Below are 72,089 nucleotides of genomic sequence, written 5' to 3'. Positions count from 1 at the left end.
GGTCCCAATTTATAACATTGAGAAAATGTCCATGATATGTTGCATTGTTTCCCAATCACATGCTAACGTTAGGGTGTGGAAGAAAGGGGTCATGAGAGGGATAGTTGTTTGAGAAGTATATTTGTTTGCATTTTCAATAATCTTTCTTTCCCCTACAGGATGCTATGGAAAAGTACAACAGGCTAAAGGACATAAAGAAGGTAGGTATCCACAACATTTAAGCAACGCCTCTTTGTTTGATCTACTTCCTTATGTACTCCCTCTTGTGTCTCTTCTGAATACTACACCCCAGTCCCACATTGTCATGAAGTTTGAGAAAGTACGTGGCTATCATGTCCCTTGTGAACTGATTTAGAACCAGATTTCTATACACTTGTACTTACCACACTTATTATAGTCATAAAACAAAACTGACCAGCTACAGAAGACAATGTACCTTCATTGGCCCATTCTTCCTGGTCTACAGTCAGCAGATTACCAGTTGAAGAAGCGCAGGTGTAAATACCTGAAGGCCAAACTGTCCCACATCAAGAGGATGGTCGCTGACTACGATCGCAGGGCCTGAACTTCCTGTCACCTGACGTCAGCCAGGATACTTCTTCCGGTTCAGAGTTGATGCCAGATGTAACACTGGTGGTTTGAGTCAGATTCTACTTATTTCTTTGGCTCTGCTCTAGTAACACTAGCATATCACTTAGAATTAAGCAATGTATTGAGCATTTATTCTAAGTGGTATGCTTGTGTAGATTATAAGAACATAACCTTAGTAATTAGGTTTGTGGTTGCCGTATACTGAGCATCTTCACTGAGAAGTGTCTTCCCAAGGATCTCCACTGTGATTGGATGGACGTGCTAGGGATCAGCCAATCCACAGTATACTACAAAGCTGTTAAAAATGAAGTTCTCGCACATACTTCCCGAGACAATGGCTGTAGAAATATGTGTGGGTTTTGTGACTTAAAAAAAAAAAGGGTAATTTGAATGTGCAGAAATAATATATTTATATGACTGCATTAAGTTATTAGTGTTCAAAGGCTTGTGTTAATTCTTGTTTCGTATAATGAATGGTACTTAGTGCAGTTTATCCTCTGTCTGTTGCTAATGTTGGGATGGGACAAAATGACAACCTCAAACTGTGATGTTGTGAGACTGATTTCACTCTGATACATTAGACGTTTTTTACAGCTTCCTCTTTTAGATAAGATGTTCACTTTTTATTCTTTCACTTTCTATTTTCTCAACCTCATTGTCAGGTTTTGATACTTGGACTTAAGAAAGGTTTGCCATTTGTAAATATGTGAATATACTTGTGGTCTCTTTATGTACTAATGCATTGTACCCTCTCCTGTAATTTTTTTGTCAGTTACTAAAGACTTCGAAACTGTTATACTTTGTAAATCATTATGCATTTGATTCATGTTCTGTTTACTTTTTTGACCTAAATGGAATATATTCAAGGTCACCTTTTTAAAACTGATAATTCAATTAAGATTTGCGTAACAGTTGAAATCAACATGATCAATTTTGTTCTATGTGGTCTCTTAAAGCCATTCTCAGGTTTTTCAATGTGTGAATATACTGTTATATACTTAGTTATATTATATTGATGTAATATGGTCTGCTGTCTTTTGTCAGTTGCTAAAGACTTTGAAACTTTTTTTTTTATCAAGATGCCTTAAGGTCTTTTTAAATAAAATGATTAAACCGCACTTTTTTTGCAATAACTTATTTTTTATACCAGTACTTTTCGTTGTCAGTCTACTGCGAACACTACTAATCATAGCTAAACAGCAATTAACACTTATAACAGGGTCAAATTATTACTTCAGGTCGGAAGGTCAGTGCTCTAGAAAGATGCCAGAGTTTCCAACTTGGAGATTTTGAAGTGTCTGTCTTATATCTAGGAGGAACTGCATAAGAATGCTCAGAAAATATATTTTTGTTTTTTTGGACACATTTAACCACTTATTTTTGTTGGCACATAGACTCAAGGTATCTTTTTCCCACCTAACTATTAATGTAATTCCAATGACAGACTTTTTTTGGGGTTGATTTCATGTTGAATTCACGTTAGTTGACGACAATCAAATTGAGCCTAAATCAAAACTAGATGTTGAACTGAAAGCTGTGCCCAGTTGGAAAATATAGATTGCACTTCTAAAATCATATTTCACACCATAGCCTGCTGAATTTGTAAAATAACTTTTTTTTCATTTTTATTTCTGCACAAATTCAAATGTGGCACTGACTCGCTCATAGACTGTTTCAGCATTGTCTCATTGAAAAGTTTGGCATTCGACTAGTGCTAGCCATGTGGGACATTATGCACGTGCAGATGGAAGCCTGCTGAGTTGGCAGCAGGCAGACGAGCAATATCCACCTTCGTAGTATGGATGAAGCCTAAACTGCAATGTGAAACTGAAGCTGGTTATCTTTAGAAAACCCTGAGTAGATCGAGTTTGCAAACACCAATCCGGTGTGTCTTTTGCATTAACATTTGTGTAATTGTCCTGAAAAAAAGAACTATCCCAGGGTTGGGGTTTCAGAAGACTGAGGTGGGTTTCCCTCTAACTTTTTACCTGGACTTTGCTCCTTTCATATTTTTGTGATCCTGACATACAGTGCGTTCAGAAAGTATTCATAACCTTGACTTATTCCACTTTTGTTGTTACAGCCTGAACTCAAAATTGAGTCAATTTTTTTCCATCCAGCTACACACTACCCCAATACCCAATAATGACTAAGTGAAAACATGTTTTCAGAACATTTTGAAAATTTCAAATTTACGTAAGTATTCACACCCCTTAGTCAATATTTTGTGGAAGCACCTTTGGCAGCTTCCTTTTTCAAGGTCTGTTAAGTTAGATGAGGATCTGCGGTGAACAGCAATCCTCAAGTCTTTCTACAGATTTTCAATAGGATTAAAGTCTGGGCCACTCAAGGACTTTCATATTATTGTTCTGAAGCCATTACAGCATTGCTTTTGCTGTAAGTTTGGGGTCATTGTCCTGTTGGAACGGAAATCTTCGCCCCAGTCTGGAATCTACAATCTGAAGATTGTTTTCATCAACGATTTGCCTGTATTTAGCTCCATTCATTGTTCCCTATCCTCACCCGATTTCCAGTCCCTGCTGCTGAAAAGCATCCCCATAGCTTGATGCTGCCACCCCCATGCTTATCGTAGGGATGGTGCTAGACGGATGATGAGCTGTGCCTGGTTTTTTCCAGACATAACACTTTGCGTTCCTGCCAAAGAGCTATATTTTTGTCTAATCAGACCACAATCCTTTTCCTTATGCTCAGTCTTTCACATGCCTTTTTGCAAACTCCAGGCGTGTTGTCATGTGCCTTTTTGCAAACTCCAGGCGTGTTGTCATGTGCCTTTTTGCAAACTCCAGGCGTGTTGTCATGTGCCTTTTTGCAAACTCCAGGCGTGTTGTCATGTGCCTTTTTGCAAACTCCAGGCGTGTTGTCATGTGCCTTTTTGCAAACTCCAGGTGTGTTGTCATGTGCCTTTTTGCAAACTCCAGGTGTGTTGTCATGTGCCTTTTTGCAAACTCCAGGCGTGTTGTCATGTGCCTTTTTGCAAACTCCAGGCGTGTTGTCATGTGCCTTTTTGCAAACTCCAGGCGTGTTGTCATGTGCCTTTTTGCAAACTCCAGGCGTGTTGTCATGTGCCTTTTTGCAAACTCCAGGCGTGTTGTCATGTGCCTTTTTCCAAACTCCAGGCGTGTTGTCATGTGCCTTTTTGCAAACTCCAGGCGTGTTGTCATGTTCCTTTTTGCAAACTCCAGGCGTGTTGTCATGTGCCTTTTTCCAAACTCCAGGCGTGTTGTCATGTGCCTTTTTCCAAACTCCAGGCGTGATGTCATGTGCCTTTTTCCAAACTCCAGGCGTGTTGTCATGTGCCTTTTTCCAAACTCCAGGCGTGTTGTCATGTGCCTTTTTCCAAACTCCAGGCGTGTTGTCATGTGCCTTTTTCCAAACTCCAGGCGTGTTGTCATGTGCCTTTTTCCAAACTCCAGGCGTGTTGTCATGTGCCTTTTTCCAAACTCCAGGCGTGTTGTCATGTGCCTTTTTCCAAACTCCAGGCGTGTTGTCATGTGCCTTTTTCCAAACTCCAGGCGTGTTGTCATGTGCCTTTTTCCAAACTCCAGGCGTGTTGTCATGTGCCTTTTTCCAAACTCCAGGCGTGTTGTCATGTGCCTTTTTCCAAACTCCAGGCGTGTTGTCATGTGCCTTTTTCCAAACTCCAGGCGTGTTGTCATGTGCCTTTTTCCAAACTCCAGGCGTGTTGTCATGTGCCTTTTTCCAAACTCCAGGCGTGTTGTCATGTGCCTTTTTCCAAACTCCAGGCGTGTTGTCATGTGCCTTTTTCCAAACTCCAGGCGTGTTGTCATGTGCCTTTTTCCAAACTCCAGGCGTGTTGTCATGTGCCTTTTTCCAAACTCCAGGCGTGTTGTCATGTGCCTTTTTCCAAACTCCAGGCGTGTTGTCATGTGCCCTTTTCCAAACTCCAGGCGTGTTGTCATGTGCCTTTTTCCAAACTCCAGGCGTGTTGTCATGTGCCTTTTTCCAAACTCCAGGCGTGTTGTCATGTGCCTTTTTCCAAACTCCAGGCGTGTTGTCATGTGCCTTTTTCCAAACTCCAGGCGTGTTGTCATGTGCCTTTTCCAAACTCCAGGCGTGTTGTCATGTGCCTTTTTCCAAACTCCAGGCGTGTTGTCATGTGCCTTTTTCCAAACTCCAGGCGTGTTGTCATGTGCCTTTTTGCAAACTCCAGGCGTGTTGTCATGTGCCTTTTTCCAAACTCCAGACGTGTTGTCATGTGCCTTTTTCCAAACTCCAGGCGTGTTGTCATGTGCCTTTTTCCAAACTCCAGGCGTGTTGTCATGTGCCTTTTTCCAAACTCCAGGCGTGTTGACATGTGCCTTTTTCCAAACTCCAGGCGTGTTGTCATGTGCCTTTTTCCAAACTCCAGGCGTGTTGTCATGTGCCTTTTGCAAACTCCAGGCGTGTTGTCATGTGCCTTTTTCCAAACTCCAGGCGTGTTGTCATGTGCCTTTTTGCAAACTCCAGGCGTGTTGTCATGTGCCTTTTTGCAAACTCCAGGCGTGTTGTCATGTGCCTTTTTGCAAACTCCAGGCGTGTTGTCATGTGCCTTTTTCCAAACTCCAGGCGTGTTGTCATGTGCCTTTTTCCAAACTCCAGGCGTGTTGTCATGTGCCTTTTTGCAAACTCCAGGCGTGTTGTCATGTGCCTTTTTGCAAACTCCAGGCGTGTTGTCATGTGCCTTTTTCCAAACTCCAGGCGTGTTGTCATGTGCCTTTTTCCAAACTCCAGGCGTGTTGTCATGTGCCTTTTTCCAAACTCCAGGCGTGTTGTCATGTGCCTTTTTGCAAACTCCAGGCGTGTTGTCATGTGCCTTTTTCTCAGGAGTGGCTTCCTTCTGGCCACTGATAAAACCCAGATTGGTGAAGTGCTGTAGAGACTGTTGTCCTTCTGGCAGGTTCTCCCATCTCAGGCAAGGAACTCTGTAGTTCTGTCAGAGTGGTCATTGGGTTCTTGGTCATCTCCCTGACTAAGGTCCTTCTTGCCCAATTGCTCAGTTTGATCGGATGGGTAGTTCTAGGCAGAGTCTGGGTAGTTTCATATATTTTAAAAATTTCCCAATGATGGAGACCACTGTGTTCTTGGAAACATTCAACACGAGACATGATTTAATATCCTTCCCCAGATACATGCCTCATCACAATTCTATCTTGGCGTTCTTCAAACAGTTCCTTGGACTTAGTATAGTTTCTGCTCTTAACATGCACTTCTTTGGTGAGGTTTAACAGCGGTTGGCATCCAATATGTTGCATTACCGCCCCCAACTGAACTATAATACAGATCCATTACACTTTATGATACAAAATGGGAAATGGGAACCAAAAACATCATTTTCAATTTTAAAAAAGTATACATATTTTAATATTTTTATGACCCTTCCAACTATCCCTACACTCATGGGGCTCCTGAGTGGCGCAGTGGTCCAAGGCACTGTGCTTGAGGTGTCACCACAGACAGGTTCAAATCCAGGCTGTGTCACAACTGGCTGTGATTGGGAGTGCCATAGGGTGACGCACAATTGGCCCAGCATCGTCCGGGTTTGTCCGGTGTAGGCCGTCATTGTAAATAAAAACGTGTTCTTAACTGACTTGCCTAGTTTTAAAAAACTAATTAAAACATATCACCTTATTTCAGTATTAACCCTTTCTGATCCTACCCCAGGCCAACAACCCAAGAGGACCGGACACCACCACTCGACACATGCTGTAACTCTTCTGAAGTCAAATTTCATACCCCCAAGTGCTTCTCTGCAGCTGCCACCACAACATATATTTTCTGTGACTCACGTTCCATTACTGTAGTACAGGTGATAACAATTGCTATGAACGCTTAGAAGCCAACCTTACTGAAGCATATACTGTATCACTCATTGGCCTATCCCTTTGTGCTGGCACAGATCTAATTTCCATCGGGATCCTCTCAGAATCCCTTGTCCTTGACCCATCCTCCTCTACTTTCTTCACTTGCTCAGCATACGGCATCTTCTGCACTACTCTGACTCTAGCCACCTCAACCTGCCTCTCGCACCATATCCTTCCGATCCTCAGCAACATGTGTACCCCTACAGTTGACACACACACAACTTAATCCACCGAAACTACACAATCCTCTATCCCATGCCCTTCCTGCTCTGTTTCACCATGCTCACAACAGGGTCAGCATCGCACCAAAGGGCGGCCATCACAAACACCGGGAATCTTCAACTTCAATTGCTCCACCTTCACACTACTCCAGAAATCACTCCTTTCAATGATGCCCTGTTCGTAGGAGTAAAGTAAGAAATAGATCTTGACTCAAGTTGCGTGATCTGACATGAACTGTCAACTTTGGGACCTCATATAGACAGGTGTGTTGCTTTCTAATGTCCAAACAATTGAAACAAGTTGTAGTGACATCTCAAGGATGCACCTGAGCTCAATCTGGAGTGTCACAGCAAAGGGGTGTGAATACTTAATGTAAATTAATATTTCTGTATTTAATTTTCAATACATTTGCAACAATTTCTAAAAACATGTTTTCACTTTGCCATTATGGGGTATTGTGTGTAGATGGGTGAAATCAAAATCATTTTAATCAATTTTGAATTCAGGCTGTAACACAACAAAATGTGGAATAAGTCAAGGTGTATGAATAATTTCTGAAGGCACTTTCAAGGCTGCTGGGAACTCTGAAGAAAACGATCTTCAGTGATCTGCAGGTAGGAAAGTCAAAGCTCTAGAAATATGCCTGAGTTTCCGACTTGAAATTCTGAGTTGGTTGACCGGTTAAAATGATTTTTCCCTGTCTGAGCTCGTTTTTTTCAGAGTTCCCAGTTGTCTTGAACGCACTGAAGTCTCTGACTTCCGACTTCAGTGCGTTCAAGAAAACTCGGAACTTGGAGAACAACAAGCTCCGACTGGATGTTTTTTGGGGAACCGTCATCTAACTCGGGAACTCAGGCATCTTTCTAGTGCTCTGACTTTCCGATCTGAAGATCACTGAAGTCATGATTTGACCTTGTTTTTTTCCCCTGAGGTCCCAGTTGTCTTGAACTCACTTAAGTCGGAAGTCTGAGATATCCGAGTTCCCAGTTGTTTTTAACGTGGCATCAGAGACACAAACAACACATAGCAGGTTACAAAGTAGAGCTTTGTAGCTATTTTCTGATGTATGGGTTGTTGGGTATTCATCCAAATTCACAATTCGCCACCCCCATTTCCATGATGAGTGCTAGCTTGGTAGCTGTGTGGGAGTGCCGACTCCATTCGCTGAGGCAACTAGCAGGGCGAGACTCAGCGTTGCGTGGCATTGGCTGTATTGCGGCATTGGCTGTACCTCTTAACATTAAATAAATACAACTATTGAGTAGACCATGTCTAAGAGGAAATATTTAAACTTTTCACCCAACTGGGGTTCACCCTCTTATACATCTGACCTTGACACTATAATTTCTTTCAATCAAAAATATGAAAATATTATAGGCTAAGATGACTGTGGGCAATCTCCTTGAATATATTCAAGGACCTTCACAGTAAAGGTGAAGTTAGGATCTCTGTCTGTGTTCAGCATACATGTAATAATGTTTTTTTAACAGTTTGTTTTAGCATATTTTTTCTTTGCCTATCATTCTTCCCAGTGAAATTTTAACTGAGAGGTCCTACTGGTCCTGTTGTTGCCTTGGCGGGGAATGATGTAATTTTGTCATGTAACTTCAAACCCAGCATTAGTGCTGTGGGCTCAAAGGTGGAGTGGCTCAGACCGGACAAGTCCCTCACTACTGTCCATATTTATGAAAACCAGAGTGGAGAAGAGGAGCAGAATGACTTCTACAGAGTAAGAACAGCACTGTTCAAAGAACTTCAGAAAGGCAACACTTTATTAAAACTGACCTCTGATGCGGGACACTATAAATGAGTTGTAATTTAAATGCACAGCATGAATGTATTTTCCTTTGTTATATTGACATTCCTGCTTACTGGTTTCTTTGCTCTGGAAATCCATTAGACCTGCATAAATATTACATTGTTTGTCTGGCTCATTATTGCATTTAACTAATGCTGGATGAGTGTCCCTAAAATATAAAGTTAATCTTTATCACTAAGATCATCTTAAATCCATTGTTGGGAAATGGATGAACCATGATCTTAATGCCAAAGATAACCTGTATGTTTTTTTGGGGGAAACTAACGATATTAGTTTAAAAAAATAAGTAGTTTAGATTAAACAAATTCCTGTTGATGTTAAAGGCCTAGTGCAGTCAAAATTATGTTTTACACCATCAGTGGTGTAAAGTACTTCAGTAAAAAAAATAATTAAGTAATACTTAAGTAGTTTTTTTGGGTATCTGTACTTTACTATTCATATTTTTTACTACTTTTACTTTTACTTCACTACATTCCTTAAGAAAATATTTTACTTTTTACTCCATACATTTTCCTTGACACCCAAAATAACTCATTACAGTTTGAATACTTAGCAGGACAGGAAAATAGTCAAATTCATGCACTTATCAACTGAACATCCTTGTTCATGCCTATTGCCTCTGATCTGGCAAACTCACTAAACACACATTATTCGTTTGTAAGTTATGTCTCAATGTTGGAGTGTGCCCGTGGCTTTCCGTAAATAAAATAAAAACAAGACAATGGTGCCATCTGGTTTGCTTAATATAAAGAATATGAAATTATTTATACTTTTACTTTTAATACTTAAGTATATTTTAAACCAAATACTTTTAGACTTTTACTCAAGTAGAATTTTACTGGGTGACTTTTACTTTTACTTAAGTAATTTTCTATTAAGGTATCTTTACTTTCACTCAAGTATGACAGTTGGGTACATTTTCCACCACTGTATATCATATTGTAGAACAGCTGAGGAAAGTGTGAAAAAGTTTGATCAGGGTAATTTGCTGATAGTTGCTGATTCAAAACACAGTCTACAAAGGACCTTCTAATCAGTAGGTTTGCATGGGTGGGAGTTTTGTCTTTCCATGGTAACATCACTATGTAGTAAAAGCTAGTTTTCAGTTTCCCCTCCCCACTCAGACTACTCCCAGACAGTCTTAGCAAAATTCTTCCTTGAGAATAGGAGGGTACTTAATTGTTACCCAGAAATGATTTGATATTGATATAAAAATGGTTGCATTGGGCCTTTAATTAATAATTTGCAGTTTAAGATGTACAGTTGAATTCGGAAGGTTACATACACTTAGGTTGGAGTCATTAAAACGTATTTTCAACCACTCCACACATTTCTTTTTAACAAACTATAGTTTTGGAAAGTCGGTTAGGACACCTACTTTGTGCATGATACAAGTCATTTTTCCAACAACTGTTTACAGACAGATTATTTCACTTATAATTCACTGTATTACAATTCCAGTGGGTCAGAAGTTTAAATACACTAAGTTGATTGTGCCATTAAACAGCTTGGAAAATTCCTGAAAATTATGTCATGGCTTTAAAAGCTTCTGATAGGCTAGTTGACATCATTTGGGTCAATTGGAGGTGTACCTGTGGATGTATTTCAAGGCCTACCTTCAAACTCAGTGCCTCTTTGCTTGACATCATGGGAAAATCAAAAGAAATCAGCCAAGACCTCAGAAAAAAAATTGTAGACCTCCACAAGTCTGGTTCTTTCTTGGGAGCAATTTCCAAATGCCTGAAGGTACCACGTTCATCTGTACAAACAATAGTATGCAAGTCTAAACACCATGGAACCACGCAGACGTAATTCCGCTCAGGAAGAAGACGCGTTCTGTCTCCTAGAGATCAACGTACTTTGCTGTGAAAAGTGCAAATCAATCCCAGAACAACAGCAAAAGACCTTGTGAAGATGCTGGAGGAAACAGGTACAAAAGTATCTATATCCACAGTAAAATGAGTCGTAGATCGACAAAACCTGAACGGCCGCTCAGCAAGAGTTTTTTCCCTTTTGAAGCCACTGCTCCAAAACCCCCATAAAAAGCCAGACTACGGTTTGCAACTGCACATGGGGACAAAGTGTCAGGATTTGGCCAGGGTTGTTCCGGGTTTTGGTCACTAGATGCCCCCATTGTGCTTTTTGACCTCATGTTTTTTCCCTTGTTCCCCATTATTATTTGCACCTGTGCCTCGTTTCCCCTGATTGTATTTAAACCCTTAGTTTCCCTCAGTTCTGTGCTCTGTGTTTGTATGTTAGCACCCAGCCCTAGTGGTCTGTGTATTCTTGTCGATTCCGGTGGATGCTCTTGTGGAATTCTGTTTTTGTTTTTGAGTATCTCTTGAGGCTTTTTTGTGCTATTCCTACCACCTTTTGGATTTGCCATTTTTTGTATTGAAGGACTTCTCCTTTTTACTTTATTAAATACACCGTCTTAAGTACTGCTGTGTCTGCCTCATCTTCTGGGTTCTGCTGACTATTCGTGGCTCAGTTGGTTAAGTGACTGTTTCTCACTCCGGAGACCCAGGTTCGTAACCGGGTCCTGACACAAAGATCGTACTTTTTGGAGAAATGTCCTCTAGTCTGATGAAACAAAAATAGAACTGTTTGGCCATAATGACCATCGTTATGTTTGGAGGAAAAAGGGGGTTGCCTTGCAAACCGAAGAACACCATCCCAACTGTGAGACACAGGGGTGGCAGCATCATGTTGTGGGGGTGCTTTGCTGCAGGAGGGACTGGTGCACTTCACAAAATAGATGGCATCATGAGGCGGGAAAATTATGTGGATATATTGAAGCAACATCTCAAGACATCAGTCAAGAAGTTAAAGCTTGGTCGCAAATGGGTCTTCCAAATGGACAATGACCCCAAGCATACTTCCAAAGTTGTGGCAAAATGGCTTAAAGATAACAAAGACCGGGTATTGGTGTGACCTCAATCCTATAGAACATTTGTGGGCAGAACTGAAAAAGCACTTGTGAGCAAGGAGGCCTACAGACCTGACTCAGTTACACCAGCTCTGTCAGGAGGAAGGGGCCACAATTCACCCAATGTATTGTGGGAAGCTTGTGGAAGGCTACCCGAAACGTTTGACACAAGTTAAACAATTTAAAGGCAATGCTACCAAATACTAATTGATTGTATGTAAACTTCTGACCCACTGGGCACGTGATGAAAGAAATAAAAGCTGAAATAAATAATTCTCTCTACTTTTATTCTGACATTTCACATTCTTAAAATAAAGTGGTGATCCTAACTGACCTAAGACAGGGAACTTTTACTAGAATGAAATGTCAGGAATTGAGAAAAAACTGAGTTTAAATGTATTTGGCTAAGGTGTATGCAAACTTCCGACTTCAACTGTATCTAAATGTCGTCATTTTCGCGATGTTAAAAATGAATGGAATACATTGCAAATGGACAAGGCTGTTTCTCGACCTGAGAACCTTTTAGAACCACATAACTCACCATGCACTACCGACTTAAACTCTAGAAAAGGTTTATAAACTTTCAGAGCCTGGGACTGATGTTTTTTTGATTGTGCGAATGCCAGTAACTATTGCAGGCCCTGCTGTCTGTAAGCCCCACACTGTGTCACTCCTTCTTGGCTGTGTGTGTGTGTGAGTACAGAAAATCACAGAAATCATATAGAGCTCCAAAATCCGCCTCAACGGATTTGCTTTAACACACCTCAACTGGATCTATAACTTTAAAAAAACAAAAAACATTTGCTTTTAGCATCATGAAATGGATGTTGTACGATTTCTCGTAAACTACGATAGATAAATGGCTGGTTCTATTTTTCTTTACAACGTTGATTTATGTACTTTGATGTGAAGAGGTCAAATTAGTACTGTATTACAGTTTTCTACCTTTAATCCCACAAAATGTGTATTAATTCAAAGAGTGCTGTGGCCTTGACGCCATCTTGTTTCTGGACTAAAAGCACATTTGACCATCCCTGTGCTCACAGAGTTTCATCTTTGAAGTCTGTTCCATTTACGAGAAACGGCCACGTCCATTTGTTTATGAAATGTCTATTTGCCATATACAGTCAGTCATCATCTGGAGTAATTTTCCGGTACAGCAGAAAAATGTAAATAAATATATATATATTATATCTCGGAAACCGAGTGTTCCCATGTCCGTTGGTCTTGTGAGTACCTGTGCTCTGTTGAATCAGCTTGCGTTTTAGTGTGGTCTTGTTATTATGGGTCTCGTCCCATGTATTGTTATTATGGGTCTCGTCCCGTGTATTTATTAGAGGTTACATCTTGCTCTTTGTTTGGGTTACAGCCCTGTGTTATATATATTAAGTGTTTGCTTTGGGCTTTGCAAATCAATTTATAACATTTTTGACATGCGTTTTTATTGATTTTTTTGTTGTTATTCTGTCTCTCACTGTTCAAATAAACCTACCATTAAAATTATAGACGGATCATTTCTTTGTCAGTGGGCAAATGTACAAAATCAGCAGGGGATCAAATACTTTTTTGCCTCACTGTATATGTCACTCCCTTTGGTTCCTTCCCCAGACGTCATTGTTTCTGTTTCGTGTCTGTGTGCTGTTAGTGTTTCTTGTTTTGTATTATGTTCTGTTTATTTTAGTAAAACACTCAATCCCTGAACTTACTTCCCGACTCTCAGTGTTACAGAATGACGCCTCCCCCAAGGGAAGCATCGGGGAGTGTTTTTTGTTTGTTGTTTTTTTGGTGGGAATGACGTCGGGTCTGGGAGCCGCTATAGGCTCTCATGCCTGAGACAGATCGCCATGCTCCCCTCCTTCCTCCAGCTCATCGGGCTCTCATGCCTCAGCTGGATTGCCAGGCTCTCCTGCCTCAGCTGGTCTGTCGGGTTCCCGTGCATCAGCAGGTTTGACCGGTTCGCTCCTGATCCCCGGGATCGTCCCTTTGGTTGGTGTCCTGCGGCTGGAGCAGAACGCGCTGGAGAGGGGGTACCCTCACGTATCCTCTCTCCAGCGCTCTAGGTCGCCATGCTCCCGCATCTCAGCCAGACTGACAGGTTTCCCGTGCCTCAGCAGAGGTGACTGGTCCAATACTGATCCCCGGGATCTTCATTTTGGTCGGAGTCGTGCGGCTGGAACACTGTCAAGTGTGCTCCCTCTCCGGCCTCTAGGTCACCAGGCTGCTCGTTGTAGTGCATACCTGTCACCATCGTTACGCTCACCTGGACTCTATCACTTCCCTGATTACCTTCTCTATATTTGTCACTCCCTTTGGTTCCTTCCCCAGGCGTCATTGTTTCTGACTCTTGTCTGTGTGCTTTTAGTGTTTATTGTTTTGTTTTATGTTCTGTTTATTTTATTAGAACACTCACTCCCAACTCTCAGCGCACAGCGTTACAGAAGTTCCATGCAATAAGGGCTCTATATAATACTGTATGCTTTCTTGAATTTGTGGGGACTGTGAAAAGACCACTGGTGGCAAGTCTGGTTGGATAAGTGTGTGTCTCAGAGCTGTGTGTAAATTGATTATGCAAACAATTTGGGATTTCAACACATTAATGTTTCTTATAAAATGAAGTGATTGCAGTCAGTCCCTCTTCAACTCTTAGCCAAGAGAGACTGGCATGCATAGTATTTATATCAACCCTCTGATTACAATGAAGAGCAAGACATGCTCTGTTCTGGGCCAGCTGCAGCTTAACTAGGTCTTTCTTTGTAGCACTGGACCACACGACTGGAGAATAATCAAGATTAGACAAAACTAGACCCTGCAGAACATGCTTTTTGGAGTGTGGTGCATCTCTTTATTATGGCCAGACCTCTCCCCATCTTTACAACCATTGAATCTATACCATTGAATCTATATGTTTTGACCATGACAGTTTACAATCTAAGGTAACGCCAAGTAATTTAGTCTCCTCAACTTGTTCAACAGCCACACCATTCATTACCAGATTCAGCTGAGGTTTAGAACTTAAGGAATAATTTGTACCAAATACAATGCTCTTAGTTTTAGAGATGTTCAGGGCCAGTTTATTACTGGCCACGCATTCCAAAACAGACTGCAACTCTTTGTTAAGGGTTTCAGTGACTTCATTAGCTGTGGTTGCTGATGCATACGTGTATATGGTTGAATCATCAGCATACGTGGACACACGTGCTGTGTTTAATGCCAGTGGCAGTGTAACGGTCGTCGTATGAAGAAGGTGTGGACCAAAGCGCAGCATGGTAAGTGTTCATGTTATTTTTTATTTAAACTGAACACAAAACAAAATAACTCTACTCAACAAACTGGATGCAGCCTTCTTACGGCGGCGGCTCAGGTGCGGGACGTGGACCCCTCTCCACCTCAGTCTTGGCCCACTTCGGTGGCGCCTTTGGAGCGGCGACCCTCGCCGCCGACCCCGGACTGGGGACCCTTTCAGCGGACCAAATATCAGTTAACCACCTAACCAAGGATCTAAACTTAACCTTGTGTAATAACCTAGATGCAGTCTCATCTCTAAAAACAGAAAACAACTGTCACAAGAAATTAGATATTTTAAACTCTATCAAAACATAAATGCTATCTCTAGGTCCCAAGAAAGAAAGATCTGTTGTTTGATCTGACAATTCATCTTGAATAAAAATGTGAAGGACCTCTGTGTTACTCTGGACCCTGATCTCTCTTTTTACAAGCATATAAAAAATATTTAATGGGTAGCTATTTTCCATTTTCATAATCACAAAGTCTTTGTCCAGAAATTCTGCAGAAAAGCTCATCCATGCTTTTGCCACTTCTAGATTAGAGTACAGCAATGCTCTACTCTTTGGCTACCTGGATAAAGCACTAAATAAACTTCAGTTAATGCTAAATACGGCTTCTAGAATCTTGACTAGAACCCAAACTTTTGATCATATTACTCATATTCCAGTGCTTGCCTCTACACTGGTTTCCTGTCAAGGCTAGGACTGATTTGAAGATTTTACTGCTAACCTAAAAAGCATCACATGGACTTGCTCCTACCTATCTCTCCGATTTGATCCTGCCGTACATACCTACATGTACGCTATGGTTGCAAGACGCAAGCCTATAGAGCTACATTTTTATGGAATGGTCTGCCTATCCATGTGAGAGACACAGACTAGATCTCGACCTTTAAGTCTTTACTGAAGACTCATCTCTTCAGTAGGTCCTATGTTTGAGTGTAGTCTGGCCCAGGGGTGTGAAGGTTAAAGGCAAGGCACTGGAGTATTAACCCGCCCTTGATGTCTCTGTCTGGCTGGCTCCCCTCTCTCCACTGAGGTTATTTGCATCTGACCCTATTACGGGTGTCACTGGCTTACTAGTGCTCTCCCATGCCCTCCCTAGGAGCGGTGCTTCCCTTCCTGACAGGCTTTTTTCGCTACTCAATTTGAGTGGGTTTAGTCACTGATGTGATCCTCCTGTCCGATTTTGCACCCCCTTGGGCTCTTGCTGTGGGGGAGATCTTCCTGGGCTATACTCAACCTTGTCATGGGGTAGTAGGTTAGTTGATATCCCTTAGATGGTGTGGGAGCGTTGCTTTGGGAAAGTGAGTGGGGTTATATCCTGCCTAGTTGGCCCTGTCATGCTTTCACTTTGTTATTATGGGGTATTTTGTGTAGATGGTGATTTAAAAAAAATGTTTTATTCCTTTTGAATTCACGCTGTAGGACAACAAAATATGTAATAAGTCTAGGTGTATGAATACTTTTTGAAGGTACTGTAGGCCTAACCATACATAATAAACATCGTTGCGTTTACATTCCAGTCAAAAAGCTTGGCTGAGGCAGCAGCATCACGTGGTGGCTTCTCAATCTCTTCTGGCTCCCCCATTTCAATCTCATTCTCGTCTTCACTAAGTAGCACGTAAAACAAGGAACCATGACTGGGAGGGAATTGTGTAGCTATTGTGTAGTTATCAATCGGCTTTTCAATCTACATTATGAGAAAACATGTAAAATGATTTCATATTTAATAAATAACTATCTCTACTTTGTTCAAATGTGTTTGTATCTGCCTATTCGACACACGATGGCGGCATTTAGCAACTGCCCTGTGCCATTAGGAAATTAGGGGAAAGAAGTAGCGAGGAAGGGAAAAGAAGGAAAGGGGGGAGTAAATTGGAAACTAAACGAGGCGGGGGTGTAAGTGAAGGCTTTATTTATATTGTCCTGAAATAAAGTGATTAATGTCAGCGCAGTGCCATGTTTGGTTTCCACCAGATCAACCCAACCCTCTTCCATGCCCTACCTCCACATAGTGTCCCGAGTATCGAACGATCTTCCCAAATTTAACCCCTCCTTGGCGTAGGACGGAGTCACTGCCAAAGTTTTTTTCTACGGAGAAAGGGAACCGTTAAGGAAAGCGAGTCCAGGCTGTCCCTCAAGAGATGGTACTTATGACCGAACAACCGGACAGAGATCTAACTCCGTTATCTACGCCAGAACAAGTTGTAAAGTCTGTCAAACCGGTCAGAAAAGATCCGAGGGGGATCCAATCGACGTAAGTTTGTGTATTTTCAGCACAGCGCAGGGCCGGGGGCCTAGTAAGCTTGCAAGTTAGCCAACTTTGCTAGCTGTGTAACCACTTTTTTGTTGTCGATGCATAGCTAGCTAACGTTAGCTAGTTAAGTCCTTGCTTTCCCAAGCTCTCTCGATAAAGTTTGCGTTTAATTTGGAAGCAACCTCACACGAAGTTATATGTTGTGTATTTTTTCTGCAGTTATTTCTATAACGCTAACGTTAGCAAGCGAATAGTGTTTTCAACTTTAAAGACATGGAATTGGAGAATTAAAGTTGACCTCGTCCCAATGGATTTTCCTTCATTGTTTGTCTACCTAGTTAGATAAGTTTTGCAAATGCACAATCAAGGTTATTTGTCGTCATTCTGATGGGATAACGTTATTTGACGCGTGGCACTGTTTGGTCTTAAACGTATAACACTCAGTCAGTTAAGTATGTCCAATCAGTTCATTGCGCCAAATTCTGTTGCAAAAAGTTTTTTAACAAAAATAGTTTACTCCAAATAGAAAACGTTTTGCAATGATAACGAGAGTTTCTATTGGACAAATTCGGGTAGTTCCCTCGCTGTTTTGTACTGTTTTCTCTGGGGTGTATTCATAACGGTTAAGAACTAAACCGAAGCGAACAGCGCAAACGAAACGGGGAGGGACCTACCTGAATTTGTCCAACAGAAACGCTTGTTTGTGTTTTCCATTTGCAATAAACGGTTTATGTTGCAAAACGTATTTGCAACCGAATCAGCATAATGATTACACATCTGTTTGCTTCCATTTGATTCTTGAACAGTAAATGTTTCCATTGCAAGACATGAGCGGGTTGCTGATATCAATGTTGTGAACAGAGTGCCCAGTGGTGGTGTGGTTATGGTATGGGCAGGCGTAAGCTACTGACAACACAAACAATTGCATTTTATCAATGGCAATTTGAATGCACAGAGATACCGTGAAGAGATCCTGAGGCCCATTGTCACGCCATTAATCCGCTGCCATCACCTCATGTTCCAGCATGATAATGCACGGCCTTATGTCGCAAGGATCTGTACACAATTCCTGGAAGCTGAAAAATGTCCCAGTTCTTCTATGGCCTGCATACTCATCAGACATGTCACCAATTGAGCATGTTTGGGATGCTCTGGATCGTCGTATATGACAGCGTGTTCCAGTTCCCGCCAATATCCAGCAACTTAGCACAGCCATTGAAGAGGAGTGGGGCTACAGTCCACAATCAACAGCCGGATCAACTCTATGAGCTGTAAATCAGTACAGTCTTTGTAATTGATGCATGTTGCACTTTATATTTTTGTTCAGTGTAGCTTGCTAGCTAAGGTTGACTGCAGTGATAATGGTTGATTGCATTTTAATGTATGGTTTTCAAAGGTTAATAAAGATTGTATGACTACAGTAACTAAAGTTGACTGTGATTTCCAAAAACTACAGGCTACATTGGTAAATGTGCAAATATCAATGCTCAGCCAGATTTGATCCTCTTTTTGAAAGAGTTTGAATGGGGATTTTGTTAAATGATTTCCCAATGATAGGTAGCAAGTTGAATCAATGTCCATGTTCATAAAGAAGGAAAACCTCTTGTACTGACTGTTATCCCACATCAAAAGGTGCCGGATCTTTGTATTACTTATGCCCTGCTGTTTTCAACCCCATCATTTGAGGCTAAACGTTTTAATAATATATCTCTACAGGTCTGAATGAAGAAATGAGTTTAGCTAGCTACAACATATCATGTTTGACTGTCACACTACTGTGTCTAGGTCGGAGGCAGCGAATGGAGGAGAGGACAAGCCCAGGAGGAGTGCCAGTGGGAGGTCTGCTGGGGACACTCAGGTGTCAATGGACACTGAGTCAGACCTCTCAGAGAGCAGGAAGAAACCACCCCTCATGAAGTGAGACTTACAGATACCATAAATCATGTATTATGTGAATATGTGGTAAAATGGTCAACTGTCTGCTCTAGCACACAGGGTGCACATGTTTTGTTTTAGCCCAGCACTGACATATTTGATTAAACTAATCTCCAAGCCCCTTCTTAGTTTAGTGTCTGTAGATCAAGTGAGTTTGTGCTGGTCCAGAACAAAATGTGCACCACCTGTGGATACCCTAGGGATGGAGAAACCATGCTTTAGCCATTGTTGTCATCAATTTGTTGTGATACCATACATGTGAGGTTTTGGAACATGGATATATCCACTTCTTTTTTAAAGTTTGGGGTGATTTAAGAAATTTCCTTGTTTTTGAAAGAAAAGCTATTTCTTTTTGTCCATTAAAATAACATCAAATTGATCAGAAATGTAGACATTGTTAATGTTATAAATTACCATTGTTGCTGGAAACGGCAGATTTTAAATGGGAAATCTACGTAGGCGTACAGAGGCCCATTATCAGCAACCATCACTCCTGTGTTCCAATGTCACGTTGTGTTAGCTAATCCAAGTTTATCATTTTAAAAGACTAATTGATCATTAGACAATGGGTGTCTGTACGCCTATGTAGATATTCCATTAAATATCAGCCGTTTCCAGCTACAATAGTATTTTACAACATTAACAATGTCTATGCTGTATTTCTGATCAATTTGATGTTATTTTAATTGAAAAATGTGCTTTTCTTTCAAAAACAAGGGACATTTCTAAGTGACCCCAAATTTTTGAAAGGTAGTGTAGATGACCAACTCTCTAATGCTTGACCACATTTGATGGCACTAGAACACGGTTTTATGTTATTGATTAATATATCAGACTGCACTGTCTGGGGCTGTTGTGTGATCCACACCTGGGTCGAGTTCATTAGGCACAAATCAGGAGAAACTGTTTTGAAACAGGAGGTTCGTCTTTTGCTTGACTAATAAGAAAAGCTAATTTGTTTTCCATTTCAAAACATTTTGGCCTGTTTTGTGACCTACAAAGCTTGGCTGAGTATTGTGTTGACGAACCTTGATGTTGCTGTATAAACAACACACTTTACATAACCATGCTGCAAGGGATGTGGCTGGCTGTCCACATGGGAGTTGCTCGTCTTTTTGACTGCTGTAGATCTAGGGAAAACAATATTTCATTTCAATGGGAGTCAAAGTGGATGTGTCATTGACAGTAAGAACTTAGCCAAGTCAACTTGTTTTGGACTATTCTATTGAAGTTGTCTGTTGTTTTTGTACCAATCATTTGCAATATTGGTTGCTACTGTGCTTGTATTAATCTTGTCCCCCTTTTCAGATTTAAAGCTGTGGAGCTGCCTTCCCCGATGCAAACTCCAAGTGATGGTGAAACTAAGTTTGAAGGAAGAAAGAAATCCCAGTCCAGCCAGGTGTGTTTATACTGTATATCAGGCCACCCACAATCACATTTTCCATTGGTCTCCACAATGTGTGTATGTTTGTTTGGAATTAGCATAATGGCTGATCAGCTGACTTGCAAAACTAGAGTTTTGTGAGTAAAGTATCTTGACAAAGTTAAAAGTGCAATATGCTTAACTCACTTTGCCATTTCCTGGTTGAAAACATTCTAATAGTGCGCCAAATTTCAGTTTGTGACAAAACAAGCAGTCATTGTGTAGAGAATCATTGTACCATCTAAACCGCTGTGAAATATATTTTCCATAAGCAAAAGTATTGTATTTTCAGCTGTCAAACTGAAAGTAAAAGATCCAAAAAACTAAACTTAAAACATGGGAAGCATAGAAATATTGCACACAGCCTTGCTTTCAATAAGAATGACAGATCTCTAACTTAAATTTCTATGTGAATTTGGTCGAGTTGCCCAAAAAGTTACATTGTAGCTTTTAGTCTACACAACCCTAATGATCTTTAAATGGATGCTTGTATTTGACATTACCTAGTTGCACATGCACCTCAATATCAATATGTTTGGTCATTTGGAAAGGGAGGTAAAGAAAGTAATACATTTCAAAAGGTCACATTTATCAACATTTGGATGTATTGTCTTCTCTTGCAGATATCCAAGACAAATGCCCAGTACCATAAAATATTCAAAGAAATCAGCAAGGATGAGTTACTGAAACAAAGTAAGTGGCGAAGTCTTCAATTTAAATGAAAGTTAAAAAGCCATAGGGCGACTTTCTCCATTTTCCTCTTGTTTTTAAAAATACACAAGATTTGCATTATTCTTTCACTTGAAAATAAGCCACAGAGTCTTGTCATTTGTGCAGAATAGATTTTGCCTGACATCCTCTGCTATGTCTCTTCTCAGGTTACACCTGTGCACTGCAGAAAGACATGCTGTATCAGGGCAAAATGTTTGTGTCTGATAACTGGATATGTTTCCACTCCAAAGTCTTCGGCAGAGATACTAAGGTACAGTATAACAATGGAATACTATAGTCATTACTCCTCCAGTCTAGATTTAATTACATTGTTGTTCCTGATAACTGCAAGCCCCAGTTTAGTACACACACTATCATTACAATTCTGAGTTGTTACATTTATCAGGAGTTGATTTTCCTACTAATGAACTGAAGGTTGTAGACCAGGAGTTGTGTTTCACTGACTTAATGTCAACAGATTTGCTCTAAATGTTTTTAATAATACTTTTTATTGACTTTTTCTCCTTGGTAGTACTTTGCCTGATCTCTCTAGGAAAAGAGGTTCAAACAAGACAATCACTGAAATATAGTTGAAGTGAAATAATGTTTGCTTTCCCTTTCCCAGATTGCTATTCCTGTACTCTCTGTGACTCTTATCAAGAAGACAAAAACTGCCATTTTGGTTCCAAATGCACTCGTTATCACATCCACAAACAAGCGGGTATGACCAGTTTTTTATTTGTAGATATTCAATTGTCAAGTTTGGTCTTCATTAAAAACACTTATTTTTTATTATTGTCATTATGATTCATTATTTAAAATATGTTTTCCAGCACGTATTTGCATCATTCCTATCCCGAGATACAACCTATAAACTTCTGAAATCCGTCTGCGTTCATCTGGATGTAAGTTCTTCCTCCTTGTCCTCTTTTCTTTAATGCATTGTTGTGACATTTTACATAGTCTTAATTTGTGTTGTATTACAGATAACATTAGCACTGAGGTTAAACATGTTCTTTCTGTTGTCATAATACTGTGTTATACTGCAACAGGGACTTTTCCATTGGGCTGTGACGATACCCGTATCAAAGTTTATTTTTGCCACGGAAAAAAATAAACACGAAGCAGACCAAACTCTTTGGTCATTTAAAAACTTTCTCGATGTAAAATATTGTGTGCTATAGCTTGGGAAATAAATACACGTGACTGGATGATGTTTGTTTACAACATTAGGGCTGTTTTCCTAAAGAAATTGAATACGCTTTTTGTTTCCTTGCCACGGTACTAATGAGTATTGCGATACTGGTATCGTCCCGGCCTTACTTTTCATGTCTTAACTCATTGAACACCATTGTAGGGGGACAAAACAGGGAGCAGCCTCATTACTTCCTCTGCTGAGAATAGCTTCATAGCCGATTGTCCCTCCTCACTTCCTCTGGTCAGTACTAAGACAGTTGCCTTTTTCCCAACTCTTCTTCTTATATGACCATACAGTAAAGTGTGTGTGTAATGTAATGGTTCTACTGTACCCTCTGTGTCTGGACAAAGTTTCATTTATATTCAATAATGTTTTTATTTCAATGGGATCATCTGTATGGACAAAATGAACGTAATAGTCTGTGTGTAGGATTTCTCTGGAGACTTCTCAGACCTGGATGGGGTTGTGTGCCAAAGGAGGCAAGACATGCTGGAGACCAGCAGCTCAGGCTCCCAGACCCCAGACTATGAGAAAATGACGGGTGGGTTCTCCCTTTATGATGGCAGGGGAGTCCAACCCCCCCCTTGTGAAAAACAAGATAATCATCATACACAATAGACAGACAGATGCAACATCATAGAGACAGAAATAAACCCTGAGAGTTGGTGATTAGACACTTTATACCCTTCCATGAGTGGAGAGAAAGGAATTGCCTCTGAGTATGGAGTCTTATCTATAGAAAAGAGCAGTACTCTCACAGCTTCTAATAACCTAATAGATTAGTTATTACTGAGTCATGAGTTGGACTGGGAGGTGCAATCAGAGGCTTTCAGTTAGTTCAGCTTCTCTACCCAGACACAGCAGTCGCCAAACTTGTACTGTACAGGCTCACTTTTTATTGTAGTCCTTAGGCTTGATTTCAGTTGTATTTGAACAGACATGGTTTACTTTTTACATGTTGATACAGTCATGATTTTATGGTTTAAGAAAATATTTATTTTAAGTAATTGGGATTAATTGGCTGTAGACAAATCGGTCTTAGTACATATATCGATGAGAGAGCTGTATCTCCTTTCACCTGTTGACTGCATATGCTTATTGGAAGGCTGAGTATAACACAGATGGTTCGGTGAACCACGTGCACATGAAGAGTAATCTTGCCTGAGACCTGAAGACTCATCTTAGCTCCCCGAGCGAATGCCTTGGCTTTAGCTCAGTGGGCTAACATGGTTTAGTTTGCGCTCAGGCGACCCGGCCTGGATGCCAATTAACAAGACCACATCTGATAATGTTGGTAGTTAGGCATGTTGAATTGAAAGGAAATTAGTTCAAATATTTAACGACTAGTGGTGTTCAGAGAGCAATCTGTGTTTGTTTTTGCAGAGTTCCCCAGCATCCCAGACACGTTCCTGAGCGCGGTGAAGAACGTAGAGGTGGCGGTGCACGCAGACATCCACCTCCAGACCCCCAACCAAAAACACGGAGCCGCTCACCAGAACGGTGAGGCCTCCTTATGCATGAGCGTGGTGCAATGGAAACAGCAAGACTCTGTTAAATACTTCTGCATTCTCTCTCCCTGGTATCCTAAGGGTTGGCTTCTATCATTTTCCAGAGGGAATGGAATCTGAAAAGTAGAACAGATTGTAATATAAACATTAAGAGAATGATAAGATCTTAAAGATGTAGTTCTGCAAGTGTTAATTAATATTTGTTTAGCTTCGTCTTTTTGGATTTAAGACCGGCCCTCTGTGTTGCTGACCTGTGCACTAATCCTATTTTATCTTTAGGGCCGACCAAGCCTGCCCAGGGTGTTGTACACAAAGTGAAATCGCTACAGCCAGTGTCGTTGAACACCCTTCTACTCGTCTATTTGTTCCTGTGAGTGTCCTCTCATTATGAGTCATAAGGGGGTGTCGAGGCCATCGAACAAGTTTTGTAGCTAATCTAATAATTTCACTTGTCGCCAGGCATGTCAAAACAAGTTAAGTGAACTGGGTGTTTTGTCCTGCCTTGGGTGTTAACTTGGTTGTGGAATTGTGACTGTTTGTGTCATGTAGGAGATGATTCAACAATGGGAGTTGAATTGGAAATACTTGCTTCTTATTGAAAGCCAATGGGTTCCTGTAGATTCCAGCCCTCATCGGGGTGCGTGACGTGTTTGTGTTGTCTTTGCAGAGTTAGTGTCCTTGTCTTGTCTTCGTGTTACATGGCCTTCAAGATTATGGCTCTTGAGAAGCGGCTGAACTCGTTGAGTTCCGTGGGGGAGTATGCACACAACGAGTAAGAGCTGCCACTAAACACTCACAACAGCTTTGTCTGAGATAACTAATTCCTATTGATGCTCTGTTAACAGATTAACAATTGCAATGCAATGAGAATCCAGTCCTAGTATCTGTGGTATACAGTAGATAGTGTTATAATGAATGATAAACCGGAAATTTGACATTACAAACTGTTGGAAAACCCGAAGAATGACTGGGTCAGTCAAGAAACTGTAATTCTTTATCATGTTATAAATAGGTGTAATATGCATGTTTTGATGTAATTTTTCCAAACATTTCCTGACTTTTCCATAGACAATTGTAAACCCACTTGTTAAAAATCCATACAATTTAAATGTTAATTTCTTTAGGTGTTCAATTTAAAGGCTATTTTACAATACGTACATGTATTCTAACGATGGGATACAGTAAAATGGACCTTTTGCATGTGTGGTCTTTCATTTGCATCTTGCTATAGGAATGAGCTGAAACTGAATACACCTGAATTCATACGACGGCTAATTCAGAGCCAATTTTGTTTCAGAAACGTTGTGCATCACAGATCGCAGGTCGACTTCAATGCCGAAATCTATGGGGAGCTGTCTACAAACCTGTTCAAGCTAGAAAAGGTTTGTCGCCTTGCCAGCGAAGACGGTGTCAACATCTGCTCACTGTTTGCTACTCCCAAAAGTTGTTTAATCCGCTTCATTAAAGTTCACTTTTTGGGAGTAGCTTATAGTTACTAGTCTAGCTTGTCCGAGTTTTCCCAGCTCCTGTGTCATGCTTGAGTGTGTGTGTGTGATACTCTTTCATTGTCACCTCGCCACTCTCCATGGAACTGCTCAAACATGCCATGCAGTCAGCTCTGTCACTGAGCTAACAACTACTCATTAAGTGGGACAATAGCTCTGCTTTCCCAATAACATATTTTGTATGAACCATTCCCCACTTGGTTACATAATGTGAGCTTGTTGGGGGTTGTGAATAGGCCAATGTGGGCGTGTTCTCTGCTCATCAGCCTCTCATGCATGCTATTGTTTTGCGGTGTGTTTTTATTAATGCAGTGCATGTTTTAACCTGTCAAAAATCCTACCAAACCAGATTCAGAGAAATCTCCGTAAGCTACTTGAAGAGACCTGACTTAAGGACCCGTTGGTCGCCTCGCTGGACGGAAGTGGCGCCTTCATAAAACGCTGGTGAAAACACTGCAGATCTGATCGGCAATCTGTTACCAAATAACAGATTGCCACTTTGGAAAGGAGACCATTTCTTAATTGTGCAATAGCAGTATCTTCCTTCTCTTTCTACTCAGGACAAAACCCATTATTTTGTGTCTGATAGCATGCCATTGTAATCAAGACATTTCAGCAACTGTAGCTAGTTTGGGCTGAATCCTAACTTGAAACTCACGCGCTTAATAACGCAGAATTCTGCTTTTAGGGGCAATCTGCAGTTGCTACATACATTTTTGGACTGAATTAATGATATTCCTCAAGAATCAATGGGTACATAACTTTATAAGTGCTTCATGAGCTTAGTTCAACTGTCGTTCCCCACTAGAACCCAAAATATAACCTGGTTTTACTCCAATATTTGAAAACATAGTTAATGTAAACAAACACTATATAGCCAAAAACATGGTTAAAATTATGACTGACATCATTGGTGGTCAGTCTTTGCATCCATAGCTTTGTCTATTAATTTGAGTGGTTACATTTCCCCAGCCCCATGTGTTTCTTTACCGAAGCCGGGGTGGGAAAATGCATTGTTTCAACTGCTGATTGCCGCATTAAATCATGCCTCTGTCAATGGGAGATTTCTGTGGAAATTTGAGTTGTGTTCAGGTTTCAAGGTATAGGATACAAACCTTAAAGAGAAGCCATAAGCTTTAGCCTATGCAGTACTGTACCTGAGAAGCTTTTCAATATTAATGGGATGTTTTCAGGTATGAGTAGGTCCCAAGGACCCACCTATTTCAATGTTTTTCTATTAACATTTCAAAAATGGTCAGTCTTGTAATGCCTACTGTTCATGTGCCCATTTTGTTACAGGTATGAATTGCCAATAAAATATTTATAGTTCTTGCTTCATTTTTTTGGTCTCAAACTGTCATCCAACATGCCTAAATGCTGTTTTCAACCACTCAGTAAATAGGCTCCATTTTATCAATTTTCATTAAGCACTGAATGATTCACACAATGTATAACTGAAGTGAATGCCATCTAAAAGATGTGACAAGTCTATGGCTTCTACTGCATCATGGATGTGTATATAGTTAAAGGAACATGACCCTCTCACCTTGTCTGACAGTGCGGTCCAACACTGGTCCACTACTTTGAGTAAGATTTGCATTCAGGTAAAACAGCATGAATTTGAGTGCCCCATTCAGCCTCGTACCACAGAACAGACGGCACTTTCAGTGCGTTTTGCCATTGTCAAGTGAATTAATGATTTGCATTCACTTTGAGTGTTCATCATACATAAAGATTACACTGTTGATACATTTGTCATGCTTTTCACATCTGAACATAATATCTGCATTTTATTCTAATGAATGAGGGAGGGAAGTTATTTTGCTAGTAGTGGCAGCTACTAACCTATTATAGAGCCTCAATTGATGTCTTGTCAATCATTATAAACACCCCTATTCGGAGGTATGCTGTAAACATGAAAATTATGATAAAACTAAATTATGCACAACTAACCTATATAATTTGTCCAAGTGCTTATATTTTCATGATTTTAAATGTAGTCATATGAAACCATTAGCAATGGAATATCGTTAGGAGGCACCCCCTTTACATTTGGCCTGTCTGTCAACCCATGTTAAGGCTGCACATGACGTAACACCCACACTGCAAAGTGCAATGGCGAAATTGAACAATAACAGCCATCGCTTCTCGGTACCATATGTATTATGTCGTTAACATTAAAGAAAACAGAATCATTCTCCTGGAGAGTCACATCATGCAACATCTGTACATTTAATGCGCGCGGGGCTGCGACTAGGAGTATTTTACTGTCTCTGCAAGCGATGACAGTTTAAAACGCGGGTAAGTTTCATGTAATTGCAATACCGTCCATTTTCAATGCCAAACCATTTTCGCAGCAAACTGGTTTGTGCACCTGCTTTTAAAGGGGCGTGGCGGCTGGAATGCAGGGTACCCCATCTCCAGCTAAAGATGCTGATAGCTTAGCAACTACGATAGGGGAAAGCAGACGAGAGCAACAACAATGGATTTACCATTTGTAAGCATCTTTCGCTATGTCTGACTATGCACGGAGCATTTTTGTGTGGTGACCCCACCATCAACTGTTCTGACACGACTGTAGCGCGAGCTACACGGTGCTATGACTGCTGACTCGAAATGTAAACAAAGGGAGACGGGCCTTTTGCTATTTCTCACAATGCCTGGCTAGCTGCATTGAAGTTGTCGTTGATAGTGTCAATAACTGTTTTTATTTATGCACGATGCATGTATTAGTACAAGCAGACCGTAGATCCATATGGTCGATGGTGTCTGCTAAACCATAATGTTTCAAACTATACAAAAAGACGTACTGAATAAAAATATAAACGCAACATGTAAAGTGTTGGTCCCATGTTTCATGAGCTGAATTAAACATTTCCCGAAATTCTCTTTAAGCACAAAAATATTATTTCTCTCAAATGTTGTGCAGACATTTTTTTACATCCCTGTTCAGTGAGTATTTATCCTTTTCCAAGATAATCCATCCACCTGACAGTGGCATATCAAGAAGCTGATTAAACCGCACACAGGTGCACCTTGTGCTGAGGACAATACAAGGCCACTCTAAAATGTGCAGTTTTGTCACACAACACAATGCCCCAGATGTCTCAATTTTGAGGAAATGTGCAATTGGCATGCTGACTGTAGGGATGTCCACCAGAGTTGTTGCCAGATAATTTATGTTAATTTCTCTACCTTAAGTGGCCTTCAACGTTGTTTTAGAGAATTTGACAGTACGTCCAACCATCCTCACAACCGCAGACCATGTGTAACCACGCCAGCCCAGGACCTCCACATCTGGCTTCTTCATCTGCGGGATTATCTGAGACCAGCCATGAAATTGAGGAGTATTTCTGTCTGTAATAAAGCCCTTTTGTGGGGAAAAACTAATTATGTTTGGCTGGGCCTGGCTCCTCAGTTTCAAATCCATTACCTTTACAAAAATATACAAATAAAACAAACAGAAATAACCATGGTTTTCAAGCGCCCCTGCCCAGTCGTGTGAAATCCATAGATTAGGGCCAAATACATTTATTTCAATTGACTGATTTCCCTATACGAACTGCAACTCAGTAAACTCGTTGAAATTGTTGAATGTTGCGTTCTTATTTTTGTTCAGTATAATTATTTTCTCTTCTAATACAATGACAAGCTTTTTGGAATGCAAAATGATCAGGCTAGATGCCATACCATGCCAATTGTTTATTATGGGCATTGGGCTATAATGCTACCACCTAAACAAGAAATACATACTGGAAAATACATCAGATCTGCCAAATTGTCTATCTCTCTGACCTGACTGACGTAGTATTGTATTAGTGTCATATCCAGAAAAAGCAGTGGCCTACTGTCTGCAGTACCTTTCTCTCAGTCTTTATTAAATAGTATAGTTTGGTTTCCAAAATATATTCAGATGGAGACCTGCACTCACTGATAATCTAGCTTTACCATGTCATCAACACATCAGAAAAATATGCCTTCATAGTAAACTTTTCAAGTTAATTTGGACTCTGACGTTGTTGTTGCCAGGTCTTAGGCGTACTGAGGGAATCATGGCCACGGAAGAACCATCCCCTCCGTCGTCCATGGAGAGCAACAAACCCGGCTTCCCCAAACAGATTCTGGCCAACAAGCTGGAAGATAAACACCTGTGTAACTGCTGTCAGAAGCTGCTGCGGAGGCCCTTCCAAGCCCAGTGTGGACACCGCTTCTGTTCCTACTGCTTCAATAGGACTGTCAGGTGGGAGTTCAAAGAGTGTATCTCAACTGTATACAATCATCTGTATTTTCTCCTTTACCTGTAATGTGTAAGCACTGGTCTGGTAAGACCTAAGGAAGAAACTTTAGACTATTGAAATGCACCCCAGGTTATGATGCCTGATGAATATATTACACATTTGACAATATGACACACTGTACTGTTATTTTGTACTGTTTGTTGACATAATATTCCCATTACAGAGATGGACCTCAGAAATGCAGTGCTTGTATCAAAGAGGACATTTTTGAAGAACCCACGTCGATTCTAAAACAAGGCTGTGTAAGTTTCTACAAAATGCGTCTTTCATTACAGTGTCACTTTGTCCTCTCAAAGAACAAGTAAGATCAAAATGTACCCTTCAAATAATGTGTCCATGTTATTTGGAGCGTGCACACACACACACACACACACACACACACACACACACACACACACACACACACACACACACACACACACACACACACACAATCATAAATGGAGCATTCGGAAACAGTACAGACTCACTGTAAAGGAAAAAGCCTTGGCAAAGTGTTAGTTTTCTCTCACTTCTGCAGGCTTTTCCTGACAACGCAGCTCGACGAGAGGTCGAAAACCTCTCTGTTGTCTGCATCAACGAAGGCTGTACCTGGAAAGGCAATATTAAAGAATATGAGGTTAGTTGAGCGTGGTTTTAGACTGATTATTATATTATACCTTTTCATCATTCAAACGAAGCATTTAGACTGACATTTTTGTTGAAAAAAGAAATGGTGCCACAGATGGTTATAAGCAATGCACCTCAATACTGTATTTGCTTTGCTGTGTTCTTGCTTCATGATCAGTTTGACCGACGATCCTTGTTTAGGCTGTTCTGAACATATACTAAAGCCAAATGAATCCTACCTTTATTTTCTGTCACTTACAGTTGAGCCATGAGGGGAAGTGTGACTACATGATCATCCCCTGCCCCTCCTGTAAAGAGCAGATCCGCTTCAACGAACAGGAACGCCACAATGAGCGAGAGTGCCCTGAGAGAACTCTCAACTGCAAGTACTGCAAGGAACCATTCCATTTCAAAAACATCAAGGTGAGAAATAATGCATGTTCCGAGAGAGAACGTCCATCCATCTGTTTATTTGTGAAATCTTTCAAATGGCTGGCTTACGATCGTATCAATTTTGCAAGGAACATTAGGGTCAATATTTGTAAGAAGCTATACAAGAACACGTCGTTTATTTAGGCCCACGACGAGATCTGCCCCAAGTACCCCATGATCTGTGAAGGCTGTGCCAAGAAGAAAATACCCAGGGAGAAGGTGAGTTCTTACAGTTTCAACATACACAATATAACCAACTATAGCCAAACGTGACTGGATGCGTTTGGAAAATGCATCACGGAAAAGGAAGCTCAATATTGAGAGAAAATAATCCACTCTCTTTTAAGAAGGTTGTTGTTCGAAATAGCTGTAGAACTTGTCAAATCATTGTGTATTGTTTCGTCTTTGGCTCTTTCCCTAGTACGTGGACCACATTAAGTTCTGCAGCAAATTCAGAACTCCATGCAGATTCCATGTTGTTGGGTGTGATATGTCAGTAAGTAGCTTTCTTATCTCTTCAGAGCTATGGTTTTAATGAATCCTAATTAAACAAACGAGGTTGTTACTGTGTAATTACTATTTACCATGTTATTTCTTAAATAATACCTGGTAATAATTCAGTGCTACTGTTAGAACAGCTCTCCTCTCCCCCTCTCTCTGTACAGGTGGAGAAGGAGAGGATCCATGACCACGAGAGGGCCTGCGCCTATGAGCACCTCAACTTGCTGCTGCACTACATTATGGGGATGAAGGTGAGGATGAGTATGGATGTAGTGGAGCGTTAGTGCCCATTACACACACTAAAGCAGTGGTATTCAAAGTCGGGGTTGCAGGGGAACTGCAATGGGGTCGCCCAAAAAATTATTATAAAAGTACAAGATATTATATGGGACTATATAAAAAAGTTGTTGAGAAAGATAATGAAATACAATTGTATTTAGTAGATGTATTTATTGGTTTCCTTTTGTTTTGTTAAGAGATGAAAACATAATGAATTGAAGGTTATGTGCTGATGTAAAAATCGAAATGTACCTATTTTATGGTTGGTTTGGGATGAGTTGGATTTGGGGTGGGGTCGTGAGAAATTAATGCTAAAAAAATGGGGTCCCCAGAAATTCTGGTGGAAAAAATGGGGTCCCTGCTGAAAAAGTTTGAATAACACTGCGCTAAAAGATGGTTGTTTGCATTAGCATTTACTTACTCTGTGTTTACTTTACCTACCTTATTTTCTTCCTCTCCATCCATGAAGGTGAGCATGGAGGGCCTGCAGCCGCAAGGCCTGGAGCTGGCTGGACACAAGCTCCTGGAGCTCCACCATTCCCTCAGGGAGCTGGAGGCACGCGTCTCCCAGCTCAGCACTACCTCCACCGGGCCTTCCGTGCAGGGGGCCACCAACTCTCCTTCCTCCCCGCCTCCCGCCCTAGCTCCTCCCCTGCCTCCACCTCCCGCCCTGGCCCCCACCCTGACTGTGTCCACCTCCTTCACCCCCTTGCCCAGCTCGGTGGGGGCGGCCCTGGAGCTACAGCTCCACAGTGAGAAGACCAAGGTGGCGGAGCTGGGACGCAGGTGCACGGACCTGGAGGTGAAGGCGGGGATGTTTGAGAATGTGGTTTGCGTGTTGAACCGAGAGGTGGAGCGCTTTGCCACAACCATGGAGGCCAGTAACAGACAGCATCGCCTAGACCAGGATAAGATTGAGGCCCTGAGCAACAAGGTAATAAGGCCCTGAAGCAGAAATTAAATTCAGTCATTTAATTTATTCATCCCTATCCAACATTTTAATTCAATGGCATGACTTACTGGGGTATAAAGCTGGAGGTTCTGAGGATTGTGGTGTCATTTTTCTGCTTTACCAAATTACCAGAGTTACAAACTACACCTCAGTCAGAGTTACACTTAAACTACATATATTTTATTAAGAGCTTTGCAATAGCCTTTTTTGACTTTCAATGATGCGCTATCTCTAATGAACCATTGAAAAGTACCACCAGAAAAGTACAAAGATCTTTTATAGCCAAGATACACCCCTCTCAACTTACATGACAAACCACAGATCTTAGGAACAGTTCACAAAGGTTAAGATTTGTATGAAATATATCTATAAAACATAGCAGATAGTCAGTGCTGTGTCAACAGTTCTCATTGTAAAGACCAGTGTCTGGCCCCCTCCTACTCCAAACTGGAACCCGTCTCACCCTGGTACGGTATAGCATGAAAACATTACCTTTACTATCTGGAATGCTCTTTAGGCTTTATTACCCAAAGACATCGTAAATCTCCTCTGTCAGTGCTATAAGAAATTAGTTTTGGAATTGTTAGTTAGATTACTTGTTGGTTATTACTGCATTGTCGGAACTGGAAGCACAAGCATTTCGCTACACTCGCATTAACATCTGCTAACCATGTGTATGTGACAAATAAAATTTGATTTGATTTGATATCTCATAGAGGCCCATCCTCAGTGGAACACACACACGATACTCTATTCTGTCTAATTTAACAACTATTCTTATAACAATCTTACAAGCATTAAAACATAATCTTGCAATTTTCCAAGACATGTTATTGACTTCATAGAAGCTAATATATTTGCACATATTTGTGTGTGCGTGTGTCTCAGGTGCGGCAGCTGGAGAGGACGGTGGGGCTGAAAGACCTGACGGTAGCAGAGATGGAAGGCAGGCTGAGGGAGATATCGGGCACCACATTCGACGGCGTCTTCATCTGGAGGATCTCTGACTTTACCAAAAAAAGACAGGATGCCATCGCTGGCCGAGCTCCTGCCATGTTCTCACCAGGTAAACCAGAACTATTGCAGTCCATGTTAAGACTGAGACCAAAGGGGCTTCGAGACCGAGTCAAGGCCGAAACCAGAACAACCATATCGAGACTATATTATACCGTAGTAGTGCAAGTAATAATGACAGTGCAAATCGTAGGCTATTGTGTTTCCATAATAATATTTAAATCACCGTTTTTCAGCCTTCTACACCAGTAAATATGGCTATAAAATATGTCTGTTTTTCCCCAACAGCCTTCTACACCAGTAAATACTGCTATAAGATGTGTCTGCGGATCTACCTGAACGGGGACGGGACAGGGCGTGGCAGCCACCTTTCTCTGTTCTTTGTGGTGATGAGGGGACTGAGTGATGCTCTGCTCAAATGGCCCTTCAACCAGAAGGTAAGGACCAGGGGACTCATTTAGAAAATGCATAGAAAATGCATTAGAAGGTCATACATTTTACATGCTGTATATTGAAATCCACACGAATCCTGTAATTTATACAGTACCAGTCAAACGTTTGGACACATATACTCATTCAAGGGTTTTTCTTTATTTTTTATTATTTTCTACATTGTAGAATAATGGTGATGACACCAACACTATGAAATAACACATGGAATTATGTAGTAACCAAACAAGTGTTAAACAAATCAAAATATATTTATATTATATATTATTATTATATATTTGAGATTCTTCAAAGTAGCCACCCTTTGCCTTGATGACAGCTTTGCACACGCTTGGCATTCTCTCAACCAGCTTCACCTGGAATGCTTTTCGAACAGTCTTGAACGAGTTCCCACATATGCTGAGCACTTGTTGGTTGTTTTTCCTTTACGCTGCGGTCCAACTCATCCCAAACCATCTCAATTGGGTTGAGGTTGGGTGATTGTGGAGGCCAGGTCATCTGATACAGCGCTCCATCACTTTCCTTCTTGATCAAATAGCCCTTACATAGCCTGGAAGTTTGTTGGGTCATCATCCTGTTGAAAAACAAATTGTAGTCCCACTAAGCGCAAACCAGATGGGATGGCGTATCGCTGCAGAATGCTGTGGTAGCCATGCTGTTTAAGTGTGCCTTCAATTCTAAATAAATCACAGAGTGTCACTAGAAAAGCACCCCCACACCATCACACCTCCTCTGCCATGCTTCACGGTGGGAACCACATATACGGAGATCATCCATTCACCTACTCTGTTTCTCACAAAGACATATCAGACCAAAGGACATATTTCCACTGGTCTAATGTCCATTTCTTGTGTTTCTTGGCCCAAGCAAGTCTCTTCTTCTTATTGGCGTCCTTTAGTAGTGGTTTCATTGCAGCAATTCGACCATGAAGGCCTGATTCACTGAGTGGCCTCTGAACAGTTGATGTTGAGATGTGTCTGTTACTTGAACTCTGTGAAGCATTTATTTGGGCTTACATTTTTTGAGGCTGGTAACTCTAATGAACTTATCTTCTTCAGCAGAGGTAACTCTTGAGTCTTCCTTTCCTGTGGCGATCCTCATGACAGCCAGTTTCATCATAGCGCTTGATGGTTTTTGCAACTACACTTGAAGAAACTTTCACATTTCTTGAAATTTTTCGAATAGACTGACCTTCATGTCTTAAAGTAATGGACTGTAATTTCTCTTTGCTTATTTGAGCTGTTCTTGCCTTAATATGGACTTGGTATTTTAACAAATAGGGCTCTCTTCTGCATACCACCCCTACCTTGTCACAACACAACTGATTGTCTCAAACGCATTAAGAAGGAAAGAAATTCCACAAATTAACTTTTAACAAGGCACACCTGTTAATTGAAATGCGTTCCAGGTGACTACCTCATTAAGCTGGTTGAGAGAATACCAAGAGTGTGCAAAGCTGTCATCAAGGCAAAGGGTGGCTACTTTGAAGAATCACAAATATAAAATATATTTTGATTTGTTTAACACTTTTTTGGTTACTACATGATTCCATATGTGTTATTTCATAGTTTTTATGTCTTCAATATTATTCTACAATGAAGAAAATAGCAAAAATAAAGAAAAACCCTTGAATGGGTAGGTGTGTCCAAACTTTTGACTGGTACTGTATATCTTCAAATTTATGTTAAAATCTGCAACACAATTTTGATTTTGCATGACACGTGTGATGTATAAATCAGACATGCTTTTGTGGAATTCTCTCTCTCGTTGTCCTGGCAGGAAACATGTCTGTAATGGAGATTATAAATATATAATTCTATGATTTATTACGTTTTCTATATCAGACATTGTTTTGTTCATACTCTTTTTATTTGTAAATAATCATTAAACAACAAAGAGGTGAAAAGAGGGTGACCCAGTCAAGTGTCAGACAGAGTTATTGTTCTCATTTTATGTCAGACAGAGTTGTTGTTCTCATTTTATGTCAGACAGAGTTGTTGTTCTCATTTTATGTCAGACAGAGTTGTGGTTCTCATCTTATGTCCGATAGTTGTTGTTCTCATTTTACGTCAGACAGGGTTGTTGTTCTCATTTTACGTCAGACAGGGTTGTTGTTCTCATTTTACGTCAGACAGGGTTGTTTTTCTCATTTTATGTCAGACAGGGTTGTTGTTCTCATTTTATGTCAGACAGAGTTGTTGTTCTCATCTTATGTCAGACAGGGTTGTTGTTCTCATTTTATGTCAGACAGGGTTGTTGTTCTCATTTTACGTCAGACAGGGTTGTTGTTCTCATTTTATGTCAGACAGAGTTGTTGTTCTCATTTTATGTCAGACAGAGTTGTTGTTCTCATTTTATGTCAGACAGAGTTGTGGTTCTCATCTTATGTCCGATAGTTGTTGTTCTCATTTTACGTCAGACAGGGTTGTTGTTCTCATTTTACGTCAGACAGGGTTGTTGTTCTCATTTTACGTCAGACAGGGTTGTTTTTCTCATTTTATGTCAGACAGGGGTGTTGTTCTCATTTTATGTCAGACAGAGTTGTTGTTCTCATCTTATGTCAGACAGGGTTGTTGTTCTCATTTTATGTCAGACAGGGTTGTTGTTCTCATTTTACGTCAGACAGGGTTGTTGTTCTCATTCTATGTCAGACAGGGTTGTTGTTCTCATTTTACGTCAGACAGGGTTGTTTTTCTCATTTTATGTCAGACAGGGTTGTTGTTCTCATTTTATGTCAGACAGGGTTGTTGTTCTCATTTTACGTCATGTTTTTCATTTTATGTCAGACAGTTGTTGTTCTCATTTTATGTCAGACAGAGTTGTTGTTCTCATTTTATGTCAGACAGGGTTGTTGTTCTCATTTTATGTCAGACAGAGTTGTTGTTCTCATTTTATGTCAGACAGAGTTGTTGTTCTCATTTTATGTTCTCATCTTATGTCCGATAGTTGTTGTTCTCATTTTACGTCAGACAGGGTTGTTGTTCTCATTTTATGTCAGACAGGTTTGTTGTTCTCATTTTATGTCAGACAGAGTTGTTGTTCTCATCTTATGTCAGACAGAGTTGTTGTTCTCATTTTATGTCAGAGTTGTTGTTCTCAGATTTTATGTCAGACAGAGTTGTTGTTGTCAGACAGAGTTGTTGTTCTCATTTTATGTCAGAGTTGTTGTTCTCATTTTATGTCAGACAGGGTTGTTGTTCTCATTTTATGTCAGACAGGGTTGTTGTTCTCATTTTATGTCAGACAGGGTTGTTGTTCTCATTTTATGTCAGTCAGAGTTGTTGTTCTCATTTTATGTCAGACAGGGTTGTTGTTCTCATTTTATGTCAGACAGGGTTGTTGTTCTCATTTTACGTCAGACAGGGTTGTTTTTCTCATTTTATGTCAGACAGGGTTGTTGTTCTCATTTTATGTCAGACAGAGTTGTTGTTCTCATCTTATGTCAGACAGGGTTGTTGTTCTCATTTTATGTCAGACAGGGTTGTTGTTCTCATTTTATGTCACACAGAGTTGTTGTTCTCATTTTATGTCAGACAGAGTTGTGGTTCTCATCTTATGTCCGATAGTTGTTGTTCTCATTTTACGTCAGACAGGGTTGTTGTTCTCATTTTATGTCAGACAGGTTTGTTGTTCTCATTTTATGTCAGACAGAGTTGTTGTTCTCATCTTATGTCAGACAGAGTTGTTGTTCTCATTTTATGTCAGAGTTGTTGTTCTCATTTTATGTCAGACAGAGTTGTTGTTCTCATTTTATGTCAGACAGAGTTGTTGTTCTCATTTTACGTCAGACAGAGTTGTTGTTCTCATTTTACGTCAGACAGAGTTGTTGTTCTCATTTTACGTCAGACAGAGTTGTTGTTCTCATTTTACGTCAGACAGAGTTGTTGTTCTCATTTTACGTCAGACAGGGTTGTTGTTCTCATTTTATGTCAGACAGGGTTGTTGTTCTCATTTTATGTCAGACAGAGTTGTTGTTCTCATTTTATGTCAGACAGGGTTGCTGTTCTCATTTTATGTCAGACAGAGTTGCTGTTCTCATTTTATGTCAGACAGAGTTGTTGTTCTCATCTTATGTCAGACAGTTGTTGTTGTTCTCATTTTATGTCAGAGTTGTTGTTCTCATTTTATGTCAGACAGAGTTGTTGTTCTCATTTTATGTCAGACAGAGTTGTTGTTCTCATTTTATGTCAGACAGAGTTGTTGTTCTCATTTTATGTCAGACAGGGTTGTTGTTCTCATTTTATGTCAGACAGAGTTGTTGTTCTCATTTTATGTCAGACAGGGTTGTTGTTCTCATTTTATGTCAGACAGAGTTGTTGTTCTCATTTTACGTCAGACAGGGTTGTTTTTCTCATTTTATGTCAGACAGGGTTGTTGTTCTCATTTTATGTCAGACAGAGTTGTTGTTCTCATTTTATGTCAGACAGAGTTGTTGTTCTCATTTTATGTCAGACAGAGTTGTTGTTCTCATTTTATGTCAGACAGAGTTGTTGTCAGACAGAGTTGTTGTTCTCATTTTACGTCAGACAGAGTTGTTGTTCTCATTTTACGTCAGACAGAGTTGTTGTTCTCATTTTACGTCAGACAGAGTGTCAGACAGGGTTGTTGTTCTCATTTTATGTCATTTTATGTCAGACAGAGTTGTTGTTCTCATTTTATGTCAGACATTTTATGTCAGACAGAGTTGCTGTTCTCATTTTATGTCAGACAGAGTTGTTGTTCTCATCTTATGTCAGACAGTTGTTGTTGTTCTCATTTTATGTCAGAGTTGTTGTTCTCATTTTATGTCAGACAGAGTTGTTGTTCTCATTTTATGTCAGACAGAGTTGTCAGACAGAGTGTTCTTTTATGTCAGATTGTTGTTCTCATTTTATGTCAGACAGAGATGTTGTTCTCATTTTATGTCAGACAGGGTTGTTTTTCTCATTTTATGTCAGACAGGGTTGTTGTTCTCATTTTATGTCAGACAGAGTTGTTGTTCTCATTTTATGTCAGACAGAGTTGTTGTTCTCATTTTATGTCAGACAGAGTTGCTGTTCTCATCTTATGTCAGACAGTTGTTGTTCTCATTTTATGTCAGACAGGGTTGTTGTTCTCATTTTATGTCAGACAGAGTTGTTGTTCTCATCTTATGTCAGACAGAGTTGTTGTTCTCATCTTATGTCAGACAGAGTTGTTGTTCTCATCTTATGTCAGACAGAGTTGTTGTTCTCATCTTATGTCAGACAGGGTTGTTGAGTTAAAGTCAGAATGGCAGCTGGCAGGTTTGTGAAGTCATCTGGTTTGCACTCATGAGGTCTATCCCTCACACTTTCTGTATCTCTCTCTGTATCTCTCTCTCAATTCAATTCAATTTGCTTTATTGGCATGATGTAACAATGTACATATTGCCAAAACTTACTTTGGAGATTTACAATATTAACATAATTAAAATAATAATAACCAGTAACACCAATAATCAAGGGTCAAAATAACCATACATTGAGCAACAACAATACAGTAAGCATAGAGGACAGGTTGGTTGGTCTGTCAGACACTGTCCCTCATCTTATGGCAGGCAGCAATGTACATAGGGAGCTGCCAACCCACAGCTGTCTGCGTCCTCCCCCAACAGGATGGGTAGCCAGGACGGGTAGCCTATTCTCATCAGAGAGGTCTTTGAAACCTTGAATAAGGGTTTCAATTCTGAGGAAATTACATTCTTGTTTTATATTTTTGACATTTTGTCAGAAAATGCAGCTCTGTCTCCGGTTCTGCTGTGGTGCAGTGGTTGCACAGCCTTTCCTCTACAGGGAGCCATGTTTTCCTGTGTTTAACCTTCTTAATGGCAAGGCTGTGCTCACTGAGCCACTGTACTTTGTCAAGGTGTTTCTAAGGTTTTGATCAGTAAAAATGGTCAAATAGTTAGCCACAGTGTACTGTCGATTTAGGACTGCATATTGCTTTTGTGCTTGTGTAGGTAATATAGATTTGATTGTGTTGTAATTTGGTTTATTCTGATTGATTGGATGTTTTGGTCCTGAGGCTTCAGTGTGTTAGTAGAACAGGTTTGTGAATTCAGCCCCAGGACCAGCTGGATGAGGGGACTCTTTTCTTTGCTCAGCTCTTGGCATTGCAGGGCTTGGTAATGATATTTAATTTTTTTTATTTTACAAGTCAGTTAAGAACAAATTCTTATTTTCAATGACGGCCTAGGAACAGTGAGTTAACTGCCTGTTCAGGGGCAGAACAACAGATTTGTACCTTGTCAGCTCGGGGACTTGATTTTGAAACCTTTCGGTTACTAGTCCAATGCTCTAACCACTAGGCTACCCTGCCGCCCCAGGGAGAGTGGGTCACTGTATTTTAGATGTTTCCAAAACATAATTGCTCTTTTGTTATTATTATTTTTTATTATTAGTGGATATTGACCTAATTCTGCCCTGCATGCAATGTTTGTAGTTTTCCTCTGGACACGTAGGAGGATCTTACAGAACTCTGCAAGCAGGGTTTCAATTGGGTGTTTGTCCTATTGGGTGATGTCTTGTTTTACAAGTGTACCCCATACCTGCTGCCATAAAGTGCAATTGGTTCAATGACACATTCAATTCGTATTAGCCAAATTGTTATAGGTATTTCAATTTGAATTTGTTTTTTAATGGCGTAGAATGCCCTGCATGCTTTCTCTGTCAGTTCATTCACTGCCTCATTAAAGTGTCCAGTTGAGCTTATTTTTCAATCTACGTAATTGTGCAGTACTCTATATATGTTGTACCAATTGAGAACTCACTCTCTCTCTCTGAATGCTGGAATTGTGTGAGTGAGTGCGAGTGTTGTGTAGAGTTAGATATCCTGCTTTTTCTTTTACGTTTCCTTTTCTTGGTGGTATCTTTTTTTCTTCCTCTGCATGATTACGGTTATCATTATCTTTATTTAGTTGTTGTGGTAGAATTAAGTATATTGTTGTGCGTGTCGAAATTACCCTGGCTTTGGCGTGGGGACGCCGTCTCTGTCACTTCGGCACGGCTTTAGGTGTGTTACTGAAGCTACTGTCACTGGAGGAGTTTTTGGTCGAGAGAAGGCATGCTATGAGAATGTTGCTTATGCGTCACGGATGAATAAAGCGGTGGTGTTTTGTCTTAAAGAAGAGTGTCTTGTTGATCGTATGGTTGAGCATGGCGTACTTCTTAAAGAAGAGCGTCTTGTTGATCGTATGGTTGAGCATGGTGTACTTCTTAAAGAAGAGTGTCTTGTTGATCGTATGGTTGAGCATGGCATACTTCTTAAGGAAGAGAGTCTTGTTGATCGTATTGTTGAGCATGGCGTACTTCTTAAAGAAGAGTGTCTTGTTGATCGTATGGTTGAGCATGGCGTACTTCTTAAAGAAGAGCGTCTTGTTGATCGTATGGTTGAGCATGGCGTACTTCTTAAAGAAGAGTGTCTTGTTGATTGTATGGTTGAGCATGGCGTACTTCTTAAAGAAGAGCGTCTTGTTGATCGTATGGTTGAGCATGGCGTACTTCTTAAAGAAGAGCGTCTTGTTGATCGTATGGTTGAGCATGGCGTACTTCTTAAAGAAGAGCGTCTTGTTGATCGTATGGTTGAGCATGGCGTACTTCTTAAAGAAGAGTGTCTTGTTGATCGTATGGTTGAGCATGGTGTACTTCTTAAAGAAGAGCGTCTTGTTGATCGTATGGTTGAGCATGGCGTACTTCTTAAAGAAGAGCGTCTTGTTGATCGTATGGTTGAGCATGGCGTACTTCTTAAAGAAGAGCGTCTTGTTGATCGTATGGTTGAGCATGGCGTACTTCTTAAAGAAGAGTGTCTTGTTGATTGTATGGTTGAGCATGGCGTACTTCTTAAAGAAGAGCGTCTTGTTGATCGTATGGTTGAGCATGGCGTACTTCTTAAAGGTTTGTTTATTCTAGTTACGCCGCTTTTTTTCTCTGTCAACAAGGGTAACAATTTCAAATATACCACCGTTTATTCCCATTGAGCTATTGCCATAAGCGATATGCTTGCCTGAAAAGGGTGAAGGCAGAGGGAGGGGCGCAGATGGTCCTCGTAACGCTTGGGCCCAGTGATGTAGGGAGAAGTGGGTCGACAGTGGTTGAGCAGCCACACGTACCTGTTTCTGAGGAACAAGGTGTCAGTGTTGAGGGCACGGAGTTGCAACTTGTACCAGAGGAGAATGCTATGCAGCAGAAACATATTGTTGTAGAAGGTATGGACAGATCTGAAGAATAATTTCCAGACTGGAGTTGCCCAGTACGAGTGCTGGTGTACAGGAGGGGGGTCATGTGGAGCTAGGCTCCCAGGTAGTGGAGGAGATGCCCACTACGAGTAATGGGGTACAGGTGGGGGGTCATGTGGAGCTAGGCTCCCAGGTAGTGGAGGAGATGCCCACTACAAGTAATGGGGTACAGGAGGGGGCTCAGGTGGGGCTAGTCTCCTAGGTAGTGGAGGAGATGCCTGGTACAAGTGATGGGGTGCAAGTGGGGAGTGTTGAGAGGGATGTGGTAGAGTGGAGTCAGTGGTCTGTGGGCTCAGTTGAGGAAGATAAGGATATGGATATCTCTCCTGATACGATAGCAGCTGATGAAGACTCAATTTACAGTCTAGAGGAAGTAAATGGGTTCCTGGATCAGACTTTTGGGAAATCTGTGAAATTGGCAGATTTTTTTTATGTTGATAAGATAAGAGGTCAGCTGTGATGTTACAGAAGACAGTGGGGTTAGACAAGCTGAGTGAGAAGAAGCGTTTTCGCTTGAGGACATTTACTACTACTGCTGTCACTGCAGCAAAAGGTAGTGGGAAACGTGGTCAGCTTCTTAGGGCTGCAATCCTGATATTACTAGATATTATCTAGCGTGTCCTACGTTGCATATAATCTGACTGAGCATACAAGTATCTAAGTATCTGACTGAGCGGTGGTAGGCAGAAGCAGGCGCGTAAACATTCATTCAAACAGCACTTTCGTGCGTTTTGCCAGCAGCTCTTTGTTGTGCGTCAAGCATTGCGCTGTTCATGACTTCAAGCCTATCAACTCTTGAGATGAGGCTGGTGTAACCGAAGTGAAATGGCTAGCTAGTTAGCGAGCGCTAATAGCTTTTCAAAAGTCACTCACTCTGAGCCTTCTAGTAGTTGTTCCCCTTGCTCTGCATGGGTAACGCTGCATCGATGGTGGCTGTTGTCGTTGTGTTGCTGGTTTGAGCACAGGGAGGAGCGAGGAGAGGGACGGAAGCTATACTGTTACACTGGCAATACTACAGTGCCTATAAGAACATCCAATAGTCAAAGATTAATGAAATACAAATTGTATAGAGGGAAATAGTCCTATAATTCCAATAATAACTACAACCTAAAACGTCTTACCTGGGAATATTGAAGACTCATGTTAAAAAGAACCACCAGCTTTCATATGTTCTCATGTTCTGAGCAAGGAACTGAAACGTTAGCTTTCTTACATTGCACATATTGCACTTTTACTTTCTTCTCCAACACTTTGTTTTTGCATTATTTAAACCAAATTGAACGTGTTTCATTATTTACTTTAGGCTAAATTGATTTTATTGATGGATTATATTAAGTTAAAATAAAAGTGTTCATTGTTCATTCAGTATTGTTGTAATTGTCATTATTACAAATATATAGATATAAAGATCGGCCGATTAATCGGTATCGGCGTTGAAAAATCATAATCGGTCGACCTCTAGCTCAGATACATACAACCTGTCTAACCTTACTTTTGTGTATTGACATTGCAACGTAAACAGATGGTCTGCCTTTGTCTCCCTGATGGGAAGATGACCACGGATGAAATGCGCCAACATGCCGTGGATTTCTACTCTGCCCTCTATAAGGTGGAGGATTGTGATTCTCTGAGTACTGATCAGTTGTTACAAGGTCTTCCTCAATTGGGCCCTGAGCAGAGAGTTGCTTTGGATTCTGACATTACTCTGCAGGAGCTGTCCACAGCAGTTATGCAGCTCTCATTAGGCCGAGCCCCTGGCATCGATGTTTTACCATCTGAGTTCTATAAGCCCTTTTGGGGGTTTATTGGGGAGGAATTTTACGTGGTGTGTGAATCTTTTACAGAGAGTTGTCTTCCTGTATCTTGTCAACTTGCTGTGCTTTCATCGTTGCCAAAAAAGGGGGATTTGGCTCTTATAGAAAATTGGCGACCTGTTGCGTTGCTGTGTGCAGAATATAAAATTGTACCTAAATGTCTCTCAAACAGGTTGAAAGAATATCTGGGGCTGTTGGTCCACAAGGACCAGTCTTACTGTGTACCTGACTGCTCTATTGTTGATAATTTGTTTCTAATAAGAGATGGTTTGAGTTGCCACATCCCCGTCTAAAGGGTTATCAGGCAGGGATGCCCAATTTCGGGACAGTAATATTGTCTGGCAATTGAACCAATGCTTTGTTTTTTAAGAGCGAGGCTTACTGGTTTTTCTGTGCCAGGAGTAATGAAGGGTCCCACGACAGCACTGTCTGCGTATGCAGATGATGTGACAGTTTTTATTACAGGGGGTGAGGATGTTAAGGTTCTCTCAAATGCTTTAAAGGTGTATGAGAGGGCCTCCTCAGCTGGAGTCAATTGGGAAAAGAGTGAATCGCTGTGGGCAGGTCAGCTTCAGATAGGGTCCACTCCACGGTTCCCAGAGGGGCTTCAGTGGGGAAGAGATGGGATGAAGACTGGGGTTTCTTCTAGGCTCTGATGTAATTTCAGAAAAATAACTGGGAGGGTGTAGTGCAGAAAGTGTGTGCCAGACTGTCAAGGTGGAAGTGGGTGCTAATAATCTTGCTGCCTCTACCCTGTGGTATAGACTAATGATTTTACAGCCACTGTGGGTCTGATACAAGAGCTTCAGAGGACCCTTATCAATTTATTTTGGTCAGGACAACATTGGATTAAAGCTACAGCCCTGTACCTGCAACTGCATTAGGGTGGGTAAGGTCTGGTGGACATTTCTTCCAGGATCATGCCTTTTCGGCTTCAAAAAAGCAGCCCAGAGACTGTTGCACAGTGACGGTTTTAGCTGTGTTGACACAGTCTACACATTGATGAGGAGAGCAGGCTGTTTGGGCTTAGACAAGCATATTTTCCTCTTAAAGTTAGAGGGAGGTGATTTGTCTGATCGGACACCATTTTATGAGTCTGTTATGCAGGCTTGGAGAGTTTTTGTCATGTCCCGTAAGGCCGTCACGCCACCAGGGATGTGGCTTTTTGAAGAGCCTCTTTTATTTTTATAACACTGCCATCCAGTCCCGTGCTATGCGTTCAGCCAGCCTACGTTCATGCCTGCTAGGTGTGGGGTGTACTAAGCTGGGTCATCTGATGCGGAGCAGGAGCAGATCGTTGGAGGAGCTGGGAGAAAGAGCAGGGATCTGATCATCTCTTCTACTGAGGAAGGTCGTAGATGAGGTCTGTAATTCTTTGCCAGTACTTCATCGACAATATGTGACTGACACTTCCAATTCTGATCGGTGTAAGGAGGGTCTGGATGACGTGTTCCCTGCACTGATTGTAAGTGCTGAGGAGGGGGATTTCGAGAAGGACGTGGGGATGCTGCTTTCCTTCGAGACCCCGGAGCTGGGGGAGTTCAAGGTGTTGGGAAAGAAGGCCATGTATAAAATCTGTGTAAAAGTGTCCTTTGCCTTTTCCCTGGAAGGGGTAAAATCGACGAGGTGGGCGGGTGTGTTTGGTCCAGGTGCCTCCCCAAAAGGCTGTTGGAGGTCTTTATACAAACTGCCTATTGAAAAGAGGACAGCTGACCTACAATGGAGGATAATACATGGAGCCATAGCCAACATGCATCTGGTACATCTGGATCCGACAGTTGAGGAAGGGTGTCCATTTTGTGCTGAGTCTGAAACTCTGGCACATTTTGTTTTTACAATGTCCCAGGTTGGTCGGGATGATTGACCTGATCACTAATTGGTTCTCAGCTCTGGGAGAGGTTTTCTCTTCCCAACTGTTTATATTTGGGCTAAAGTACAGGTTTAGTCAAAGGGGTGTAGTTACTTTGCTTAATTTTGTGTCAGGGGCAGCCAAATTAGCAATATGGAAGACCCGAAAGAACAGTATTCGGGGACAGGGGTCTGTGGATGGGTGGGAATGCTGGAGGGAATGTTGGCAGCGAGACAGAGTAAAGTTTGCCTATTACAAACTGGTTAACAATATTGAACTGTTTGAGTATATGGGGTATTTAGAGGCTCTTATGTTTAGTTACTGTGGATGATAATTTGGTGTTGTTTTTAATTTATGTGTAACTATGGTTTTGTATGAGTGTATATAGTGTTGTGAGCTCCCAGACCCAATAAAGATTATTTAAAATTCAAACTCTCTCTCTCACCAGGTGACTCTGATGCTGCTGGACCAGAGTAACAGGGAGCACATCATCGATGCCTTCCGGCCCGACGTCACTTCCTCTTCCTTCCAAAGGCCTGTAAGTGAGATGAATATCGCCAGCGGCTGCCCGCTCTTCTGCCCGCTCTCCAAGCTCGACGCCAAGAACTCCTACATCCGCGACGACACCATTTTCATTAAGGCCATCGTGGATCTCACAGGCCTCTAGGATGCACCCTTTGAAGTGGAAGTGCAAGACAACCGAGCAGCAATGTGGCCATTCAGGCTTAATTTTGGCTGCTTTTGAGCACCATTTCGGCTCCATTTTGGTTCCGTTCGGCCCTATTTCAGTCCCCTTCATTAGTAGGGAGACTGACATGCTTGCTACCGTGTGCTGCATGTGGCTCCAGTGTGCCCAGCTCAGGAGGCCCTTGCACTGTTGTAGCTCGACCATCTCTTAATGCCACAATACTGGTTCCTCATGGTGCTTGAACCCCAGTTGTGTAGCTTTATTATTTGTATCCATGGAAATAACTCCAGAATATAGTCTCAGTATTTAGTAGGACAGAACCTGTGGTATTTAAATGGGGATATGTGGCAATTGAATTGATTTGGAGGACATCTTTTTCTCTTTGTTTTTCATAAGACTTCATTAGGTCTCAGAGAGAGTGAATTGTAGCCGTGAGAGAATAGCAAAAAGAGGGATATGAACCTTTTCCTTGTCAGTGTAGAAAACTGCCCCACTGCTTATCGCAGACGTAGAGCTTATCGTGGCTTGGTGCAGCAGGGTATTCACTGTATCTCTTGTTTCCGATCTCAACCCGAGTCATTTTGATTATGGATATCGTGAGCTTCTCAATGCCTTTGTTGAGTACATTTGCATAGACAAACGTGGAGTTATGTTATGAATAAGAATATGGGCATTTGTTTGCCTTTTTGCGCAAATTGCATGCGGGCTATCTTTTATTGGCCTTGGTGTTGAAGTGCTCGCTCTTTTCATTGGGCTGCTGAAGGGATCCTTCCTTGTTCGTTATTACACCTGTTAGTGAGTTAAACCATCTGTGATGGTGGACATTGCCTGCATGTCTTGGATCCAGGCATATACTTTTACATATACTTGTTCGTGTTGCGTTTCTTGTTCCTCTTTAGGGGTTGAGGCTTATGGGATTGGTGGTTCGGTACATCTGTGGAAGATACAGTGGAGTTATCATGGTGTTATAAGGCAGCTTGCCAATCAAAGCCTGAGGCATACAAGTGTATTTCTATCACTGGTAAATACATCAAGCTGGAAGAGCTTTCCCCTCCAGGATATGCTCATTACAGTAGCTCATATATCAACACATAGTACTGTGCCCCACCACAGATGTTAATACAGGTTCCATGAACTGAAGGAATGGTGTGTTCCTTGTTTTCTGTTCATATTACAGTGTGGTACATTTGTATGTAGTTTTGCTGCTATGTCAGATATGTTGGTGATGTAAAACAAATGTGTTGCGATCAATGAAATGTAGGACAGACAGTTGAAGGTGGAAAGTGGAAGGATAAAGAGAGATGTAACCACGAAGTGAAAACAAGTGAATGTGATGGTATACTTTGCGATTGGACCATAGTGGTTGATCATCGTTAATTGATGTTTGATGTAACTCTAGATAAATCCCATTAACCTGTGGGTGACAGTGAAACCTCTTAGCCTAGGTGGTAGTATTATGATTCATGAAGCCCCACAAATGACACTGACCAAAATGCTAAATCTGAGGAAATCCTTTAGATCTGAAATATATCTGTAGGTTGTATGCTTGTCCATTAGGGGGTGCTGTTTTACTTGGTACGCCTGTGTGCGTCCCCAATAGTCTTCCCCCTCTGGACTTGTGTAGGGGTTTTCACCTGCCTGTTTTGAAAGCAGTCTTGACCTGTTTTGAAACCTCTCTGTGCATGGGAGGGTTCAATTCATATTCAGTATCGCAGTTCGTGGTTGGCTTACCTCGTAGACCAATGGCGAATGCATTTATTTGCATTTATTTGGAGGAGTATAAATAAAGATGTTAGAGTTATTATTATGTCATATCTCGCACAGCTTCTGTTCAACACAAGCAGATGCCTATATATATATATATATTCATAAGAATTGATAAATATAATATCATAATGTTGAACAATTCAATATATTGATGTTACTATACCCATATTGTTATTAATAAATATAGTATAGTTGAATATATTATTAATGATATAAATAATACCTACTTTTTGTTTGTCGAGGTGGTTTAAGACAAGTCTGGAAAACCCCTTAAAGTAACCCAAATACATCAAATGCTGTGCCACATGATACCAACCATGGCACCCCATTCTCCTGGGTTAACTGAGGGTTAAAAACCAAAATATGAAGTGGTTGTGTTTACATTCCCCAAAATGACCCTTTAAAGGTTCCCACAGTAATTCTGTGTCATATAACTGTGCTTCTCAACCTTTTCTGTACCACTGGGGCCGGAAAACAATGGTGCCTCTTGTACCAAGAACCGTCAAGTTGCTCTGGTCCTTCCTCCTCAAAGGACTCCTTAGGCCTATATCAAAACAGCACTTGAGATCTGGCTACATTATTGTCAGCTAACCATCTGATGGACCGGTCAGCAGCATCCCAGAGGTTGAGGACCACAGATTTTTTTTGTCTTCTGAGAAAGGGTGCGTTGGTTGTTATTATAGGTAGTATTTGCGCTCTGAACATCATATTTGTGCAGTCAGTGAATATGGTGTTTGGTCCTTTGATGGTAATAAACAGGGTTTGGTTCTGGAGGAGTTGATTCTGACTATGTTCATTATAGGGCAAATCCCTCCTGCAGAGGTAGCTTTTTTAGCATCAAACTGTAGAAGTTGTTCAGTCAGTTTACAGCCCTCAACGAAAAGGAATTCATATATATTCTTTCCTTTCCATAAATACTTATCCTTGTGTTGTGCCAGAATGTTATATTACCTCCAAATTATTGCAAAAGCTGTGTTATACATTGTACTTGTATTCTATGCTAAAAAATGGTGCCAAATATGCTTAGAGAAAAAATAGATATTATGTACATATGAAGGTTTATAGTTTGTATTTTTGTTTCATTCCAATGTAATGCATGGGTCACTTTTGGAAACACCTAGACTGATGGAGTACTTTCAGCAAAATATCTCCTCATAATCCAATAATATACCTTTCTTTAGGTCTCTGAATGTAAAGCTTTAATGCAGTGGTCCTTTACTCTTTCTGGGAGAGAAAACCAGTTCTGTTTTAACAGTTGTTGATGCAGTTGAATTTAATGAACTTTAATTGTGCACTTTGTATTATTTAAATGTGAAACAGGGTACTACTTTGTTCTGTGATTTGTATACTGTGAAGTCCGAGCTATATACATTCTGATTTGTTGATCATGTATGTTCTCTATACGCTGTAAAGGCTGTAACAGGACATGTAGTATGCAATAAATTTGTCATTGGATTCCTGGGTTTTGTTTGTCTCATACCAAGTCTCTGTTTGTGTCACAAATGGCACCCTATTCCCTATATTGTGCACTACTTTTGACCAGGACCCATGGAATATGGTGGACATTTGGGACACTACCTCTGACTTCCATCTCTTTCCTGCTGGCTAGAGTGAGGGAGTTATTGGTTTTGTTGTTCCTGTATTCACCCAGAAGATGGTGCTGCTCACCATTGTTTTACACTGGTTGCCATCAGTACAGTTACCATGTATGATCTTCAAACAGGGATTATTCCACTCCTTTTAATGAGATTTGGCCATCTGCCAGAGATAAAGATCTAATACCGATTCTAGTTTCTGAGAATCTCGGATTTACTCTCTGAGTCAAATACCCCCTTGACCGTATTCTGCGCCTTTTAAGGAGGGACGAGTCATAGGCGAAGCAACTGAACCATGGACAGATTTATGTAACGGGCTCTTCATCGAGAAGAATAAAACAGACACGAATCATTGGACTATAGCAAATGGAAATAATAAATTATTCTATGTGGAGTAGATGTTATAGTGTGATTTGGCTCCTTAAATAGTTTCTATGTGTCTTTCAAAGGCATGATTGAGCCCTAGACTGATACCCACAATCCTTCTGTCAAGGATTCCATAATTGTATGTTTTGTGTGACCAAGAAATAGCCAAGGACCCACATTTCAGCAATCTACTGGCAAGTCTGCTTGGCAAACTTGTACTTTTGTCATGCTACAATACAAAACATTCAACTGCACAATTGCAGTCAAACAAATTATTTCCCTGACAGTGTTGGGACAATGAATAAAAACCTAATGACCCACATTTCACCATTGCATCTTGTGCTTAACATTACAATACAATATCCACCTCACACAAATTCCAGTGAAACAAATTCCTTCCCAGACAGTCTTAGAGTGTCGGGACTCTTAACTGGAAGTTTCACTCTAACATATCCCAGAGAGGGGTACTCTAGTATAGTAGTGGTTGGGTGAGTCATGATTCATGATGGGACAGTGGAACTGAATTGGCAGTACCAAGGCTTTTCTACAGGAAGTGGTGGGAAGGGAAGACGACTGGCCCACACAGCCGTTGAAGCTCCTGTAGCTAGGGTTGCCAACCCTGCCCATTGGGCCTGGACTGGAAGCTCCTGGAGGATGGAGAAATCGGCATTTGAATCCCAGGGAGCAGTACATTTCTTACATGTCTAATTGAAATTAATGACTTAGTGTTAAAACTGCCAAAGGATTTCTACAATCTCCCAGAATGAGTTTGTTCTGACTTGGCAACCGACTTGGCTGCAGTTGTCACTTGCGGGATATGCTAGAAAGTATGACTGTCTATTAAGCACAAATGTGGTGTTCATGGTCTTGTTGATTAAGTCTAACAATGTTCAATTGTACCACTTCTGTACATTATAGCATGGTCTGTCTGTTTGGCCTGAACCGAAACCCCTGGATAGGAGGAGAGTCCTCTGACATGGTGATGATTGGTAGGATAACACAGACCTAATACAGTGTTGCCAGTCTGCCCTCCAAAAAGAGATTAGAGGTTGCTGATGATAATTGATTAACTCTGGAAGAGATGTGGATGGACAGGACAATTAACTCTGACCTGGCATCTGTCTGTAGTGGGCTTACAGCACCAACCAGTTAGTGAAATGTAATTTAGACATACAGAATGTGTCTCTATGCTAATGATAATAAGCAGATCTAGTTTCCCTACTCTGGTCAGAGGGCATTCTACCAGCATACACACCCTCTGTAGGCAGAGGCCATATGCCATTATATCATTCAGGTTTATGTCTGTGTGTGAGTGTCAGAGGAGGCTGGTGGGAGGAGCTATAGGAGGATGGGCTCATTGTAATGACTGGAATGGAATTAATGGAATGGAGTCAAACATGTGGTTTCCAAATGTTTGATATGTTTGATTCAGTTCCATTTATTCCATTCCAGCAATTACAATGAGCCCATCCTCCTATTGCTCATCCCCCCCAGCCTCCTCTGGTGTGTGTGTATGTGTGTGCTTGCACACGGTTTTTATGTGCGTGCGTGTGTGTGTGTGAGCGCGTGGGTGTGATTGTGTGTGTGTGAGAGCCATTATGACGTGATTTCATTTAGGGTCCTTGCTTACGTTCACAATGTGGTGTTTTCAGTAACAGGCTACCAGTGAGTCACTTCCTCTGTGCAGCCTGGAACCTCTTCATCACATGCTAGTGGAACATTATACTGGTCCAGTATGGCTGGGGAATGGAGCTTTCATTTCCATAGAGATGTAACTGGAGATGATTCTCCTTGTGCATTGTGGTGGCTATTGTTTGTGAAATTGTTCCATTCCATTACTTATTGTCCATATTCAGATCTACACATATTCATCTTTCGATTAACATCAGGCCAAAACAATATACTGAAACTTACCGTAAGTCACCAACCCTGTCTTCCTGCCATTGAAAATGAACCTGGGTTATATCAAGGTGTGTTCAGATATCTTGAGGAGACCTAATGTTGCAATGCTGCAGTTGCCAGCCAACAGCTTTTACTGTTTGTTTCTGGGCAAACATGAAAGGAGTTAGTCTGACCATCTGTCATGTTCACTTTTATATGACAGCGTTTTATTCAAGACCATGAGAAGAAGCTGGGGTGCTTAACCATAATTGGAGAGGCTGGAATCAGAAGGATACTGTGCTGTTTGGATACCGTGCTGTTTGGATACCGTGCTGTTTGGATACCGTGCTGTTTGGATACCGTGCTGTTTGGATACCGTGCTGTTTGGATACCGTGCTGTTTGGATACCGTGCTGTTTGGATACTGTGCTGTTTGGATAGAGGATTGGAATGGTGGAACCTTTTCAGCTAGTTGTGCCTGTTATAAAGATCATGGGAAAAGTGTGTGTGTGTGTGTGTGTGTGTGTGTGTGTGTGTGTGTGTGTGTGTGTGTGTGTGTGTGTGTGTGTGTGTGTGTGTGTGTGTGTGTGTGTGTGTGTGTGTGTGTGTGTGTGTGTGTGTGTGTGTGTGTGTGGAAAGGCAGATGAATAAGTGTGGAATTGATGTGTCTGGTTTAAATCTTTGATGTGAACCATGCATTGTAAAGTTCAAATAAGTTCATAATGCCTGCAGTAACTCTTCAAGACTATCTTCCTCTTAAAAAGTGACATTTTAAATCAGACACGAAGACAGGAAGGTGAGGGAAAGAGAGAGAGAGAGAAAGAGAGCGAGAAAACGGCGAAAGAGAGTTCACCCACATAGAGAACACACAATAAGAGACTGTATTGAAGAGGCAACAACTACACTGCTAATGGGGTAATGACACTAACATGTAATCACACTGAAGACAGTTGCTTCAAGTTGTCTAAGAAAATAAGTCTCCACACAAAATGTTCAGTCTTAAATCCCCTTATTATGCAACACCCTCAGTTGCCATGTCCCCCGCTAGCTTTATTAGGGCAATAACCAGCCCCAGGCATGCCAATTAACAGGGAGCGGTTCCCTCTGACAAGCACTCTTATTGGCGTCCAGAGAATATGTGATGTCACAGACGGCCCTCTATATTCTTGGTCACAGGTCCGCCATGAAAATGGGGTCCAGTACGTACAACTGAGTTTTCAGTTTAAAAGAGGTATTTGTTTCAGGAGTTCCCCTGTAGTTGAGAGACTTTGGTTTTGGGGTTAGGAAAGCTACCTAGTCGTTTTAGAGGACCAGTCTTTTAAGAGAGGGAGACGAATGGGAAATTGGGGAGAATACATTGGCTATCAAAATACTGTAGATCTAGAGGCTACGACCTTTGATCAGGCAAGTTTGAATGGTTGTGTTCACTGGGGACCAAATGGAAGAAAAAATACTGAAACAGGGAGGGACTACTGGATTTTTTCAATTAGAAACACACATTTTTTATTTCTGTTGCAAAATGTTTTAAAAATGTTCCCGTTGCATGCCCCAATGAACACGACCATGGTGACGGCTTGTTGGGTTTCCCTCTCTGTTCACTCAAGAGAAACCAACTTGATCCACAGCTTTCAGGAGCCAAGTCTTTGAATGACACGTTGCATAGGGAAAACTCTTTCAAAGCCACATTTTTCATGAAATCTATATGGAAACAGTTAGCAGATAAATCAAAACGAGGGATATCTGTAAAGTTTGCCATATGTCATCATAGTGAGGCAGTAGGGAAATGGAAAAACGAAGAGTATGCAAGTCCCCAGTTTGATAATGATCCAATGGTACCTACAGTACCAGTCAAAAGTTTGGACACACCTACTTTTTCTTTATTTTTACTATTTTCTACATTGTAGAATAATAGTGAAGACATCAAAACTATGAAATAACACATATGGAATCATGTAGAAACCAAAAATATATATATATTTTATGTTTTAGATTCTTCAAAGTAGCCACCCTTTGCCTTGATGACAGCTTTGCACACTCTAAAATGTATTTTGATTGGTTTAACACTTTTTTTGTTACTACATGATTCCATATGTTTTATTTCATAGTTTTGATGTCTTCACTATTATTCTACAATGTAGAAAATAGTAAAAATAAAGAAAAACCCTAGAATGAGTAGGTGTGTCCAAACTTTTGACTGGTACTGTATATGGTTCCATAATGCAGGGGCTGGGTGAGAAACCCCAGTTTTCGCCCTGCATACTAGGCCTACAGGCCGTCCTCAAATGAGTGAGTTGACCACTGGGGTAATAGGCCCTGACACACTCCCCCATCTCCCCTGAAATAAACACAAGGCTACCCACAGGAGCCACTTTTACAAGCCCCCGTCCCAAACCGAGGGTCAATCAGAGGAACCGGGACCAACAAGTCACAGGCGATAAAGCATGAGTGCCCCACTGGGATAATAGGGTACTTCAGATTCAGGCACCATATGTAGTATACTGAGGTGAGGAGGGCTATAGAGGGTACATTGCTGATCTATTTCCCAGCATTTCTAAATTGGTTTCACTGTATATTAATCATATGTGGCTATGTTCATGTCAGTGTGGGTGATTATTTGAGAAATAGTAATTGTTTCTGCCTGAATTTTCAATAAAAATAGCTATGGTTTTTGTTGTTGCCTGAATTTCCCCACTCAGCAGGGACTTATTCAATGATTATAGTGCTTCAAGGGTCACAGTATACAGCTCATTGATACAATCACCCTAAATTGCTTACTCCATAAGGGACCGTGCTCTGATGCTCATTTGAAAATGTGAAAAGATGAGGTGGTATGACCCTCACAGAGATTGTGTTGCAGCACGGTTTTGCCAAACAACAGTGGAAAAATAGCAGTCACTTAGTTTGCATCAATACTCGAGTACAGTCCATCCATAGAATCAATATCGTGCCATTTCTGGAATTAAAAGCAAAAATTCTGGAGAGTACTGAAGCTGTCTCCCTCTGGGCACAGACGTCAATTCTATATTGGTCCCACGTCATTTCAGACGTGGAAACAATGTTGATTCAACCGGTGTGCCCAGTGGGCTTTGTATGACCACTGACTCATGAATCTTTTATGAGAAGATAAGGAATGACTCTTATTGACTGAGGGATATAATGACTTAAGTTACACTGTGGCTGATTTGATAGAAATTGCCCTCTTAAGAGTTTTCCGATGCTGATTCAAAGTATTTCACTCTCGAGGTACTCAAACCAATAAATACAACACACTGAGTGGAAATCTGCATTGTTGAGGAACTATGTCTATCCAACTGTCGTAGGCTTGAGCTATTAGCTTCCCCCAGTGTGCTTTTACACAGTTGGGTGCGATAGGTGAATAACATAGCAAAGAAACAGGGCTTCAGCAGATGGAACATTTATGAAATACTGACATAATAGTACTCCACTTGTCTCTGTTTTCCCCTGTTGCCGAGGAAAGGCTGTGGAAATTGGTTATGGGGGTGAAAGTGGTGGAGGATAGAGTTTGTTTTCCCCTGTTGATGAGTAAAGTCTGTGGAAATTGGTTATGGGGGTGAAAGTGATGGTTGGGGGATGTGAGGGTTGTCTTACAAACACCAGCGGTTTGGCCCTGGTGGTGACAAGGCTGGGGCTGACAGCCAACAGTCATTTCGCGGGATCCTTTTGAATTAGAGCTTGTGGGTATAAAGCCCACAGTGTCTGTGTGTTTCCTTTTTGACTTCCACATACTGTAATGATGTTTTCCTATGAGAGCTTCTCAATCCCGATATACTGATATGGTCCTCCAATAAAGATCACTCTCCAGTAATGAAGAAGTGTCCTGCAGAAAAGAGGGAGAAGGGTGTGTTTTATGTACTGTAACTGCAAACCTGTAAAAGGGACTTGATCAAGCTATGTTGAAGGCTATAGGAAGGCCTGTTGCTCTATGTCAGGGTTGTCAAACTCATTTTGCCCCCAGAGGGCTGCACTCGGTCTTCAACGAGGTCCGGATGGCCGCACTCGAACTTCAACGAGGTCTGGATGGCTGCACTCGAACTTCAACGAGGTCTGGATGGCTGCACTCGAACTTCAACGAGGTCCGGAGGGCCGCACTCGAACTTCAACGAGGTCTGGAGGGACGCACTCGAACTTCAACGAGGTCTGGAGGGCCGCACTCGAACTTCAACGAGGTCTGGATGGCTGCACTCGAACTTCAACGAGGTCCGGAGGGCCGCACTCGATCTTCAACGAGATCCGGAAGGCCGCACTCGATCTTCAACGAGATCTGGAGGGACGCAATTGGTCTTCAACAAGGTCAGGAGGGCCGCACTCGATCTTCAACGAGATCTGGAGGGACGCAATTGGTCTTCAACAAGGTCAGGAGGGCCACACTCAATCTTCAACGAGGTCCGGAGGGACGCAATTGGTCTTTAACGAGGTCCGGAGGGAAGCACTGAAAATATGTTATATTTCCTCGCCGTGGAAATTTGAAAAAAAGATAGTCCTCTATCCACTGTTTGGGGAATTTTTTATACTCCCTGACTGTCTGGCTTTAATTTAGGTGATTATTAATGAGCTGGACACAGTCAAGAAACTGTATAAATGTAGGTCCATGATCATTTCTACACAGTTTTCAGTTGGTTTTAGTCATTTTCAAGTATATTAAGTTTGTTTCCCCTCCCAGAGCGTCTGCTAAATGACTTTAAATCTGACCAGACTAATCACAGCATTACCTATTGCCCATGCGGCTCCTCTTGCTCCATGCATGAAGAGTAATGGCGCTTCAGTCTTATTCTGTAGATGGCCATAAAAACCAGGAGAGAAAGCTGGATATTCTTTAGTCATGACTGGATGGAAAGATCTATAAGATCTGAGACGATATTATCTAGGGTCTCCCCACATACACTGCCAGATGAAGGTGAGACAAGAGTGATGTCATGAGCAGTGGTAGGTCTACTACAGTGCTAGAGTACCATTTAAAGTTGAAAGATTTAAAATCCAGTCCTCTATTTTGATGTAAAAACTGTGTGTGTGTGTGTACGTTTGCGTGCATTTGTCTGTGTGTGTGTGTGTGTATGTATGCTTGTGTGTGTGTACTGTAAATGTGTTTGTTCCTCCTGACCTAAATGACCAACCAAATTAAATTGTTAGGCCTATCCATGCTTTGTTCACATGCGGTTTATGAGTAGAGCCTGTACAATGGCAGCAATGGCACCGCTTACCATTCAAATTCACCACTGTGCCTTTGACTTGTCAACAGTATAATTCAAACAACGTGGTCCAGAGGTGCTCAACCATAGAAACAGCTGTATGTCATGTTTGAGGTTCCCAAATCGTATTTCTGATGGACAAAGGCGTCAGATGGCAGTGAAGTAAGGGGACTGTCACGGATTTGTGGTGGGTTTGGACTGGAGGCTGTGAAAACTACATACCAAGTGCAACAGGACTCAGGAGACACACTATATGTGTGTGATCTGGACTCCTAGCAAAGGTTTTGACGAGAGAGAGAGTAGTACGCCTGCATAGTATTCAGTTCTGTTCACTTTTCCTCAACTCTTACTCACTGTCTTTCTGTGTGTGCACTGTGTGTGTATGCGTTTGTGTGACCTATATTCACTCCGAGGCCGATTCCAACCCGAGTTAAGAGTGTGTAAATGGAATGTAATTCCCCTTTTCTGCACTTTTCTCTCTATGTGTATTCAGACCTGAACTTAATAGCATTCAATTCACCCGCTATTCGTTTGTGGTGGAGATCAAAAAATGAAGGTGTGGCAGAGGTGTGTCTACAGCTGTTTTCTGACCTTGAATGAATTCCTTCATAATTCCGCCACCTTTACGAGCGATGAAACGATGAATTAGGTCGAGAAACCTGTCTGTTCCAAGTGGAACAACATCTACTTTCTTTACCTCGATAAAACAACACCATTCTCCATGCACTGAAATTTACTAATTGAAACGAGCTATTGATAAGAGCTAAGTAAATGAGTAAGCCATTTCGATAAGGGGATTGTAAATATAAATTACACATGTTTTAGATAAAATTTTAGGCCTTATGATCGCTGGAGACAAATGTGAAAACAGTCATATGGCAACAAACTGAAGCATATCAACATACAGTATCAACTTTTCCATAGTGAAGTTTATGAAATGCTGGCCTTATAACTTGCAGGGATGGCATTTGGAGACCCAAGCTATAGGCTTCTCTAGCAATGACAGTATAGCGCAAAACCTACCAAGTTGATATATGATTTTTAGGTTTTAATTATATGGCTGGACTTTTCACTTAAAAAAAATGGTATTGTGTTAAATATTAGCCACAATCAGTAGCTACCGTCAGCTATACCCACATACATTTATAATTGTCACCTTAGTGTTTGTTTCTTTACATTTTATCATCATTCCATTCCATTCTTAGTTTTCCTTTTTTTTCTCTGCGTTTGTTTGGTTGTTCCTGAGGATCGCTAGGAGTAGTGGATGCTATTAGGCTAACGTATTAGAAGCTGTGCAATAATTTGGGACAGTTCACAACCACTGGACCGTTGTCATCACAGTTCCATGATTAGTGAGAAATATTAAGGTTGATTTAAAGAACTACTGTTCAACCCCTATTGTACACTTCTCTCATCTTCCAATATTTCATGGATTGAAAAATTGAATATGGCAACTTTAAGGGGGAATCAAACCACTGTATTTTGATTCACCAATATATTTTGTGTGTAAAGGCTCTCCAAACCGTTTTTTTCTTCTTCATAAATACCTTCCTAACCTTAATTAATATACAAAATCTGAGTATTTTTTTATATACCAATTGTTGCAGAAAAGGAGATGAATATCCATGTATTTACAAGGCCCAGCCCTAATATTCTGCACCTTTAACTTGAGAAAATTAAAAGTACACCAAATTTAAAGGAAGGGCTTTCCATAAATGTACTGAAAACTCGATTGAATGAAAACTTGACGAGAAAATCCATTTACCAGCAAGTGGGAGGGTTTTCAGTGGTTGAATGAATTGTATTCAAAGGCAAGGGAACCACGCATGCAAAGTCTGTTACGCACTAGCATAAGGTAAATCTGAATACCAACTACTGAGACGTGTGTAGAAAAGACGTACATTTCCTATGTCTGAATCGGGCCCTCAGACCTTTATTAACCCACATGAACATTAACAGTCCCTTGACTTGTGTCCTGTCCAACCCTGTCTAAGTCCTAAATTCAATACCGGCTCAGTTTAATGGTTTGTATGCTACTTCATGCCCAAGGCTATATCATATGTACTCTTTTAAGCACATATTCCCTTTTAAGCACAAGACTTCTGATATGTCACACAAACACACTCATTATGGCAGACTAGTATGTACAGTAGTGAAGGCTCTAACTGAAAGAAAAACCTGATGTGTGTGTGTGATGGACACCCCTGACTCACTGGTCTCAGCCTCTGTTTCTAGCTGAGGCTAGGAAAGGACAGCCGGTGATGACAAGGCAGCACATGACCCTGTCCTCCCCCAGGCCCACAGACTGAAAATGAGATCACCGTCTTCTATAGTCTGCGCTCCACCACCTTTGTGCTCTGCATTGTAAATCATCATCCCTGTTCACTGATGCCAACAGTTTCCATTCAGACAAAACCGATAGCATAATGGTTGCGTTATTTTGTCTAGACCTCTGCCCTGACCCCGTAAATAGGGATATACAGTATGTAATACAGTATGTAATGCACTTAGTCCCAGCTTCAGACGCTGTTGAATGCTTTTACACGGAACTCCCCAATCAGTCATTCTAAGGTGATTACAGCAGAGCACTTACTGTAGTGACTGATGTCGATGTTCGTCGGCACTTCGGTTTTAAGGACACTTGATATCCAACAAACCATTGAAAGTGTCTTTGGTAAATTGGGAGGCACATGGATATAGGACACATGTACTATATCATACAATCATCTTTGGAACATGGTTGTTAAAGTTGTTAAATGTTGTTTGACACATGATGCTACTTTATCAGAATGTCTAGCTAAGCATCTACTGTGGACTGCATCTATATAATGCCCCAACAGTGAAACCATAGCCTCAGATAACAACTTGAATGCTCTTATTTAGAACAAGCAGCTTTGTGGTAGAATGTCACCTTCCCATATGGTAAATATCAGAGAAAGACATTTTCAAAATCAATGTACACCTTTGAACCCTTGATTGCCGTCACCAGCGTCTTGGACTATTTCATTGCCTATGCTCTAAGAGTTGCAGAAAAACTCTTTACATTATATGCTGGGTTGTGACCCACACAGTAGCAGCAGTAGGTGTACTGTAGACTACGTGTCTCTTTACTGTTCCCCTAACAAGATACGTCAACATGTTAATGGTCTCAGTGCTTGTTTTGACAGCTAGGGGCTGAATACTAACGATGATGTCAAGTTTTTCCAGGATTCCCGAGCTCTGTGTAATAGGACTTACTTTGAAAAGGCACGAGGATGGAGGATTAGAGTGTTTCGGCTCTCTTCCCAGACGTTTCCCGGGTGTTTGAAAGATTGTGGCTGGTGAGGAATCGTAACATTGATTTTAAAGTGCCTTTAATGAAAATAAAATGGGGATTTGTCAGAATGACCCACAGCCTGTCTAGCTGGTAAGGAATGTTGATGAGCAAAACCTTTCCGATAAATAGACCTAAGGGGTTGCAGTTGTTCATTCACAACCCTCCATGTCAATGTCTTACAATGGCAACGTCTTTGTTAACTGTTGCTCATTCGGAAAGTATTCAGACCCCTTGACTTTTTCCACATTTTGTTAAGTTACAGCCTTATTCTAAAATGTATTAAATAGATTTTCCCTCATCAATCTACACACTATACCCCATAATGACAAAGCAAAAATGTTTTTTTTTATATACATTTTTGCAAATTTATAATACCCCCCCTGGAAATAACACATTTGCATAAGTATTCAGACCCTTTACTCAGTACTTTTTTAAAGAACCTTTGGCAGCGATTACAGCCTTGATCTTCTTGGGTATGACTATACAAGCTTGGCACACCTGTATTTGGCGAGTTTCTCTCATCCTTCTCCGCAGATTCTCTCAAGCTTTGTCAAGTTGGTTGGGGAGCGTCTCTGCACATCTACATTTACATTTTACATTTAAGTCATTTAGCAGACGCTCTTATCCAGAGCGACTTACAAATTGGTGAATTCACCTTCTGACATCCAGTGGAACAGCCACTTTACAATAGTGCATCTAAATCATTTAAGGGGGGTGAGAAGGATTACTTTATCCTATCCTAGGTATTCCTTGAAGAGGTGGGGTTTCAGGTGTCTCCGGAAGGTGGTGATTGACTCCGCTGTCCTGGCGTCGTGAGGGAGTTTGTTCCACCATTGGGGGGCCAGAGCAGCGAACAGTTTTGACTGGGCTGAGCGGGAACTGTACTTCCTCAGTGGTAGGGAGGCGAGCAGGCCAGAGGTGGATGAACGCAGTGCCCTTGTTTGGGTGTAGGGCCTGATCAGAGCCTGGAGGTACTGCGTTGCCGTTCCCCTCACAGCTCCGTAGGCAAGCACCATGGTCTTGTAGCGGATGCGAGCTTCAACTGGAAGCCAGTGGAGAGAGCGGAGGAGCGGGGTGACGTGAGAGAACTTGGGAAGGTTGAACACCAGACGGGCTGCGGCGTTCTGGATGAGTTGTAGGGGTTTAATGCACAGGCAGGGACCCCAGCCAACAGCGAGTTGCAGTAATCCAGACAGGAGATGACAAGTGCCTGGATTAGGACCTGCGCCGCTTCCTGTGTGAGGCAGGGTCGTACTCTGCGGATGTTGTAGAGCATGAACCTACAGGAACGGGCCACCGCCATGATGTTAGTTGAGAACGACAGGGTGTTGTCCAGGATCACGCCAAGGTTCTTAGCGCTCTGGGAGGAGGACACAATGGAGTTGTCAACCGTGATGGCGAGATCATGGAACGGGCAGTCCTTCCCCGGGAGGAAGAGCAGCTCCGTCTTGCCGATCTAGAAGCCACTCCTGCGTTGTCTTGGCTGAGTGCTTAGGGTCATTGTCCTGTTAGAAGGTGAACCTTCAACCGAGTCTGAGGTCCTGAGCGCTCTGGAGCAGGATCTCTCTGTACTTTGCCCCGCTCATCTTACCCTTGATCCTGACTAATCTCCCAGTCCCTGCCGCTGAAAATCATCCCCACAGCATGATGCTGCCACCACCATGGTTCACCATAGGGATGGTGCCAGGTTGCCCCCAGACGTGACGCTTGGCATTCAGGCCAAAGAGTTCAATCTTGGTTTCATCAGCCCAGAGAATCTTGTTTCTCATGGTTTGAGTCCTTTAGGTGCCTTTTGGCAAACTCCAAGCTGGCTGTCATGTGCATTTTACTGAGGAGTGGCTTCCGTCTGGCTACTCTACCATAATAGCCTGAGTAGTGGAGTACTGCAGAGATGGTTGTCCTTCTGGAAGGTTCTCCTATCTCCACAGAGGAACTCTGGAGCTCTGTCAGAGTGACCATCGGGTTCTTGGTCACCTCCCTGACCAAGGCCCCTTCTCCCCGATTGTTCTAGGAAGTGTCTTGGTGGTTACAGACTTCTTCCATTTCAGAATGATGGAGGCCACTGTGTTCTTGGGGAACCTTAAATGCTGCAGAAATGTAATGGTACTCTTCCCCAGATCTGTGCCTCGACACAATCCTGTCTCGGAACGCTACAGACAATTCCTTCAACCACATGTCTTGGTTTTTGCTCTGACATACGCTGTCAACTGTGAGACCTTTTACAGACAGGTGTGTGCCTTTCCAAATCATGTCCAATCAATTGAATTTCCCACAGGTGGACTCCAATCAAGTTGTAGAAATATCTCAAGGATGATCAATGGAAACTGGATGCACCTGAGCTCAATTTTGAGTCTCATAGCAAAGGGTCTGAATATTTATGTGAATAAGGTATTTATGTTTTCGCTTTGTCATTATGATGATTTTTTTGTATTTAAACAATTTTAGAATAAGGCTGTAATGTAACAAAATGTGGAAAAAGTCAAGGGTTCTGAATACTTTCTAAATGCACTGTATATAATTCTGAAAAACTTAAATCATTTACCTGTGAGAGGAGTCTAGAGTAGGAGTAGTCGGAGAAGTGTTTCTTCATTCGAACTATACAAAACTGCATGATGTTTAGTTGCTAGCGGTACTAGTTAAAGTAGGTTTTTACAGTACACTCTTAGAAAAAAAGTGCCATCTAGAACCTAAAAGGGTTATTTGGCTGTCTCCATAGGATAACCTTTTTGAAGAACCTTTCTTGATTCCAGGTAGATCTCTTTTGGGTTCCATGTAAAACCATATCCACAGAGGGTTCTACATGGAACCCAAAAGGGTATCATATGGGGACAACCGAAAACTCCTTTTGGGTGAATTTACCTTTGAGAGCTAGTGTGTAAATAGGGCTGTTCTATTGAGTCCTATGATTATCTTTACCTACTGCATGAAAAAACTCCCACGGTTAGTTTCCAAGAAAACTATGGTTACTCCAAAACTATGTGTGGAAATCTTGAAAATGTATTGGCAGATGTCGCAAAAGACAAGAGAAGTCACATTCCATTTGTAAAATTGCTGCCTATCAGCTTATAAATGACTTAGATCATATTAAATAGTTGTTTTCCCAATATGTACACGGTTTATTGTCATGCTCTGATCTGTTCCACCTGTCTTTGTGATTGTCTCCACCCCCCTCCAGGTGTTGCCCATCTTCCCCATTATCCCCTGTGCATTTATACCTGTGTTCTCTGTTTGTCTGTGCCAGTTTGTTTTGTTCATAGAACTTACCAGTGTTTGTTTCCCTGCTCCTGCCTGTTTATTGCTCCTGTTTTCCAGACGTTCCCAGTTTTGACCCCTGCCTTCCCTGACCCTGAGACTGCCTGCCATTCTAGACCCTTACACCCTTCCTGGATTACTGACCCCTGCCTGCCTTGACCTGTCAATTGCCTGCCCCTGTGGTTGTAATAAACTCTTTTTACTTCTACACCTTCTGCATCTGGGTCATACCTTTAAATGTGATAGTTTATGGCACATAGTAAACTGCAATCCATGGGGTGTCTACTCCAAGAATTTTGAGTTGGCTCCAATCAGCACTTATACAAATATGTAATCATTCTGTCATATATTTACTTGAGATGTCGTAGCCGAATGCTCAGCTTTTTAAACAGAGTAATTGAGGTGCGTGTATTGCTTGACTCTCGCCATGACGTTCCTGTTTTCTGAGGTTTGTTGGTATCAATCATGTCACCGACTGGAATGAACACTCACGTAGACCCTGACTGCAGCCTGATTTCACACTCCTTCTGTTCAGTGGGAACTCTGATCCAGTAACCATGCAGAACTGGGACAGGAAGTTGTGTGCATATTGAGGGGAATGCAGTTCATGGGCATATCTCAAATCAATCAACCCATCAATCCATCCATCAATCAAATAAAACCAATTCTATAAATCTGAATATGATCAAAAAACTTTTGTTGCTAAGAAATTGAGATGGGAAGACAGTGGGTTTGTAGCTCAAGTCGCTGGGTGAGATTCGTACCTTAGCTCAGAGTTGGCTTCCCTACCCAGGACCAGACTCTGGCTCATTGGCAGTTTTATAATATTGACTTCGGCTCTTTGGAATTTCATGATATTTGTTGTGTAACAACAGTCATTATCCATAATTTATTCACAGTCACACCGGCATGATTTTAGAGCAGAAATTAACACTGTTTTGTCTTTTCTCTTTGTTGAGGAGTATTGGGGTTTGGACAGTGCTTCTGGTTTCCCAGCCAAATTCCCATGCTTCATTTCAGAATATTATCGTTCACATCTAAGAGTTGCCAGGTCTGCACCCAATCACCATAAAACACTGGCTTTCCTGTACGGAGTACATGTACACTAAACACGACTAGCGGAGAAGCAGTATGTCACATTAAGGAGAAGTACACAAGTTATGAAACTTCACTCAGGTGGTAGAAACAGGGCTATGAGGTGACTTCATGGTAAATGGGAAAAAGCAGTAAACAGCGTCACAATGTAGTGATGCTTCAACACTATGAATTTTACAGGAGCTGTGATTTCCCAGGGCTGAATGAATGTAAAAGGCCCCTGGCTTGTTTCCAGCCGCGGGGCCTTGCGAGCCCGTTTGACCGCCAGTGGAATGGCAAAACAAGGGATTAGTTGCTAGGCATATCATGAAAGATGTTATTGTTCTGATCAGGGGAGTGAAATGTCTGGACTGAGGTGATGCCAGTTTGAAATGAAGGGTTGCATTTCTCTTCTACCGTCTCTCAGGACTGCTGTTGAGTACAAGTTCAGGGATTACCAAATATAGTATATTATACCTTTATGTCTTTTTACCTGCTTGTTATTAATGATATGGTTTCTAAGCAATAGATTCATTCCCCTAAGGGTCTTATTCAATTTGATGTGCGACAGGATGTAGTCAGGGTTGGATAGGTTATTTTCTAAATGTAATCTGTTACAGTTACTAGTTACCTGTCCAAAATTGTAATCAGTAACATAACTTTTGGATTACCCAAACACTGATTACATTTAGTTACTTTTAGATTACTTTCTTTTTAAGAGGCAGAGACGAAGACAACAATTTATGTTACCAATTGAATGACATCTCTTGCAGGATAAATCAATGTTAAAGTTTACATAGCTGGCCATATGTGGATGCTACATTTTACTTAATGGATTGGTTATGTAGGCTTCTTCTAACCCATCGCTTTCTACTACATATAATAATACAATTAAATTATATGTTTACATTAAAAACCAAAGTCTATCAGAATTCCAGTCATTCCAATAAATGTTATAACCCTTGATCTTCAAGAATAGGACTTGGAAATATGGACGTATAAATTAGTCACGTTGTGTTACTTGAGCATGACCCCAAAACGAAAGACTTATTAGCCAGCCCTACTCTGTTCTTTATTATTTTGTTGTAATGGAGGACTTATTGGGCTCATTGATTCGAGTTGAAAAATAAGTGCTGCGCTCGTGGAATGGCATACTTTGAGTACTACTAAAAAGTGCTATTTACATGTGAAAAATGAATGCCATATGCTGCATTTGCTATAGGTCTATTGTTTACCTTTTTGTTGGTGACACTTTGACATCTTGATAATATGCAGCTGTTGAAAGGGCAAATCCATAGATGAAACAATAACAAAACGGTCGCCCCAACACTGTTTTGGAATAAAACTGAGGGATTGGGCATGGAAAATGTAACCAGTCTCAGATTACCAGACAGAGCTATGGATGCAATACAATTATTGTTTTAACCATGTTATGAGGCTGTACAGTGTTTGTTTATATTTACAATGTTTACAAACATTGGAGTAAAACAAGCTTATATTTTGGGTTGTCATGGAGTGGGACAGTTCATGCTCATGACTCATTTATAAGGTATATTCTTCAAGAATCAATGGATATACAGTATCAGTCAAAAGTTTGGACACACCTACTCGTTCAAGGGTTTTTCTTTATTTTGACTAAGTGAAGACAATAGTGAAGACATCAAAACTATGAAATAACACAAAGAATCATGTAGTAACTAAAAAAGTGTTAAACAAATGTAAAAATATTTTATGTTTTAGATTCTTCAAAGTAGCCACTCTTTGCCTTGATGACAGCTTTGCACAGTCTTGGCATTCTCTCAACCTGCTTCACCTGGAATGCTTTTCCAACAGTCTTGAAGGAGTTCCCACATATGCTGAGCACTTGTTGGCTGCTTTTCGTTCATTCTGCGGTACAACTCATCCCAAACCATCTCAATTGGGTTGAGGCGGGTGATTGTGGAGGCCAGGTCATCTGATGCAGCATTCCATCACTTTCCTTCTAGGTCAAATAGCACTTACACAATCTGGAGGTGTGTTGGGTCATTGTCCTGTTGAAAAACAAATGATAGTCCCACTAAGAGCAAACCAGATGGGATGGCGTATCGCTGCAGAATGCTGTGGTAGCCATGCTGGATAAGTGCGTCTTAAAATCTAAATACAACACAGAGAATGTCACCAGAAAAGCACCCCCACACCATCACACCTCCTCCTCCATGCTTCACGGTGGGAACTACACATACGGAGATATATCCGTTCACCTACTCAGTCTCACAAAGACACGGCAATTTGACCATGAAGGCCTGATTAACGCAGTCTCCTCTGAACAGTTGATGTTGAGATGTGTCTGCGAAGCATCTATTTGGGCTGCAATTTCTAAATGAACTTATCCTCTGCAGCAGATGTAACTCTGGGTCTTCCTTTCCTGTGGCGATCCTCGTGAGAGACAGTTTCATCATAGCGCTTGATGGTTTTTGCAACTACACTTGAAGAAACTTGAAAAGTTCTTGAAATTTTCTGTATTGACTGACCTTCACGAAGATGTGTCCATTAGGCCTATCGATTTTCTTTTTTATCAACATGAATTAGATTGAGCAATAAAGCCCCAATTTAATCCGTAGACTTGGATCAACACTATGCAGCTGTTGCAAAAGCATATTCTTCACTGCCTGCACACTGGTTTCAAAAACAATGATTGATAGGCAGTTTAAACTTCTTGAATTCAACCATTATTGGGTTCAAATACACACTTAGACTTGTGAACAGCAATCCATAGCAACCACAATCCGTAAGGCGCAAATAGCTAAATGAGAGAGCAGCAGTGTGATCCACATCAATGTGCTCTGTAGAAATCAATAAGTGATATCTGTATGGCCGTAGACTACACCACTACTGTCATCCATACCTCCAAGCGTTTATTCAAGTTGGATAATCTTTGGATGCCGACTGCAGTCGCACCATTGGAAGATATAGCTTGGTCTGTAGCCTACAAAAGCCTATTCCTGCTCTTTTCCCGTGACCCATCAAACACATTTGGTGTGTCATCATAGTGGTCTCTGTCTTGTGGTCAGACTCGCTCAGGTGGAACAAACTTGCAACCTGAAAGGCCACTCAACCTTTTTTCAATGCTGATTTGAATGTCATTGAGAAAACAGAGAAGTCTCAAAGATTTTTTTCTCACAAACATCCTTTCTGAATTTAAAAGTAATCCTTGAACTAATCATGTTGTTTTTAAAAGTATCTGTAATCTGATTACAATATTTTTGCTGGTAATGTAACGGATTACAATTACCGTTTTTTGTAACCCTTTACATGTAATTGATTAAATGTAATCGGTTACTCCCCAAACACCTGGATGCGGTGATACACCAAGAGAAAAACAGAAGTATGAAATGATCACAATTGATTGAGGTCAGTTAATAATGAGGCAACATGACAAATCCAAAGATGCAGTATCAGAGGAAATAGTATCTATTTTGTGATATCTAACATAAAACGGTACATATGAAACTCCCATCTTACTGTTCAATAAAATATTTTGGCCCAAATCAAATTGAAAATAGTTTATGACAGAATTCCTTCAAAACCTGAATTCCTCATTAGATTTTCACATTAATACTGCCATAGTTTATCCTGCTTTATTCCATTGTGTCTTTCTACAATGACACAGAGAAATGTCAGGACATTTGCTAAACAGCAGAATCAAGTCATTCCCTGTCAATACATGATTAAACAGACAGGATACAGATACACCCCTTGTTTGCCCTCTCCCTTCTGCTTCTTAATGAACCACAGTCCCTAAACAGTAAGCTACAGTGTTAACTGGTAACACTATTTACACTGAACAAAAATATAAACCCAACATGTGAAGTATTGGTCTCATGGTTCATGAGCTGAAATAAAAGATCCCAGACATTTTCCAAACACACAAAAATATTATTTCTCTCAAATTTTGAGGACATATTTGTTTATATCTTTGTTAGTAAGCATATCAAGAAGCTTGTGCTGGGGACAATAAAAAGCCACTGTAAAATGTGCAGTTTTGTCACACAACATAATGCCACAGATATCTTAATTTCTGAGGGAGTATGCAATTGGCATGATAACTGCAGGAATGTCCACCAGAGCTGTTGCCAGAGAATTTCATGTTCATTTCTCTATCATAAGCTGCCAATGTTGTTTTAGAGGATTTGTCAGTACGTCCAACCGGCCTCACAACCGCAGACCACAAGTAACCATGCCAGCCCAGGACCTCCACATTCAGCCTCATCACCTGAGGGATAATCTGAGACCAGCCATCCGGACAGCTGATGAAACTGTGGGTTTGCACAACTGAAGAATTTCTGCACAAACTGTCAGAAACCGTCTCAGGGAAGCTCATCTACGTGCTTGTCGTCCCCACCGGGGTCTTGACCTTTCTGCAGTTCGGCTTTGTAACCAACTTTAGTGGGAAAATGCTCACCTTTGATGGCCATTGGTACGCTGGAGAAGTTAGCTCTTCATGGATGAATCCCTCGGTTCATCCCACAGCGCCAGTTCTGCTTACCAAGGGTGCGGTTTGCTGATGTCAATGTTGTGAACAGAGTGCCCAATGGTGGCGGTGGGGTTGTGGTATGGGCTAGCATAAGCTACAGACAATGAACACAATTGTATTTTATTGATGGCAATTTCAATGCCCAGAGATACCGTGACCAGATCCTGAGGACCCCTGTCGTGCCATTCATCCACCAACCATCACCCCATGTTTCAGCATGATAATGCACGGCCCCATGTTGCAAGGATCTGTACACAATTCCTGGAAGCTGTCACAGTTCTTCCATGGCCTGCATACTCACCAGGCATGTCACCCACATTGATCATAATTGGGATAGAGACCTTTTCCATAATCTGAGGACTGACAACATGACACATAAAAACTGATTGTTCTAAAACAGATTGTTCTATCCTGCTCTTGTGAGCTTTTCATCACAACAATATCTCTCTAGAAGAACATTCTAGACTTGCCTGAAAAATGTTTAGATTCTTTGTATGAGCCTTCAGTATATACACAACCAGCAAATTTCAATGGAAACGACTTCTCGGATCAGATGAAGATTATCCCTTCTGTTCAGAGAGTCAAAACAGATACACTCAATGATCCAGATCATTCCCAGTAATCCCGTACCATTAATCCACTTTTTACCCAGGATAAATGGACACATTTAAGATGGTAATCCTTCAATTGAAAAGATCCTTCAAATCTTTAGAATTATGTCTCAATATTTGCACAATAGAGAGCAATCCTTTGGTGCACACTTTGAGAGGTACAGTACTGCACAAAACCGCTGAGGCTTCAACAGTCATGTCATTAGCTGATACCTAAAACAGCATACCCGATGAGAAGTGTGTTGTTATGATCTGCTACCTTGGCGGTTGTAAAGTGACTTTAAAATCAAGCCTGTAGCCATCTTACCAGACTTAATGCTTCACCACTATTAGCGGATGGCGGATTATGTAGCCCCTACCTGGCCTCAAATGAGGAGTAACAAGACGATACGTGTCCAGAAATCACCTCTCTTACCCATGTGTTCAATCTGATCCATTTCCATGTATCCAAACATGGTCCCACTTCATTGATATACACTGAGCGTACAAAACCCTAAGGACACCTGCTCTTCTGTAGCGGTCTTTATATGTACCACAGAAGACCCAAGAAATGAAGAGTGACACCACGGCTGTCTTTTTGGTCTTTTATGTAGATCTGCAATAATGTTATGAAAAGACAGGAATACATCAGTCACAAATGCACCATCTGACAAGTTGTTGTTTCTCTCTCAGTGTTTGCTCAGACTGTACAATTGAATGCATTATCCACATTAAACAAACCCCTCTGAATCAGAGAGGTGCAGGGGGTTGCCATAATCGATATCCACAGCACCAAGGGAACATTGGGTTATCTGCCTTGCTCAAAACAACAGATTTTTACCTTGTCAGCTCTGGGATTCGATCCAGCAACCTTTCGGTTATTGGCCCAACGCTCGAAACACGAGGCTACCTGCCGCCTGATGTAATCATATTCACACATAAAGCCATAATATATTGAATAAAATAGTCAACAATCTTCAACACAAAGACTGTATAATAGTACTTCTTAGACAATAGAACCAAACCTACAATAATATTATGAAAAGACAAGACAGGAATACATCAGTCTCCAATGCACCATCTGACAAGTTATTCTATAGAGGAGCACATAGAAAAGTAAAACACATACAGTTCAAGTCGGAAGTTTACATACACTTAGGTTGGAGTCATTAAAACTAGTTTTTCAACCACTACACAAATTTCTTGTTAAACAAACTATAGCTTTGGCAAGTCGGTTAGGACAGCAAACTTTGTGCATGACAAGTACTTTTTCCAGCAATTGTTTACAGACAGATTATTTCACTTATAATTCACTGTATCGCATTCCCAGTGGGTCAGAAGTTTACATACACTAAATTGACTGTGCCTTTAAACAGCTTGGAAAATTCCGGAAAATGATGTCATGGCTTTAGAAGCATCCAATAGGCCAATTGACATCATTTGAGTCAATTGGACGTGTACATGTGGATGTATTTCAAGGCCTTCCTTCAAACTCAGTGTCTCTTTGCTTGACATCATGGGAAAATAAAACAAAATCAGCCAAGACCTCAGGAAGAAAATTGTAGACCTCGACAAGTCTGGTTCATCCTTGGGAGCAATTTTCAAACATCTGAAGGTACCACGTTCATCTGTATAAATAATAGCACGCAGGTATAAACATCATGGGAACCACGCAGCCGTCATACCACTCAGGACGGAGACGTGTTCTGTCTCCTAGAGATGAACATGTTTTGGTGCGAAAAGTGCAAATCAATCTTAGAACAACAGCAAAGGACTTTGTGAAGATGCTGGAGGAAGCAGGTACAAAAGTATCGATATCCACGGTAAAATGAGTCCTATATCAACATAACCTGAAAGGCCACTCAGCAATGAAGAAGCCACTGCTCCAAAACCACCATAAAAAAGCCTGACTATGGTTTGCAACTGCACATGGGGACAAAGATTGTACTTTTTGGAGAAATGTTCTCTGGTCTGATGAAACAAAATAGAACTGTTTGGCCATAATGACCAAGGGTGAGGCTTGCAAGCCGAAGAACACCATCCCAACTGTGAAGCACGGGGGTGGCAGCATCATGTTGTGGGGGTGCTTTGCTGCAGGATGGACTGGTGCACTTCACAAAACAGATGGCATCATGAGGCGGGA

The 72,089-nt window shown here is 41.2% G+C and overlaps 2 protein-coding genes across 2 annotated transcripts in view; both read left to right on the top strand.

The window, feature by feature from the left end:
• The window catches only part of LOC135517037 (uncharacterized), a 21,149-nt gene extending 19,440 nt beyond the window's left edge, over positions 1-1,709 (top strand). Inside the window, exons 16-17 of the mRNA XM_064941067.1 lie at positions 159-200; positions 467-1,709. Coding sequence (XP_064797139.1) covers positions 159-200; positions 467-565 — 141 coding nt within the window. The 3' untranslated portion in view covers positions 566-1,709. The remainder of the gene's footprint in view (positions 1-158; positions 201-466) is intronic.
• A 14,862-nt stretch (positions 1,710-16,571) lies between these two features.
• LOC135517036 (uncharacterized) lies at positions 16,572-49,608 on the top strand. Its single transcript, XM_064941066.1, has 24 exons — positions 16,572-16,987; positions 18,773-18,904; positions 20,231-20,321; positions 20,969-21,038; positions 21,224-21,327; positions 21,682-21,777; positions 21,890-21,961; positions 22,414-22,494; positions 22,684-22,795; positions 23,638-23,754; positions 24,042-24,132; positions 24,430-24,534; positions 25,060-25,253; positions 29,297-29,507; positions 29,729-29,807; positions 30,086-30,184; positions 30,436-30,597; positions 30,751-30,825; positions 31,028-31,102; positions 31,272-31,358; positions 31,856-32,320; positions 33,227-33,404; positions 33,641-33,789; positions 46,147-49,608. Exons 1-24 carry the CDS (start codon positions 16,875-16,877, stop codon positions 46,363-46,365), a joined length of 3,177 nt encoding a protein of 1,058 aa, XP_064797138.1. The 5' UTR covers positions 16,572-16,874; the 3' UTR covers positions 46,366-49,608.
• The last annotated feature ends 22,481 nt before the right edge of the window (positions 49,609-72,089 follow it).

The sequence above is a fragment of the Oncorhynchus masou genome, chromosome 28, assembly GCF_036934945.1.
Source record: "Oncorhynchus masou masou isolate Uvic2021 chromosome 28, UVic_Omas_1.1, whole genome shotgun sequence".
In the NCBI taxonomy this organism is placed as follows: Eukaryota; Metazoa; Chordata; class Actinopteri; order Salmoniformes; family Salmonidae; genus Oncorhynchus; species Oncorhynchus masou.
Note: the sequence above shows the minus strand (reverse complement) of the source record. Positions and strands in the feature narration are given on the sequence as shown.

Bases quoted from the DNA above. Each gene is read 5' to 3' on its own strand.
- LOC135517036 (XM_064941066.1), top strand. From the start codon at position 16,875: ATGGTACTTATGACCGAACAACCGGACAGAGATCTAACTCCGTTATCT. The intron at 22,796-23,637 runs GTGGGTTCTCCC...TTGTTTTTGCAG, and splicing joins AGACTATGAGAAAATGACGG to AGTTCCCCAGCATCCCAGAC. The intron at 33,790-46,146 runs GTAAGGACCAGG...CTCTCTCACCAG, and splicing joins AATGGCCCTTCAACCAGAAG to GTGACTCTGATGCTGCTGGA.